We start from the raw sequence: 72,089 nt of genomic DNA, 5'->3' as shown, positions 1-72,089 counted from the left end.
CATGTTTTTTGAAATTTTGAATTTTCTTCAAATCCTCAAAAATGATGAAAAACGGCGTGCTATAGTATGCCGTACGGTAGGGGCTATAGCCCATGTTCAAAAATGATGAAAAATGAGGATAACATTTTTTTCAAAAATTCAAAAAACGATGGGCTATAACCAAGGGGCCAGCTATGCACTCCAATGTTGAAGCGCTGGTCCCTAGTGGCCAAGTTTGGGACTGCAGGCGGATGAAATTCATGCACGAGCACAAGAAAGCGCGCCGCTGGTTTGCTTCGTGGACGCGCACAGGGCAGTTTGTGTTTACATTCTGTTTTCTGGAGGATAAAGCAGCCTTTTTGTTAACCACGACTCGAGTGCTCGCATCATGTACCACATCTCAAAAAATAACTGATTTATTATATTACAGATAAGAAGCCCACCGTAAACCGGAGTTTGGTTTGGTTTACCAGCTAGTACTAAAACTGACACGTTGCTGTGTTGTGGGAGCTCGTGTTTTTCGTGTTTCTCGTGTATATTCCTGCATCGAGTGATCTTGGTACATAGAAGTTGATCTATTGAAGATTCTGACCTTCAAAGTACATAATTTTTGTTTTGATTATATTGCTGTATTGTTGTAGTGTTCTTTCTGCTTTGGCAATGTTGTTTTCTCATGCCAATAAAGCCCTTTGAATTGAATTGAATTGAATTGTGTGACATACCTGACTTCCATACATTTATACTGTAATGAGGACACAAATTCTGATCTTCTGAGCTTATTTTCCCCCGTTTTTGTAGGCCTCAAGATCAGCTAGAATGCTACATTATATAGTCACCAATGTACACCGTTTTTAAATGCACAATACCTTTTTTTCTTTTACATAATAGGTAGTTAAACAACTAGTCAACTAGTAAAAATCACTAGAAGTGAAAGCCCTAGTGTGCAGTACTGTAACTTTATGTATTTGAAAATAAATGCTTATTTCTTAAGAATTCTTACAGATCCATTTATGTTGTCACTAGGAAGGGGTTAGGCTAAATAAACTACCCTGTTTGGTGGTGGGTGGGCTGAAAAGTTTGAGAACCACTCCTGTAGGGTAGGTAATTAAAGAAAAGTAATGTATAGCCTATTTTCTGATGGGAACGATATTTTCCTTTTTTTAAACTACCGTAATTTTATAATTTTCCCACATTGAGTTTGTTGATTGTGTTGCATCTTTACACAACTGGTGAGGTACTGAGTTAAAAAAAACAGAAGATGTTCAAAGATTGTGGTTTTAATTTAGTCTGTAATTTATGAATTCATACACAGTAAATGTCTTATAGTGTTAATCTAATTCAAGTCAGTGTACAATGGAACCAAATGCACCCATGTCATGTGTACAGTACACTAGCTGTAACATTAAACATTGCCCAGATGGAACTGTTATTATTATATTGATACATTTTAGGGGTAAAATAGACCACCTAGTTGCTAAGTCTTTACTAACATTTCGATATAAATCCCTAGATAATGTCAGAATTCTCAAGTTTCTGGTTCAGCGCCTGTGCGCTATGTAAACAGACGAAAATCTATGTATTGTTTTTTCTTTTTTGTCTTTGCTCGTACTCGACACGGAGCGCGTTCATGAATGGATTCAGGCTTCAGGCGCGTTCACATGGCGTTCACGGCCGAGGTGCACTCTGGGTGCACTTCCGCATTTGGACACCAAATTTTGGTGTCCAAATGCGGAAGTGCACCCAGAGTGCACCTCGGTGAAATGCTGAATCAGCGAAAAGACGGTACTTCCGGCAGCCTTCCGGGTGCTTCAAAACGCCACTGAGCAACTTCCACTGACATGAATAGCAGAGGGGGCGGAGCTTCGCGTTAGTTTAGTCTCTATCCTTTTAATACTCTATGGCTATAACCCATGTTTTTTGAAATTTTGAATTTTCTTCAAATCCTCAAAATTGATGAAAAACGGCGTGCTATAGTATGCCGTACGGTAGGGGCTATAGCCCATGTTCAAAAATGATGAAAAATGAGGATAACATTTTTTTCAAAAATTCAAAAAACGATGGGCTATAACCCATGTTTTTTGAAATTTTTAATTTTCTTCAAATCCTCAAAAATGATGAAAAACGGCGTGCTATAGTATGCCGTACGGTAGGAGCTATAGCCCATGTTCAAAAATGAAAAATGAGGATAACATTTTTTTCAAAAATTCAAAAAACGATGGGCTATAACCCATGTTTTTTGAAATTTTGAATTTTCTTCAAATCCTCAAAAATGATGAAAAACGGCGTGCTATAGTATGCCGTACGGTAGGGGCTATAGCCCATGTTCAAAAATGATGAAAAATTAGGATAATTTTTTTTTCAAAAATTCAAAAAACGATGGGCTATAACCCATGTTTTTTGAAATTTTGAATTTTCTTCAAATCCTCAAAAATGATGAAAAACGGCGTGCTATAGTATGCCGTACGGTAGGGGCTATAGCCCATGTTCAAAAATGATGAAAAATGAGGATAACATTTTTTTCAAAAATTCAAAAAACGATGGGCTATAACCCATGTTTTTTGAAATTTTGAATTTTCTTCAAATCCTCAAAAATGATGAAAAACGGCGTGCTATAGTATGCCGTACGGTAGGGGCTATAGCCCATGTTCAAAAATGATGAAAAATGAGGATAACATTTTTTTCAAAAATTCAAAAAACGATGGGCTATAACCCATGTTTTTTGAAATTTTGAATTTTCTTCAAATCCTCAAAAATGATGAAAAACGGCGTGCTATAGTATGCCGTACGGTAGGGGCTATAGCCCATGTTCAAAAATGATGAAAAATGAGGATAACATTTTTTTCAAAAATTCAAAAAACGATGGGCTATAACCCATGTTTTTTGAAATTTTGAATTTTCTTCAAATCCTCAAAAATGATGAAAAACGGCGTGCTATAGTATGCCGTACGGTAGGGGCTATAGCCCATGTTCAAAAATGATGAAAAATGAGGATAACATTTTTTTCAAAAATTCAAAAAACGATGGGCTATAACCCATGTTTTTTGAAATTTTGAAATTTCTTCAAATCCTCAAAAATGATGAAAAACGGCGTGCTATAGTATGCCGTACGGTAGGAGCTATAGCCCATGTTCAAAAATGAAAAATGAGGATAACATTTTTTTCAAAAATTCAAAAAACGATGGGCTATAACCCATGTTTTTTGAAATTTTGAATTTTCTTCAAATCCTCAAAAATGATGAAAAACGGCGTGCTATAGTATGCCGTACGGTAGGGGCTATAGCCCATGTTCAAAAATGATGAAAAATGAGGATAACATTTTTTTCAAAAATTCAAAAAACGATGGGCTATAACCCATGTTTTTTGAAATTTTGAATTTTCTTCAAATCCTCAAAAATGATGAAAAACGGCGTGCTATAGTATGCCGTACGGTAGGGGCTATAGCCCATGTTCAAAAATGATGAAAAATGAGGATAACATTTTTTTCAAAAATTCAAAAAACGATGGGCTATAACCCATGTTTTTTGAAATTTTGAAATTTCTTCAAATCCTCAAAAATGATGAAAAACGGAGTGCTATAGTATGCCGTACGGTAGGAGCTATAGCCCATGTTCAAAAATGAAAAATGAGGATAACATTTTTTTCAAAAATTCAAAAAACGATGGGCTATAACCCATGTTTTTTGAAATTTTGAATTTTCTTCAAATCCTCAAAAATGATGAAAAACGGCGTGCTATAGTATGCCGTACGGTAGGAGCTATAGCCCATGTTCAAAAATGAAAAATGAGGATAACATTTTTTTCAAAAATTCAAAAAACGATGGGCTATAACCCATGTTTTTTGAAATTTTGAATTTTCTTCAAATCCTCAAAAATGATGAAAAACGGCGTGCTATAATATGCCGTACGGTAGGGGCTATAGCCCATGTTCAAAAATGATGAAAAATGAGGATAACATTTTTTTCAAAAATTCAAAAAACGATGGGCTATAACCCATGTTTTTTGAAATTTTGAATTTTCTTCAAATCCTCAAAAATGATGAAAAACGGCGTGCTATAGTATGCCGTACGGTAGGGGCTATAGCCCATGTTCAAAAATGATGAAAAATGAGGATAACATTTTTTTCAAAAATTCAAAAAACGATGGGCTATAACCCATGTTTTTTGAAATTTTGAATTTTCTTCAAATCCTCAAAAATGATGAAAAACGGCGTGCTATAGTATGCCGTACGGTAGGGGCTATAGCCCATGTTCAAAAATGATGAAAAATGAGGATAACATTTTTTTCAAAAATTCAAAAAACGATGGGCTATAACCCATGTTTTTTGAAATTTTGAAATTTCTTCAAGTCCTCAAAAATGATGAAAAACGGAGTGCTATAGTATGCCGTACGGTAGGGGCTATAGCCCATGTTCAAAAATGAAAAATGAGGATAACATTTTTTTCAAAAATTCAAAAAACGATGGGCTATAACCCATGTTTTTTGAAATTTTGAATTTTCTTCAAATCCTCAAAAATGATGAAAAACGGCGTGCTATAATATGCCGTACGGTAGGGGCTATAGCCCATGTTCAAAAATGATGAAAAATGAGGATAACATTTTTTTCAAAAATTCAAAAAACGATGGGCTATAACCCATGTTTTTTGAAATTTTGAATTTTCTTCAAATCCTCAAAAATGATGAAAAACGGCGTGCTATAGTATGCCGTACGGTAGGGGCTATAGCCCATGTTCAAAAATGATGAAAAATGAGGATAACATTTTTTTCAAAAAATCAAAAAACGATGGGCTATAACCCATGTTTTTTGAAATTTTGAATTTTCTTCAAATCCTCAAAAATGATGAAAAACGGCGTGCTATAGTATGCCGTACGGTAGGGGCTATAGCCCATGTTCAAAAATGATGAAAAATGAGGATAACATTTTTTTCAAAAATTCAAAAAACGATGGGCTATAACCCATGTTTTTTGAAATTTTGAAATTTCTTCAAGTCCTCAAAAATGATGAAAAACGGAGTGCTATAGTATGCCGTACGGTAGGAGCTATAGCCCATGTTCAAAAATGAAAAATGAGGATAACATTTTTTTCAAAAATTCAAAAAACGATGGGCTATAACCCATGTTTTTTGAAATTTTTAATTTTCTTCAAATCCTCAAAAATGATGAAAAACGGCGTGCTATAGTATGCCGTACGGTAGGAGCTATAGCCCATGTTCAAAAATGAAAAATGAGGATAACATTTTTTTCAAAAATTCAAAAAACGATGGGCTATAACCCATGTTTTTTGAAATTTTGAATTTTCTTCAAATCCTCAAAAATGATGAAAAACGGCGTGCTATAGTATGCCGTACGGTAGGGGCTATAGCCCATGTTCAAAAATGATGAAAAATTAGGATAATTTTTTTTTCAAAAATTCAAAAAACGATGGGCTATAACCCATGTTTTTTGAAATTTTGAATTTTCTTCAAATCCTCAAAAATGATGAAAAACGGCGTGCTATAGTATGCCGTACGGTAGGGGCTATAGCCCATGTTCAAAAATGATGAAAAATGAGGATAACATTTTTTTCAAAAATTCAAAAAACGATGGGCTATAACCCATGTTTTTTGAAATTTTGAATTTTCTTCAAATCCTCAAAAATGATGAAAAACGGCGTGCTATAGTATGCCGTACGGTAGGGGCTATAGCCCATGTTCAAAAATGATGAAAAATGAGGATAACATTTTTTTCAAAAATTCAAAAAACGATGGGCTATAACCCATGTTTTTTGAAATTTTGAATTTTCTTCAAATCCTCAAAAATGATGAAAAACGGCGTGCTATAGTATGCCGTACGGTAGGGGCTATAGCCCATGTTCAAAAATGATGAAAAATGAGGATAACATTTTTTTCAAAAATTCAAAAAACGATGGGCTATAACCCATGTTTTTTGAAATTTTGAATTTTCTTCAAATCCTCAAAAATGATGAAAAATGGCGTGCTATAGTATGCCGTACGGTAGGGGCTATAGCCCATGTTAAAAAATGATGAAAAATGAGGATAACATTTTTTTCAAAAATTCAAAAAACGATGGGCTATAACCCATGTTTTTTGAAATTTTGAATTTTCTTCAAATCCTCAAAAATGATGAAAAACGGCGTGCTATAGTATGCCGTACGGTAGGGGCTATAGCCCATGTTCAAAAATGATGAAAAATGAGGATAACATTTTTTTCAAAAATTCAAAAAACGATGGGCTATAACCCATGTTTTTTGAAATTTTGAATTTTCTTCAAATCCTCAAAAATGATGAAAAACGGCGTGCTATAGTATGCCGTACGGTAGGGGCTATAGCCCATGTTCAAAAATGATGAAAAATGAGGATAACATTTTTTTCAAAAATTCAAAAAACGATGGGCTATAACCCATGTTTTTTGAAATTTTGAAATTTCTTCAAATCCTCAAAAATGATGAAAGACGGCGTGCTATAGTATGCCGTACGGTAGGAGCTATAGCCCATGTTCAAAAATGAAAAATGAGGATAACATTTTTTTCAAAAATTCAAAAAACGATGGGCTATAACCCATGTTTTTTGAAATTTTGAATTTTCTTCAAATCCTCAAAAATGATGAAAAACGGCGTGCTATAGTATGCCGTACGGTAGGGGCTATAGCCCATGTTCAAAAATGATGAAAAATGAGGATAACATTTTTTTCAAAAATTCAAAAAACGATGGGCTATAACCCATGTTTTTTGAAATTTTGAATTTTCTTCAAATCCTCAAAAATGATGAAAAACGGCGTGCTATAGTATGCCGTACGGTAGGGGCTATAGCCCATGTTCAAAAATGATGAAAAATGAGGATAACATTTTTTTCAAAAATTCAAAAAACGATGGGCTATAACCCATGTTTTTTGAAATTTTGAAATTTCTTCAAATCCTCAAAAATGATGAAAAACGGAGTGCTATAGTATGCCGTACGGTAGGAGCTATAGCCCATGTTCAAAAATGAAAAATGAGGATAACATTTTTTTCAAAAATTCAAAAAACGATGGGCTATAACCCATGTTTTTTGAAATTTTGAATTTTCTTCAAATCCTCAAAAATGATGAAAAACGGCGTGCTATAGTATGCCGTACGGTAGGAGCTATAGCCCATGTTCAAAAATGAAAAATGAGGATAACATTTTTTTCAAAAATTCAAAAAACGATGGGCTATAACCCATGTTTTTTGAAATTTTGAATTTTCTTCAAATCCTCAAAAATGATGAAAAACGGCGTGCTATAATATGCCGTACGGTAGGGGCTATAGCCCATGTTCAAAAATGATGAAAAATGAGGATAACATTTTTTTCAAAAATTCAAAAAACGATGGGCTATAACCCATGTTTTTTGAAATTTTGAATTTTCTTCAAATCCTCAAAAATGATGAAAAACGGCGTGCTATAGTATGCCGTACGGTAGGGGCTATAGCCCATGTTCAAAAATGATGAAAAATGAGGATAACATTTTTTTCAAAAATTCAAAAAACGATGGGCTATAACCCATGTTTTTTGAAATTTTGAATTTTCTTCAAATCCTCAAAAATGATGAAAAACGGCGTGCTATAGTATGCCGTACGGTAGGGGCTATAGCCCATGTTCAAAAATGATGAAAAATGAGGATAACATTTTTTTCAAAAATTCAAAAAACGATGGGCTATAACCCATGTTTTTTGAAATTTTGAAATTTCTTCAAGTCCTCAAAAATGATGAAAAACGGAGTGCTATAGTATGCCGTACGGTAGGGGCTATAGCCCATGTTCAAAAATGAAAAATGAGGATAACATTTTTTTCAAAAATTCAAAAAACGATGGGCTATAACCCATGTTTTTTGAAATTTTGAATTTTCTTCAAATCCTCAAAAATGATGAAAAACGGCGTGCTATAATATGCCGTACGGTAGGGGCTATAGCCCATGTTCAAAAATGATGAAAAATGAGGATAACATTTTTTTCAAAAATTCAAAAAACGATGGGCTATAACCCATGTTTTTTGAAATTTTGAATTTTCTTCAAATCCTCAAAAATGATGAAAAACGGCGTGCTATAGTATGCCGTACGGTAGGGGCTATAGCCCATGTTCAAAAATGATGAAAAATGAGGATAACATTTTTTTCAAAAATTCAAAAAACGATGGGCTATAACCCATGTTTTTTGAAATTTTGAATTTTCTTCAAATCCTCAAAAATGATGAAAAACGGCGTGCTATAGTATGCCGTACGGTAGGGGCTATAGCCCATGTTCAAAAATGATGAAAAATGAGGATAACATTTTTTTCAAAAATTCAAAAAACGATGGGCTATAACCCATGTTTTTTGAAATTTTGAAATTTCTTCAAGTCCTCAAAAATGATGAAAAACGGAGTGCTATAGTATGCCGTACGGTAGGAGCTATAGCCCATGTTCAAAAATGAAAAATGAGGATAACATTTTTTTCAAAAATTCAAAAAACGATGGGCTATAACCCATGTTTTTTGAAATTTTGAATTTTCTTCAAATCCTCAAAAATGATGAAAAACGGCGTGCTATAGTATGCCGTACGGTAGGGGCTATAGCCCATGTTCAAAAATGATGAAAAATGAGGATAACATTTTTTTCAAAAATAAAAAAAACGATGGGCTATAACCCATGTTTTTTGAAATTTTGAATTTTCTTCAAATCCTCAAAAATGATGAAAAACGGCGTGCTATAGTATGCCGTACGGTAGGGGCTATAGCCCATGTTAAAAAATGATGAAAAATGAGGATAACATTTTTTTCAAAAATTCAAAAAACGATGGGCTAATAACCCATGTTTTTTGAAATTTTGAATTTTCTTCAAATCCTCAAAAATGATGAAAAACGGCGTGCTATAGTATGCCGTACGGTAGGGGCTATAGCCCATGTTCAAAAATGATGAAAAATGAGGATAACATTTTTTTCAAAAATTCAAAAAACGATGGGCTATAACCCATGTTTTTTGAAATTTTGAATTTTCTTCAAATCCTCAAAAATGATGAAAAACGGCGTGCTATAGTATGTCGTACGGTAGGGGCTATAGCCCATGTTCAAAAATGATGAAAAATGAGGATAACATTTTTTTCAAAAATTCAAAAAACGATGGGCTATAACCCATGTTTTTTGAAATTTAGAATTTTCTTCAAATCCTCAAAAATGATGAAAAACGGCGTGCTATAGTATGCCGTACGGTAGGAGCTATAGCCCATGTTCAAAAATGAAAAATGAGGATAACATTTTTTTCAAAAATTCAAAAAACGATGGGCTATAACCCATGTTTTTTGAAATTTTGAATTTTCTTCAAATCCTCAAAAATGATGAAAAACGGCGTGCTATAATATGCCGTACGGTAGGGGCTATAGCCCATGTTCAAAAATGATGAAAAATGAGGATAACATTTTTTTCAAAAATTCAAAAAACGATGGGCTATAACCCATGTTTTTTGAAATTTTGAATTTTCTTCAAATCCTCAAAAATGATGAAAAACGGCGTGCTATAGTATGCCGTACGGTAGGGGCTATAGCCCATGTTCAAAAATGATGAAAAATGAGGATAACATTTTTTTCAAAAATTCAAAAAACGATGGGCTATAACCCATGTTTTTTGAAATTTTGAATTTTCTTCAAATCCTCAAAAATGATGAAAAACGGCGTGCTATAGTATGCCGTACGGTAGGGGCTATAGCCCATGTTCAAAAATGATGAAAAATGAGGATAACATTTTTTTCAAAAATTCAAAAAACGATGGGCTATAACCCATGTTTTTTGAAATTTTGAATTTTCTTCAAATCCTCAAAAATGATGAAAAACGGCGTGCTATAGTATGCCGTACGGTAGGGGCTATAGCCCATGTTCAAAAATGATGAAAAATGAGGATAACATTTTTTTTTTTAATTCAAAAAACGATGGGCTATAACCTATGTTTTTTGAAATTTTGAATTTTCTTCAAATCCTCAAAAATGATGAAAAACGGCGTGCTATAGTATGCCGTACGGTAGGGGCTATAGCCCATGTTAAAAAATGATGAAAAATGAGGATAACATTTTTTTCAAAAATTCAAAAAACGATGGGCTATAACCCATGTTTTTTGAAATTTTGAATTTTCTTCAAATCCTCAAAAATGATGAAAAACGGCGTGCTATAGTATGCCGTACGGTAGGGGCTATAGCCCATGTTCAAAAATGATGAAAAATGAGGATAACATTTTTTTCAAAAATTCAAAAAACGATGGGCTATAACCCATGTTTTTTGAAATTTTGAATTTTCTTCAAATCCTCAAAAATGATGAAAAACGGCGTGCTATAGTATGCCGTACGGTAGGGGCTATAGCCCATGTTCAAAAATGATGAAAAATGAGGATAACATTTTTTTCAAAAATTCAAAAAACGATGGGCTATAACCCATGTTTTTTGAAATTTTGAATTTTCTTCAAATCCTCAAAAATGATGAAAAACGGCGTGCTATAGTATGCCGTACGGTAGGGGCTATAGCCCATGTTCAAAAATGATGGAAAATGAGGATAACATTTTTTTATTTTTATTCAAAAAACGATGGGCTATAACCCATGTTTTTTGAAATTTAGAATTTTCTTCAAATCCTCAAAAATGATGAAAAACGGCGTGCTATAGTATGCCGTACGGTAGGGGCTATAGCCCATGTTCAAAAATGATGAAAAATGAGGATAACATTTTTTTCAAAAATTCAAAAAACGATTGGCTATAACCCATGTTTTTTGAAATTTTGAATTTTCTTCAAATCCTCAAAAATGATGAAAAACGGCGTGCTATAGTATGCCGTACGGTAGGGGCTATAGCCCATGTTAAAAAATGATGAAAAATGAGGATAACATTTTTTTCAAAAATTCAAAAAACGATGGGCTATAACCCATGTTTTTTGAAATTTTGAATTTTCTTCAAATCCTCAAAAATGATGAAAAACGGCGTGCTATAGTATGCCGTACGGTAGGGGCTATAGCCCATGTTCAAAAATGATGAAAAATGAGGATAACATTTTTTTCAAAAATTCAAAAAACGATGGGCTATAACCCATGTTTTTTGAAATTTAGAATTTTCTTCAAATCCTCAAAAATGATGAAAAACGGCGTGCTATAGTATGCCGTACGGTAGGGGCTATAGCCCATGTTCAAAAATGATGAAAAATGAGGATAACATTTTTTTCAAAAATTCAAAAAACGATGGGCTATAACCCATGTTTTTTGAAATTTAGAATTTTCTTCAAATCCTCAAAAATGATGAAAAACGGCGTGCTATAGTATGCCGTACGGTAGGAGCTATAGCCCATGTTCAAAAATGAAAAATGAGGATAACATTTTTTTCAAAAATTCAAAAAACGATGGGCTATAACCCATGTTTTTTGAAATTTTGAATTTTCTTCAAATCCTCAAAAATGATGAAAAACGGCGTGCTATAATATGCCGTACGGTAGGGGCTATAGCCCATGTTCAAAAATGATGAAAAATGAGGATAACATTTTTTTCAAAAATTCAAAAAACGATGGGCTATAACCCATGTTTTTTGAAATTTTGAATTTTCTTCAAATCCTCAAAAATGATGAAAAACGGCGTGCTATAGTATGCCGTACGGTAGGGGCTATAGCCCATGTTCAAAAATGATGAAAAATGAGGATAACATTTTTTTCAAAAATTCAAAAAACGATGGGCTATAACCCATGTTTTTTGAAATTTTGAATTTTCTTCAAATCCTCAAAAATGATGAAAAACGGCGTGCTATAGTATGCCGTACGGTAGGGGCTATAGCCCATGTTCAAAAATGATGAAAAATGAGGATAACATTTTTTTTTTTAATTCAAAAAACGATGGGCTATAACCTATGTTTTTTGAAATTTTGAATTTTCTTCAAATCCTCAAAAATGATGAAAAACGGCGTGCTATAGTATGCCGTACGGTAGGGGCTATAGCCCATGTTCAAAAATGATGAAAAATGAGGATAACATTTTTTTCAAAAATTCAAAAAACGATGGGCTATAACCCATGTTTTTCTAAATTTTGAATTTCCTTCAAATCCTCAAAAATGATGAAAAACGGCGTGCTATAGTATGCCGTACGGTAGGGGCTATAGCCCATGTTCAAAAATGATGAAAAATGAGGATAACATTTTTTTCAAAATTTCAAAAAACGATGGGCTATAACCCATGTTTTTTTAAATTTTGAATTTTCTTCAAATCCTCAAAAATGATGAAAAACGGCGTGCTATAGTATGCCGTACGGTAGGGGCTATAGCCCATGTTCAAAAATGATGGAAAATGAGGATAACATTTTTTTATTTTTATTCAAAAAACGATGGGCTATAACCCATGTTTTTTGAAATTTAGAATTTTCTTCAAATCCTCAAAAATGATGAAAAACGGCGTGCTATAGTATGCCGTACGGTAGGGGCTATAGCCCATGTTCAAAAATGATGAAAAATGAGGATAACATTTTTTTCAAAAATTCAAAAAACGATTGGCTATAACCCATGTTTTTTGAAATTTTGAATTTTCTTCAAATCCTCAAAAATGATGAAAAACGGCGTGCTATAGTATGCCGTACGGTAGGGGCTATAGCCCATGTTCAAAAATGATGAAAAAAGAGGATAACATTTTTTTCAAAAATTCAAAAAACGATGGGCTATAACCCATGTTTTTTGAAATTTTGAATTTTCTTCAAATCCTCAAAAATGATGAAAAACGGCGTGCTATAGTATGCCGTATGGTAGGGGCTATAGCCCATGTTCAAAAATGATGAAAAATGAGGATAATTTTTTTTTCAAAAATTCAAAAAACGATGGGCTATAACCCATGTTTTTTGAAATTTTGAATTTTCTTCAAATCCTCAAAAATGATGAAAAACGGCGTGCTATAGTATGCCGTACGGTAGGGGCTATAGCCCATGTTCAAAAATGATGAAAAATGAGGATAACATTTTTTTCAAAAATTCAAAAAAAACGATGGGCTATAACCCATGTTTTTTGAAATTTTGAATTTTCTTCAAATCCTCAAAATTGATGAAAAACGGCGTGCTATAGTATGCCGTACGGTAGGGGCTATAGCCCATGTTCAAAAATGATGAAAAATGAGGATAACCTTTTTTTGTTTTTTAAATTAAAAAAACGATGGGCTATAACCCATGTTTTTTGAAATTTTGAATTTTCTTCAAATCCTCAAAAATGATGAAAAACAGCGTGCTATAGTATGCCGTACGGTAGGGGCTATAGCCCATGTTCAAAAATGATGAAAAATGAGGATAACATTTTTTTCAAAAATTCAAAAAACGATTGGCTATAACCCATGTTTTTTGAAATTTTGAATTTTCTTCAAATCCTCAAAAATGATGAAAAACGGCGTGCTATAGTATGCCGTACGGTAGGGGCTATAGCCCATGTTCAAAAATGATGAAAAAAGAGGATAACATTTTTTTCAAAAATTCAAAAAACGATGGGCTATAACCCATGTTTTTTGAAATTTTGAATTTTCTTCAAATCCTCAAAAATGATGAAAAACGGCGTGCTATAGTATGCCGTACGGTAGGAGCTATAGCCCATGTTCAAAAATGAAAAATGAGGATAACATTTTTTTCAAAAATTCAAAAAACGATGGGCTATAACCCATGTTTTTTGAAATTTTGAATTTTCTTCAAATCCTCAAAAATGATGAAAAACGGCGTGCTATAGTATGCCGTACGGTAGGGGCTATAGCCCATGTTCAAAAATGATGAAAAATGAGGATAACATTTTTTTCAAAAATTCAAAAAACGATGGGCTATAACCCATGTTTTTTGAAATTTTGAATTTTCTTCAAATCCTCAAAAATGATGAAAAACGGCGTGCTATAGTATGCCGTACGGTAGGGGCTATAGCCCATGTTCAAAAATGATGAAAAATGAGGATAACATTTTTTTCAAAAATTCAAAAAACGATGGGCTATAACCCATGTTTTTTGAAATTTTGAATTTTCTTCAAATCCTCAAAAATGATGAAAAACGGCGTGCTATAGTATGCCGTACGGTAGGGGCTATAGCCCATGTTCAAAAATGATGAAAAATGAGGATAACATTTTTTTTTTTAATTCAAAAAACGATGGGCTATAACCTATGTTTTTTGAAATTTTGAATTTTCTTCAAATCCTCAAAAATGATGAAAAACGGCGTGCTATAGTATGCCGTACGGTAGGGGCTATAGCCCATGTTCAAAAATGATGAAAAATGAGGATAACATTTTTTTCAAAAATTCAAAAAACGATGGGCTATAACCCATGTTTTTTGAAATTTTGAATTTTCTTCAAATCCTCAAAAATGATGAAAAACGGCGTGCTATAGTATGCCGTACGGTAGGGGCTATAGCCCATGTTCAAAAATGATGAAAAATGAGGATAACAATTTTTTCAAAAATTCAAAAAACGATGGGCTATAACCCATGTTTTTTGAAATTTTGAATTTTCTTCAAATCCTCAAAAATGATGAAAAACGGCGTGCTATAGTATGCCGTACGGTAGGGGCTATAGCCCATGTTCAAAAATGATGAAAAATGAGGATAACATTTTTTTCAAAAATTCAAAAAACGATGGGCTATAACCCATGTTTTTTGAAATTTAGAATTTTCTTCAAATCCTCAAAAATGATGAAAAACGGCGTGCTATAGTATGCCGTACGGTAGGAGCTATAGCCCATGTTCAAAAATGAAAAATGAGGATAACATTTTTTTCAAAAATTCAAAAAACGATGGGCTATAACCCATGTTTTTTGAAATTTTGAATTTTCTTCAAATCCTCAAAAATGATGAAAAACGGCGTGCTATAATATGCCGTACGGTAGGGGCTATAGCCCATGTTCAAAAATGATGAAAAATGAGGATAACATTTTTTTCAAAAATTCAAAAAACGATGGGCTATAACCCATGTTTTTTGAAATTTTGAATTTTCTTCAAATCCTCAAAAATGATGAAAAACGGCGTGCTATAGTATGCCGTACGGTAGGGGCTATAGCCCATGTTCAAAAATGATGAAAAATGAGGATAACATTTTTTTCAAAAATTCAAAAAACGATGGGCTATAACCCATGTTTTTTGAAATTTTGAATTTTCTTCAAATCCTCAAAAATGATGAAAAACGGCGTGCTATAGTATGCCGTACGGTAGGGGCTATAGCCCATGTTCAAAAATGATGAAAAATGAGGATAACATTTTTTTTTTTAATTCAAAAAACGATGGGCTATAACCTATGTTTTTTGAAATTTTGAATTTTCTTCAAATCCTCAAAAATGATGAAAAACGGCGTGCTATAGTATGCCGTACGGTAGGGGCTATAGCCCATGTTCAAAAATGATGAAAAATGAGGATAACATTTTTTTCAAAAATTCAAAAAACGATGGGCTATAACCCATGTTTTTCTAAATTTTGAATTTCCTTCAAATCCTCAAAAATGATGAAAAACGGCGTGCTATAGTATGCCGTACGGTAGGGGCTATAGCCCATGTTCAAAAATGATGAAAAATGAGGATAACATTTTTTTCAAAATTTCAAAAAACGATGGGCTATAACCCATGTTTTTTTAAATTTTGAATTTTCTTCAAATCCTCAAAAATGATGAAAAACGGCGTGCTATAGTATGCCGTACGGTAGGGGCTATAGCCCATGTTCAAAAATGATGGAAAATGAGGATAACATTTTTTTATTTTTATTCAAAAAACGATGGGCTATAACCCATGTTTTTTGAAATTTAGAATTTTCTTCAAATCCTCAAAAATGATGAAAAACGGCGTGCTATAGTATGCCGTACGGTAGGGGCTATAGCCCATGTTCAAAAATGATGAAAAATGAGGATAACATTTTTTTCAAAAATTCAAAAAACGATTGGCTATAACCCATGTTTTTTGAAATTTTGAATTTTCTTCAAATCCTCAAAAATGATGAAAAACGGCGTGCTATAGTATGCCGTACGGTAGGGGCTATAGCCCATGTTCAAAAATGATGAAAAAAGAGGATAACATTTTTTTCAAAAATTCAAAAAACGATGGGCTATAACCCATGTTTTTTGAAATTTTGAATTTTCTTCAAATCCTCAAAAATGATGAAAAACGGCGTGCTATAGTATGCCGTATGGTAGGGGCTATAGCCCATGTTCAAAAATGATGAAAAATGAGGATAATTTTTTTTTCAAAAATTCAAAAAACGATGGGCTATAACCCATGTTTTTTGAAATTTTGAATTTTCTTCAAATCCTCAAAAATGATGAAAAACGGCGTGCTATAGTATGCCGTACGGTAGGGGCTATAGCCCATGTTCAAAAATGATGAAAAATGAGGATAACATTTTTTTCAAAAATTCAAAAAAAACGATGGGCTATAACCCATGTTTTTTGAAATTTTGAATTTTCTTCAAATCCTCAAAATTGATGAAAAACGGCGTGCTATAGTATGCCGTACGGTAGGGGCTATAGCCCATGTTCAAAAATGATGAAAAATGAGGATAACCTTTTTTTGTTTTTTAAATTAAAAAAACGATGGGCTATAACCCATGTTTTTTGAAATTTTGAATTTTCTTCAAATCCTCAAAAATGATGAAAAACAGCGTGCTATAGTATGCCGTACGGTAGGGGCTATAGCCCATGTTCAAAAATGATGAAAAATGAGGATAACATTTTTTTCAAAAATTCAAAAAACGATTGGCTATAACCCATGTTTTTTGAAATTTTGAATTTTCTTCAAATCCTCAAAAATGATGAAAAACGGCGTGCTATAGTATGCCGTACGGTAGGGGCTATAGCCCATGTTCAAAAATGATGAAAAAAGAGGATAACATTTTTTTCAAAAATTCAAAAAACGATGGGCTATAACCCATGTTTTTTGAAATTTTGAATTTTCTTCAAATCCTCAAAAATGATGAAAAACGGCGTGCTATAGTATGCCGTACGGTAGGAGCTATAGCCCATGTTCAAAAATGAAAAATGAGGATAACATTTTTTTCAAAAATTCAAAAAACGATGGGCTATAACCCATGTTTTTTGAAATTTTGAATTTTCTTCAAATCCTCAAAAATGATGAAAAACGGCGTGCTATAGTATGCCGTACGGTAGGGGCTATAGCCCATGTTCAAAAATGATGGAAAATGAGGATAACATTTTTTTATTTTTATTCAAAAAACGATGGGCTATAACCCATGTTTTTTGAAATTTAGAATTTTCTTCAAATCCTCAAAAATGATGAAAAACGGCGTGCTATAGTATGCCGTACGGTAGGGGCTATAGCCCATGTTCAAAAATGATGAAAAATGAGGATAACATTTTTTTCAAAATTTCAAAAAACGATGGGCTATAACCCATGTTTTTTTAAATTTTGAATTTTCTTCAAATCCTCAAAAATGATGAAAAACGGCGTGCTATAGTATGCCGTACGGTAGGGGCTATAGCCCATGTTCAAAAATGATGGAAAATGAGGATAACATTTTTTTATTTTTATTCAAAAAACGATGGGCTATAACCCATGTTTTTTGAAATTTAGAATTTTCTTCAAATCCTCAAAAATGATGAAAAACGGCGTGCTATAGTATGCCGTACGGTAGGGGCTATAGCCCATGTTCAAAAATGATGAAAAATGAGGATAACATTTTTTTCAAAAATTCAAAAAACGATTGGCTATAACCCATGTTTTTTGAAATTTTGAATTTTCTTCAAATCCTCAAAAATGATGAAAAACGGCGTGCTATAGTATGCCGTACGGTAGGGGCTATAGCCCATGTTCAAAAATGATGAAAAAAGAGGATAACATTTTTTTCAAAAATTCAAAAAACGATGGGCTATAACCCATGTTTTTTGAAATTTTGAATTTTCTTCAAATCCTCAAAAATGATGAAAAACGGCGTGCTATAGTATGCCGTATGGTAGGGGCTATAGCCCATGTTCAAAAATGATGAAAAATGAGGATAATTTTTTTTTCAAAAATTCAAAAAACGATGGGCTATAACCCATGTTTTTTGAAATTTTGAATTTTCTTCAAATCCTCAAAAATGATGAAAAACGGCGTGCTATAGTATGCCGTACGGTAGGGGCTATAGCCCATGTTCAAAAATGATGAAAAATGAGGATAACATTTTTTTCAAAAATTCAAAAAAAACGATGGGCTATAACCCATGTTTTTTGAAATTTTGAATTTTCTTCAAATCCTCAAAATTGATGAAAAACGGCGTGCTATAGTATGCCGTACGGTAGGGGCTATAGCCCATGTTCAAAAATGATGAAAAATGAGGATAACCTTTTTTTGTTTTTTAAATTAAAAAAACGATGGGCTATAACCCATGTTTTTTGAAATTTTGAATTTTCTTCAAATCCTCAAAAATGATGAAAAACAGCGTGCTATAGTATGCCGTACGGTAGGGGCTATAGCCCATGTTCAAAAATGATGAAAAATGAGGATAACATTTTTTTCAAAAATTCAAAAAACGATTGGCTATAACCCATGTTTTTTGAAATTTTGAATTTTCTTCAAATCCTCAAAAATGATGAAAAACGGCGTGCTATAGTATGCCGTACGGTAGGGGCTATAGCCCATGTTCAAAAATGATGAAAAAAGAGGATAACATTTTTATCAAAAATTCAAAAAACGATGGGCTATAACCCATGTTTTTTGAAATTTTGAATTTTCTTCAAATCCTCAAAAATGATGAAAAACGGCGTGCTATAGTATGCCGTACGGTAGGAGCTATAGCCCATGTTCAAAAATGAAAAATGAGGATAACATTTTTTTCAAAAATTCAAAAAACGATGGGCTATAACCCATGTTTTTTGAAATTTTGAATTTTCTTCAAATCCTCAAAAATGATGAAAAACGGCGTGCTATAATATGCCGTACGGTAGGGGCTATAGCCCATGTTCAAAAATGATGAAAAATGAGGATAACATTTTTTTCAAAAATTCAAAAAACGATGGGCTATAACCCATGTTTTTTGAAATTTTGAATTTTCTTCAAATCCTCAAAAATGATGAAAAACGGCGTGCTATAGTATGCCGTACGGTAGGGGCTATAGCCCATGTTCAAAAATGATGAAAAATGAGGATAACATTTTTTTCAAAAATTCAAAAAACGATGGGCTATAACCCATGTTTTTTGAAATTTTGAATTTTCTTCAAATCCTCAAAAATGATGAAAAACGGCGTGCTATAGTATGCCGTACGGTAGGGGCTATAGCCCATGTTCAAAAATGATGAAAAATGAGGATAACATTTTTTTCAAAAATTCAAAAAACGATGGGCTATAACCCATGTTTTTTGAAATTTTGAATTTTCTTCAAATCCTCAAAAATGATGAAAAACGGCGTGCTATAGTATGCCGTACGGTAGGGGCTATAGCCCATGTTCAAAAATGATGAAAAATGAGGATAACATTTTTTTTTTTAATTCAAAAAACGATGGGCTATAACCTATGTTTTTTGAAATTTTGAATTTTCTTCAAATCCTCAAAAATGATGAAAAACGGCGTGCTATAGTATGCCGTACGGTAGGGGCTATAGCCCATGTTCAAAAATGATGAAAAATGAGGATAACATTTTTTTCAAAAATTCAAAAAACGATGGGCTATAACCCATGTTTTTTGAAATTTTGAATTTTCTTCAAATCCTCAAAAATGATGAAAAACGGCGTGCTATAGTATGCCGTACGGTAGGGGCTATAGCCCATGTTCAAAAATGATGAAAAATGAGGATAACATTTTTTTCAAAAATTCAAAAAACGATGGGCTATAACCCATGTTTTTTGAAATTTTGAATTTTCTTCAAATCCTCAAAAATGATGAAAAACGGCGTGCTATAGTATGCCGTACGGTAGGGGCTATAGCCCATGTTCAAAAATGATGAAAAATGAGGATAACATTTTTTTCAAAAATTCAAAAAACGATGGGCTATAACCCATGTTTTTTGAAATTTTGAATTTTCTTCAAATCCTCAAAAATGATGAAAAACGGCGTGCTATAGTATGCCGTACGGTAGGGGCTATAGCCCATGTTCAAAAATGATGAAAAATGAGGATAACATTTTTTTTTTTAATTCAAAAAACGATGGGCTATAACCCATGTTTTTTGAAATTTTGAATTTTCTTCAAATCCTCAAAAATGATGAAAAACGGCGTGCTATAGTATGCCGTACGGTAGGGGCTATAGCCCATGTTCAAAAATGATGAAAAATGAGGATAACATTTTTTTCAAAAATTCAAAAAACGATGGGCTATAACCCATGTTTTTCTAAATTTTGAATTTCCTTCAAATCCTCAAAAATGATGAAAAACGGCGTGCTATAGTATGCCGTACGGTAGGGGCTATAGCCCATGTTCAAAAATGATGAAAAATGAGGATAACATTTTTTTCAAAATTTCAAAAAACGATGGGCTATAACCCATGTTTTTTTAAATTTTGAATTTTCTTCAAATCCTCAAAAATGATGAAAAACGGCGTGCTATAGTATGCCGTACGGTAGGGGCTATAGCCCATGTTCAAAAATGATGGAAAATGAGGATAACATTTTTTTTTTTTTTTCAAAAAACGATGGGCTATAACCCATGTTTTTTGAAATTTAGAATTTTCTTCAAATCCTCAAAAATGATGAAAAACGGCGTGCTATAGTATGCCGTACGGTAGGGGCTATAGCCCATGTTCAAAAATGATGAAAAATGAGGATAACATTTTTTTCAAAAATTCAAAAAACGATTGGCTATAACCCATGTTTTTTGAAATTTTGAATTTTCTTCAAATCCTCAAAAATGATGAAAAACGGCGTGCTATAGTATGCCGTACGGTAGGGGCTATAGCCCATGTTCAAAAATGATGAAAAAAGAGGATAACATTTTTTTCAAAAATTCAAAAAACGATGGGCTATAACCCATGTTTTTTGAAATTTTGAATTTTCTTCAAATCCTCAAAAATGATGAAAAACGGCGTGCTATAGTATGCCGTACGGTAGGGGCTATAGCCCATGTTCAAAAATGATGAAAAATGAGGATAATTTTTTTTTCAAAAATTCAAAAAACGATGGGCTATAACCCATGTTTTTTGAAATTTTGAATTTTCTTCAAATCCTCAAAAATGATGAAAAACGGCGTGCTATAGTATGCCGTACGGTAGGGGCTATAGCCCATGTTCAAAAATGATGAAAAATGAGGATAACATTTTTTTCAAAAATTCAAAAAAAACGATGGGCTATAACCCATGTTTTTTGAAATTTTGAATTTTCTTCAAATCCTCAAAATTGATGAAAAACGGCGTGCTATAGTATGCCGTACGGTAGGGGCTATAGCCCATGTTCAAAAATGAGGATAACTTTTTTTGTTTTTTAAATTAAAAAAAACGATGGGCTATAACCCATGTTTTTTGAAATTTTGAATTTTCTTCAAATCCTCAAAAATGATGAAAAACAGCGTGCTATAGTATGCCGTACGGTAGGGGCTATAGCCCATGTTCAAAAATGATGAAAAATGAGGATAACATTTTTTTCAAAAATTCAAAAAACGATTGGCTATAACCCATGTTTTTTGAAATTTTGAATTTTCTTCAAATCCTCAAAAATGATGAAAAACGGCGTGCTATAGTATGCCGTACGGTAGGGGCTATAGCCCATGTTCAAAAATGATGAAAAAAGAGGATAACATTTTTTTCAAAAATTCAAAAAACGATGGGCTATAACCCATGTTTTTTGAAATTTTGAATTTTCTTCAAATCCTCAAAAATGATGAAAAACGGCGTGCTATAGTATGCCGTACGGTAGGGGCTATAGCCCATGTTAAAAAATGATGAAAAATGAGGATAACATTTTTTTCAAAAATTCAAAAAAAGGTGGGCTATAACCCATCGTTTTTCCAGAATTCCTCGGAAATACTACGAATTTTTTTCGCAACACTCCGCAAGTCCTCCGCAATACTCCACAATTTTTCCGCAATACTTCGCAATACATGGGCTATAACCCATGTTTTTTAAAATTTTGAATTTTCTTCAAATCCTCAAAAATGATGAAAAACGGCGTGCTATAGTATGCCGTATGGTAGGGGCTATAGCCCATGTTCAAAAATGATGAAAAATGAGGATAACATTTTTTTCAAAAATAAAAAAAACGATGGGCTATAACCCATGTTTTTTGAAATTTTGAATTTTCTTCAAATCCTCAAAAATGATGAAAAACGGCGTGCTATAGTATGCCGTACGGTACGGGCTATAGCCCATGTTCAAAAATGATGAAAAATGAGGATAACATTTTTTTCAAAAATTCAAAAAACGATCTATATCCTATATATACGATTTATACTAAACACTGCTCATTGAAAATTTCAATTTCAATTTATATGACCAATGTACCGGTGTCTATTTAATAGACACCGGTACATTGGTCATATAAATTATCCTTTCACAGACTGCAATTCAGAGTTGTCCGACACAAAGTCACACGCCTGTCAGATGGGACAAAAGGAAAATCAATGAGCGTTCAGACATGCTTTGTGCACGTTCTTGTCATTTAATTTTGGCAGTGAACCAAGAATAATGAAATAGCTAGGCTATTTGGTCCTCACTAACACTTGTTTTAAGATGCCACGTCTATTCAGTCTCAGAGGTGGGCTGTGGACAGTTCAGAAACCTGCTGCCTATACCAATGAAATCATGGACGGGGATTTCAAGCCACAGCCTTTCTCTTTTGGAAAGTTAGCATGCTGAAGTAGAAGCCGTCGTGCATTTTAGTTGCAAGTCACCGCTATACAGGCTTAACTCTGAAATGCAGTCACAGGTGCCTCGTGGCGTTTCTGTTTCTAAGTTGATTTATAGTCAGTCATAAAACCATAACATCGTGATTGCTGATTGATATTTAATAAATAATGCCCTTTAATAAATTCCTTTTATTCCATTTAGTTTTCACACAAAAGCATGCTATATTTTGTCAACAGCTCCGTTGGGTGATACAAATCCTTTTAACTTAAGGTAAATCCCTTTAACACAGCTTTGTCCTCAGTATGTGCTCATGAAATCCAACTCTGTGGTGTTTGATATCTGACATTAAACTCAGCAGAAGTAGCACAACTACAATATTAAGGATAAAATAATAATATGCAAACATTTACTTCACGTCTCCAATGTACTTTAAGAAATCTATGGAGAGATATAATATTTAAAAGTAGCCATACTGCAGAAACACACTTAGCTTTGCACTTGTAGTATGACTAAAAGTCCATATTATTTTCAGGTAATTGCTGTGCAATTAAGTAATTAGACAAATTGCTGGAAAAACTGCTCAGAGGTAGTAAAAAAATAAATGACCCAGATTTTACGATGTGTGCTTGGCTGTCCTACAAAAGAAATAAGCCTTGTTGGGCAGACATGTATATACAGTATAATATATCGCTTCTCGCATCTCGCATCTCGCTTAGCGACACGATTCCAACGAACCCACCCCCGTCCAAAACGGTTGAGAAATGACAGTTACCATGTGAGGGTCCCTGGGGACCCCGGGGGTCCCCGAACCTTGAAAACCCCCAAAAACGCCCCCCAGGGGGGTGACACGATTCCAACGAGCCCACCCCTGTCTAAAACTGTTGAGAAACCGGCCTCTCGACGGACCGGCCGGCCTATCAAACGACCGGTCCATTTGGATTCTGCCCTTCTTCTCTTTACAAGTTAATTGCGACCACTAGAGGGAAACATAACATCCACAAGCATGCAATTCTAGCTGTATCCCCTTGAAACAAAATGCACAAAAGCTGGAGCTGGAGTAATACTGTTTTATTATTATTATTCACATTTTTTTTGGACAGAAGTCAAGTATCCAAGGCATTTGTAAACAGTGTGTCCACAAATAATGTACATTTTGCTTTTCGTCTGTGTGACATTTTAAACCAGTCAAAAACACTTTGTCCTTTTGAAATAAATACAATACTTCTAAAAACAAACAAAACAAAAACAAAGGAAGGAAGGTAGAGGATCAAAGTAGACAAACTAAATGTACTGTACATCTACCTGAAGAGCCTATGGTGATACAGTAGCATCCAGGCAAAGTCTTATCTGCAGTCCATCTTGAGATTAATACCAAAATATAATATACAACACATTTGTTCTTTGTTCACAAAAAAACAAAACAAAAATGTAAAATTAAAAAATGTGTTAAGTATTTTGGAGGGGGTGGATAAACCTGGAATTTGTCAGCTGCAAGTATGGTGAGGTAGGGAAGGTAAACAAGGCAGGTAAAACAAAGCAAGGAATAAGCAAGGTAGGAAAAACAAAGTACAGTAATGTGGACGAGTCAGACAAAACAAAAGTAGGGAGAGTAAATAAGGCTGGGCAAGGCTGGGTTCACAGTAACATCTGTAAAAGCAAGGCAGGGGGATTGATTTGCTCATGAGTTCACAGTAACATCAGCAGAAGGTATATGGCCACCAGTTCATCCGACCGAGCAAAATATGACAAAGCTTTTGTGAGGAAAAGAGAAAACAGTCCTGAACTGGAGCACTCAAGTGCAAAGATAAGAGTGAAGACCATCCGAAGACTGAAACAGACCTCAGGGAGTCCTTGAGCAGTGGTGGAAAGTTAACACATTCACTCAACTACAGTACTTAAGTACAACTTGAGCATTTCCATTTTGGTACTTTATCTTCTCAGAGGCAAATATTGTAGCCTACTTTTTACTCAACTTTGACTCCAATTATTTGACAGCTTAGATAATTATTACAAAAACATGAACCAAATAAGCCCTATGTTATACTTACATGCTTACAAAGCATTACATTGTGAGCTTATAGGTCTACTATTTTTCAAAAAAGATTGACAAATGTTCTAATATCTTTCACATGTAACTAGTTCTACATTGTGGTACGTACTATGTCTACTTAAGTGAGAAATGTGTGTACTTCTTCCACCACTGTCCTTGAGGCCTTGCAGGAGAAGGAACGCAAACGGAGCCGAGCAACGCCTGATTTACAGTAGGGTTTGTCGCACGACGGGGAATCAAACTGTGGCGCGTTGCGGGCTTGTAGATCTGCTATGTTCAGCGCACGACTGTGTTTGACAGTATGAACCAGGCTTAACTCTGAGATGTACTTTCTCTGAGAGTCTTTGAAAACACTGGTCGTCATTGCAGGTTGCAGAAGGAATGAAGAAACTCTAAAATAGTGGTTCTCGAAGTGGAAGGGGTACTTGAATGGGTTCCCCAGCAACATTATTTAATACAGCGTCAAAGTGAGTTTAACCACTTGGACCCTAGTTTGAATATTTGAAAAAATAACCTAGTTCACAATGCTTCGTGATGCAATGCGTTACGAGTAGGGATGGAGCTCAAAACATTACAAACTCAATAAATTGATTGAGACCCGGATATCAATGCGCTTTGGGCTTGTCGAGCCTGTTGGCATTAGCATTAGCATTAGCAGTCCATGACGTTGTGTCTAAACAGGACAAGACAAGAGGTGATCAAGAAATAAATCTAATCACCCACAGCTGGCACAAACATGTCGCTTGAAACGTGTATTGATACCTGCAAAGATACCTTTAGATGGTGGTCAGCCAACTGTGTCATAACTCGCAAGTAACTGCATGGCCAATAAATAAATAAAAGAAACCGGTTCTGTCATTTGTCTTTCCATTAAATCATAGAAAAAGCTCAATAGTGGGCTCGATAAAAGCCCGGATCAATAAGCAGGATTGATAAGGTGCTCATTATCAATAAAAAACAAAACTAATTATGAGCTCCATCCCTAGTTATGAGCTTGCAATATGTTATTTAAAAAAGATAGTTTTCATTTTTTCTTTTTACGGAAATCCTTTGGGAAACCCTGGCACAAATCTCTTCAGATGGAGGGAGCAAGGTTCTGCGGCCATTCTAGCCAAATACATAACAATTTGGGGGTCATCCTTGACATGAAAATGTGGATCAGCCACACTGTGACACGAAACTAAAAAGGCATAAAACGCAGAGGTGTTACTGCAAACATGTTAGATAGGATGCAGGCCTATGGATTTCGGCACCACATTCAATCGTGGTCAGCACTCAACATGACTTACTTCAACCCCATATAGTTGAGCGGAGTCCCTCTGGGCTCTGTACCAGTGTATGTTGTTTTCTGTTAATTGCTTTTGAAAGCTTTTGCGGAAAATAGTTTATAATTTAAGTAAACAAAAAGCCTACGGTCGGGTAGGGTTTAAGTGGTTGATGCTGAATATTCTACGTGTTTTTTACATTATTACATGGATATGGAATGTTCGTGTCGTGATGTGTTTAAGCTATAGCTTTTTTTTAAGAACACACCTGCGCTCCCGAGGCTAAACAGCAGTTAACTACAGTACTTCCACAATCTACAATTCTGACTTCTTTATCAACTACAATTAGACCCAAGTAATAAACTCAACAGTCCGTGTATGTTTCTCCGTAAGGACTGTATTGCCATGCACTCTTTAACATGGAAATTGTTACGATGAAAATCCCCCGATATAGAAAAATAACTCTGCACTACAATCATTCAGTTGATCATAAAACATAAGCGGTGGTACTTGCCCATTCTCCAAGGAATTGATGGTACAGAGCATGTTTGATGAATTGATGGTACAGAGCATGTTTGTATACCTCACGAATCGATGGTAGCCTACTGTAGCCACTAGCCATGGTATAGTGCAAGTATATAGGCTACTTCCAAGACTTAAAAAAAAAGAGAACGCAACATGTTTCTTATGTCTTAGTTAGTTATGTCAATTACTAGTGAGGCTTTTTACTGTGTGACAAACTGTCCCCTGAGAACTGAGAACAGAAAGAAAAAACATTCAGCATATCTTTGATGAAAAAACAACAGTACAACTCATTCCAACCAATTAAAAAAGAAACCCTCTCATCGGTTCCAGATCTGACCAGCAGGGGTCAGCCAACCACAGGGTTAAAATTGAATTGAAAACAGTTGAGAATAGTGATTCTCAACCGTTTTCATTCTTTAGACCAGTTTGTGAGGGAAGGAAATGTAATGGAACTCGACAAAAAACACAAACCTGCTAGTATTGTTTGTCGTTGCTATAACACTGTTGGCCAGCATAAGCTGCCTCGGTTTAAGGAAAAATGGGTTTGCACTTTAAGGAGAAGTGCTGTCCCTAAGGAGAAATGCATCTGGCCACTGGGGGGTCTGCTGTAGTGTGGAGTGGACATCGACATTACTTTGTTCAGTCAAAGACGTTTGCAACCCAGAAATCAGTAGCTGTAGATTACTGCTTCTCTATGTCGGGTCTGGGGGACCACCAGGGGTCAAAATAGGACCCTTATTTGTCCGTACAACTCTGAGTGTGCAAATGGAACCAAATGGACCCTACATTTGCAAAATCTTAGCCTATATTATGTAATCAAATGGGGCCTAATTATTTCTACTTGAAATTTTTTAAAATTAATTTAAAAAAAAGCATGGAGATTGAAACCATTTCTCAGCTTTGCTATAGTTTTCCATACGTTTCACTCGACTTCTGTACAAGGCTCTGCTCTCTGAAAAAGGGTCTGCAGCTCTGAAATCAGCAAGACTCAAGCTAACAAGAGAATAAAGTCACTTATTTATTGGTTTTGCTTAGAGCAGCCTATAGAGCTGTTACTGAGGCTGGTATGTGAGCCCAGGAAAAAAAAAGAAAGAAAATAACAACAACACAACTATCCTTTTCTTTTGGCCAAGAGGTTACAAAAGGTTGAATTCAGCGTCACTACCGTTTACCATGTTGGCTAGCTGTTAGCATACAAGCAGTGGCGTGCTTGTAAGGAGTGGATATGCCTGCACTAGACTACATTTAATTCCATTCGAAAACTCTCTCAGGATAGCAGAAATTCATTGAATCTTTCTTGTATGGTATACTGTAGGAACCCCTGCTCTCTCTCATTGCCTAATGCGTAGATATCAGAGATTGTATTAAAGTAAAGCTGCAATCCAAACTTGCCCTTGTCTAAATAAAACGTTTTGATCAATCTGTATGGCATTGTACAGTTTGTAAACCAAATCTCACGGCTGGAATTGTCTGCAATCTGTGATTTGTCAAGTGGTGAGCAGCAGTGAGAAAGGAGTCTTTTTTTAAATATATTATTTAGATGATTATTCTGAATCCATGTTCCACCTAGTATGTTCCCTTTCTGTTCTACATACACACAACCCATTGAAGACATTTCAGATTGAGGCGTTAACCTAATGTTTTACGGACGATGCTTCGGAACATCATTATATTCTGTTGCTAGTTTGACCCATTCTGAGAGATGTTGTGGATTGCAGCTTTATATTAGTACCCCATTCTTCCCATCAGGTAAAAAAACACTTGTTCTGTGACCTTCGCCAAGAAACGTATTCCACGCCACGGTGACATTTTCATCTCCCGTCCTTTAAACATGATGGTAGAAACCATTGGCTGCCTTGTCCAGTCAGGTATGCAGGCCAGCAGCCAGCAAAAAATTCATGTTATTCTTTCAAGGTAAAAAAAAGCGTGGATTCATGTGTGGCGGACACATTGTGTTGGGGCCTGGGGGAAAGCCAAACAGTCCGGTTGCTATACTTCCAAACGTTAATACTCGCTGCCATTGTGTTTTTCCGGGGGCAGCAACAAAAGGCCTTACAGAGAGCAGGAATGCGTTTTGTACATGCCAAGCCTCTTAGCCAGACACACATTGTCCACATGGGTTCTTTTTTCCTTTTTATAAATTTTTTGTTCCTCATCTTTTAAAACGCTAAAATACAAAAACGGAGGGGGGGGGGGGGGGGGGGGGGCGAGGGAAAAGCGCCGCGAGGCGGTCGCGTCATTCTCACATAGCACCATGCCATCGGCTCTCCAGTGATACTAACACTTTTCCACATTTTGTTTTTCTTTTAGTTTTTAGTTTTCCTTTATTTTGTTTTTTTTTTCTCCTCGTTTTGTTCCAGTGATGAAGGTGATCCGTGGTGAGCAGGAACACACACACGCGCGCACAAACACATCACATGTGCATGCGAGCACAATGTGATGTGTTCCGACAAGTACACAAAAAAAAGAAGAAAAAAAGCCGGTGGTGCTAAGGGCCGTTCAAATCAAGCACGGTAAGTATAACAATAACTATATCGTTCACCATCGTTCTTTGTTAAAGTCGTGGTGCGGACTATTCCATCCACTCGAGCTAGAACAAATTTTAACCACTTAAACAACCCTATATAGTCGACCAGAGTCCCTCAGGGCTTTTCCGTTTCCCGTTAGTGTGAGGAAACTTCGCTGAAAATAGCAGATCGATGAGCTCCCCGCAATGTGGTCAGGTGGTTAAAAACGATAACTTAGTATAGTTCTAACAGTAATAGTGCTTGGTTGTGAACAGCCCGTTTACGCCTGGTGTTACACTTCGCTGTGCATGGCGTCGTGCACCGAACACAGCTGTGTGCGTACAGCTCACAGCGTGAGTCTGGCGGCGCAACCACCATGTGAAATGAGGGGGGCTCGAAGCTGAGGTATCTGTTCTCTGGATGAGATAGGTCAGAGGTCCTCAACGTGGGGGTCGTGAACCCCCCCAGGGGGTCCTCGGGGGGGAGGTTCCAAGAGGTCGTGAACCCCCCCCAGGGGGTCCTCGAGGGGGAGGTTCCAAGAGGTCGTGAACCCCCCCAGGGGGTCCTCGGGGGGGAGGTTCCAAGAGGTCGTGAACCCCCCCCAGGGGGTCCTCGAGGGGGAGGTTCCAAGAGGTCGTGAACCCCCCCAGGGGGTCCTCGAGGGGGAGGTTCCAAGAGGTCGTGAACCCCCCAGGGGGTCCTCGAGGGGGAGGTTCCAAGAGGTCGTGAACCCCCCCAGGGGGTCCTCGAGGGGGAGGTTCCAAGAGGTCGTGAACCCCCCCAGGGCGTTCCTCGAGGGGTTCCAGGAGGTCGTGAACCCCCCCAGGGGGTCCTCGAGGGGGAGGTTCCAAGAGGTCGTGAACCCCCCCAGGGGGTCCTCGGGGGGGGAGGTTCCAGGAGGTCGTGAACCCCCCCAGGGCGTTCCTCGAGGGGGAGGTTCCAAGAGGTCGTGAACCCCCCCAGGGGGTCCTCGGGGGGGAGGTTCCAGGAGGTCGTGAACCCCCCCAGGGCGTTCCTCGAGGGGGAGGTTCCAAGAGGTCCGTGAAAGAAGTGATATTTGGGAACAGCCGCTTACAGGTCTGCAAGTTATATGGGGAGTTACTAGGCATGTAACGATACACTCGACTCACGATACGATACGTATCACGATATGAGGTTCACCATACGATTTTTCACGATACGATTTTTCACGATATTTTCAACACAATTATTTTCCAGACAAATGACCGATAAATCATTTTTTTAATGATTTATCTTCCCCCCAAGCTTTTTTCACAATTTGGATTTAACTACATTGCAAAAGTAGCATTACTTTTCATGTAAAATTACTTAATTTCTGTGCAACAACTGTAAACATGCTTTCATGTTTAAACCTAGCTCGAGTTAACATTTCTTCTTTTCTTTGATAGGTGTAGACCTATTTGACAGTGCAGAAACATAATTGCCTTCCTTGATGTATTAATGAGCATCAATAACGACCATCACCTGTGTCACAGACATTCAGCTCCCCTCTACTACTGAAAGTGACTGCATGGAGTCTGTCTCATTTCTCTCCAAAAGCACGTGAATATGATGGAATATGATTACAGCTCACATTTCATATCACACACTACAGTTTTATCGATTTAGAATTATTCTGGATCCCTTTTTAGTTTCTCAAAGAAAAATAAATCATCGATATCCGATGAAAAAAAGGTATATAAACTGAAATAAAATATGTTATCACATATACAGTATAATTATTTAATTATTTATTTTAAATTGTCAATTGCTTTAAATTGACTTAATCTTGGACTATAGTGATATTAATACTAAATGCCTCTGTGTATATGTATATGTAATTTGTAAATTGATTAGCGGTATACTGTGGTTATTTTGCGCTACTTTTGATGCGTATGCACCGTCCCAGCATATGACGTCAGGGTATAACTAGCTCTCAATGATGTGGATTAAAGGACCCAATGCCAGAGTGTAATTGGTTTTCGATGGTGACGTAATGACGATATGTTGGGAGGATTAAAGGTAATGCTCCTATGTACATACATGTATGTAATCTGGCACCACTGCCGTATCAGGCACAAGTAGTCATTACGTCATTTGCTGGGACGGTGCATACGCATCGAATATCGTCCTGGGCGAAACTAGTACTTGCGCGCTCTGCTTGCGCAAGTAATAAATCGATACATATCGTCGGGATATAATATCGATATACGATATATCGTTACATGCCTAGGAGTTACTGTAACTCAGTCGTGGGTGGGGGGGTTGGGATGTGACTGACCATGTGTGGGTCTGGGTGTATACACGTAACATGTGAGGACCGTAGAGAATAAAAGGCACGTTTCTTTTGTTTTGAGGTGGGCATGGACACAGACGGACGCAGGAGGAGGTGGAGGTCTCAGACTTGTTCCAGCGAGCGTGCCGGCGTCCGGGGAGGAGGAGGCAGCGCGGGCGGCGGTGCGGCCACTCGGAGCTCGTCCCCGGGGCAGCTCTGCGTGCTCACCCCCCTGTTGAGCGCCGCTGCCACGCCATTCTGGACGGCCGCGGCAGCATCGGTGCGCGGGATGTTGACTGGGCAGGAGCGAGTGCGGGCGTGGCCCTTGCGGCCGCCCGGGTGGCACACGAGGGCGCCCACCGTGTCGCCGCCGGGCGCGCCCAGGTGGCGCTTGAGCCAGCGCTCCACGCGCTCTTCCTTGTACTTGATGGAGTACCAGGTGAGGAAGATGAAGAGGAAGCCCAGGAACTTGAGGCTGGCGGCGAGGCCAAAGTAGACGAAGCGCAGCGAGGTGACGTCGTACTCGTGGCACGAGCCGTGCACGCCGCAGTCCTGCTGCCACAGCATGCACGTGGTGTCGATGACCGCCCCAAAGTAGATGGGAGTGGGAATGTACGCTGTGAGGAGAGGAGAGGAGGGGAGAGGAGAGGAGAGGAGAGGAGAGGAGAGGAGAGGAGAGGAGAGGAGAGGAGAGGAGAGGAGAGGAGAGGAGAGGAGAGGAGAGGAGAGGAGAGGAGAGGAGAGGAGAGGAGAGGAGAGGACAGGAGAGGAGAGGACAGGAGGGGAGGAAGGGAGAAACGGAGGGGGAAAAGGGGAGAGTGTGAAGGGGAGGAAGATTGACGGACAGAGGATGGACGGACGAACGGACAGACAGACAGACAGGACGGACGGACAGGAGGCAGACAGTGAAAGAAAGTAGGTTAATAAAGTAGAGAGGAAGAAGTAGAGAAGGAAGGATGACACACAGAGAGAGAGAGAGAGAGAGAGAGAGAGATAGAGAGAGAAGGGAAAGGACAGATGGATGGAGGAGAGAGAGATGGAAGACGACAAAAAGAGAAAGACGAGATGATGAGAGAGAGAAACGGAAAGATAGAATAGTGGGGAGAGAGGTGTCAGCATTTCAGATAAGAGGTCAGCAAAACGCAACAAACGCACGCACAAATCCGTTTCAATTACTGAATTGACTGTAAATAAAGTAATTACTAAATAAACCTACAGTAGGGGAATAAATAAAAGCACTGAACAGATGTCTACGTCGCTGCCTCTACAGCACTGCTCTGTATTTAACCACTTAAACTGGATATATGAATGCTTGTTCCGGATTTCACCACATAAACATGATGTACTGTATGTGACATTCTGGACGGCCGCGGCAGCATCGGTGCGCGGGATGTTGACTGGGCAGGACCGAGTGCGGGCGTGGCCCTCTAATGCGCCGTCTGTCCGCTGTGGCCTCCCGTGCTGCTTGGGTGGTAGTGGTGCTTCCGCTTGTCACTCACGCTTCCTTGTCCTGTCTCTACCCATCGCCACACTATACCTCTCTACATTCAGACGCATAAATAAAACCAACACACCCAGTCTCTCGAACGCCCACCGCAAAGTTACTGCTATCGCTATTAATGGATAGTGGCCAGGTAACTCTGCCGCCATGTGTCAGCGACACACGGCATGTCTGCCATGTTTTTTGTCTTGCTTGTTTTGTATTACTCCTGTTTTGTCTTTGTTTTTTGTTTTTCTGCTTATTTGTTTCTCGTTTTTGTTGTTTGATCCTGTTCTTGTGTGTATGTGTGTTTGTTGCTCCTCTGCTCCCCTGGACGCTGCTCTCTCCACCTCCACCCTATACAATGTTTCTTCCATCTATATTTACTCATGGTGCACACCCATGTAGCACTTTACTCACCTATGTATAATTAATGAAAGGTCTACATGTGAATATCAGAAGCCTATTCCTTAAAATTAATTTATTAAAAGCCTGGGTGGTCTATAACAAACCTAATGTAATCACAATTTCCGAAACATGGCTAACTAGTAAGATCCCTGACAATGCTATTCATCTTGACAACTATTCCTTATTATAGAGCTGATAGGAGAACAGGGGCAGGAGGAGGAGTGGCTACATATGTTTCCTTCAATCTGGCCTCCGAGCCTGTTACACCGAAGGAGAATCCTTTGCATTTTGAATCCTTATTTATTAAAATTCGTTTCCATGATAATAAACATTTGACTATAGGAAACATCTATAGGCCTCCGAATGCCCCTGCGGAATCAATTAACTGCATTTTGTCCACCATTAAGTCCCTGGATCACTCAAATGAGGCCATTATCTGTGGTGATTTTAACAGGAACTGGACAGACCGGTCCTGTTCCAAAGAACGTAACCTCCTTAGCAGTGCAAACCTCACTCAACTTATAAAAGAGCCCACCAGAACCGACCCGGTACACAAAACAAAGTCTCTATTAGACTGGATCCTTGTCACTCATCCCGACAGGATTGTGTCATCCGAAGTATTACCGGACTGTTTTAGTGACCATTCTATCATCTCCTGCGTTTGGAAGATTAAACTTCCCAGACTTCCACCAAGATTTATTAAAGTGCGAAAACACAAAAATATAAACTCTGATCTTTTCATTCATGACGTGATCGACATAGGTTCCAACTGATACCATCTGTAGAGGATGCCTGGAATTTCTTTTACACCGAACTGATTAATGTTATTGACAGGCATGCCCCGTTGATAACAATAAAAGTAAAAGGCAGACATTTGCCCTGGATCAGTGGTGAGCTCATACGCTTCTTTAAACAAAGAGATAAGGCTTGGCGAAAGTGCCGCTTGACAAATGACCCTGCTGATTGGATTATTTATAAACATCTAAGAAACGCATGCAAAACAAATACAAGAAACGCCGAAGCCGATTACTTTAAATACTGTTTGACGAGTGACTATAATAATCCCAAACAATTCTGGAATAAAATGAATAATATATTAAATAAAGGAAACAAAAGCCCAAACCGTATCAGCATAAATAATAATTTAACCGACGATCCCTCCATAATATGTAACTCATTCAGCCAGCATTTCTCCTCAATTTGCAGATCTCAGCCATCAGACCCACATTACTCTCATGCCCCTCCAAATAACCCTGAACGTGTCAACTCTTTCTCCCTCAAAAACATTTACCCATCCGATGTTGAACGTACTATCCGTGACCTAAAATCAGGAAGCAGTGCTGGGCCAGATGGTCTGGACATCAAGTTCTTCAAAATTGCACCTCATATTCTGGCATATCCACTAGCGGATTTATTTAATTTATCTCTCTCAACAGGAGTAGTTCCATCTACCTGGAAATGTGCCAGAGTCATGCCACTACATAAAGGAGGTGATTCCCATGATCTAAATAACTACAGGCCTATCTCAATTATAAATAGTGTAGTGAAGATCTTTGAGAAACTGATTTTTCACCAACTGTCTAAGTATCTCAATAATTACAATATCCTATCACCTTTCCAATCAGGTTTCAGGCCAAATTTCTCAACAACAACCACACTTATGAAACTTACCAATGATGTATTTTCCGCATTTGGTAACAGTATGCCCACAGGAGCAATATTTATAGACCTCTCCAAGGCTTTTGACATGGTGGACCACTATTTACTACTCGATAAGCTTTATGCAATTGGTCTCTCAAGACAATCCTTACTATGGTTCAATTCATATCTCCATCACAGACGTCAAAGTGTATCTTATCAGGGTTCTCAGTCAGACTCCACGATCATGGAAAAGGGCGTACCCCAAGGTTCTTCCTTGGGTCCACTGCTCTTCTCAATTCTTATCAACGATCTGCCCTCAATCTGCTCCAACAGTCATATTCAACTATATGCTGATGACACAGTTATTTATTAATCTAATTTAATTATCTCTGAAATTGAGCGTACTTTACAGGCTGATTTTGACTCCGTTCAAAAATGGTTTCACTCTAACAAACTGCTGTTGAACAAAAGAAAATCTGTCAGCATGCTGTTCACTCAAAGCCCAAACCCTCATCCTCTAGTCCAGTGGTTCCCAAAGTGGGGTCCGGGGACCCCCAGGGGTACCTGAGGGAGTTCCAGGGGGGACCCATCTATTTTGTTCATGTTCATAAAGTGCTAAAGTGTTTAAAGCAGTGGTTCCCAAACTTTTTCATGTCAAGGACCCCCAAATTGACACTACTTAGCCTGTGGACCCCCATTTGAAAAGATATGCCAGGGACCCCCATAAGAGAAGACGTACACATTTAGACGTCTACATTTAGACGTCTACATTTAGACGTACACATTTAGAAGTCTACATTTAGACGTCTACATTTAGACGTACACATTTAGAAGTCTACATTTAGACGTCTACATTTAGACGTACACATTTAGAAGTCTACATTTAGACGTCTACATTTAGACGTTTACATTTAAACGTCTACATTTAGACGTCTGTATACATTTAGACGTATACATTTAGACGTCTACATTTAGACGTATACATTTAGACGTATACATTTCACATTACACTCCCCGGTGTCTCCCCAGTGCCTCCTCAGTGCCTGCCCAGTGTCCCCCAGTGTCTCCAATAGCAATACAAGAGCAATAATACAAATTAATCTTAATGTATTAATCTTATTAATTAATGAATCAAATTAATTAATTAATCAAAATTGCAGCCTGTGCCCAGGACCATGCCAAAGCTTTTTCCTGCAGGAAACACTGCTTGTGGTTGTAAATATATTGTTATCCGTGTTTGCGAGGATGAGGGGGTACCTGGAAAAATATCTACCCCAAAAGGGGTACCTGGTCCAAAAAAGTTTGGGAACACCTGCTCTAGTCCTTAACTTTTCCGATGGGGCAGCATTGGAGAAAGTGGAGGAGTTTAAGTACCTAGGACTCTGGCTGGATCCTCAACTCTCCTTTAAGACTCATTCACTCAAGACTAAATTTCAGTTTGAAAACTCTATATCGATCCATCAATAGTTTTACCCTTCAGATTAGAAAAAGATTAATTTCACAGCTGCTACTACCCATAATAGACTATGCGGATGTCATATATCAGAACACCACCGATACAAACCTCTACCCCCTCAATGTCACCTATAATAACCTATGTAGATTCATACTGAGATGCCCATATAGAACTCACCATTGCTCCATGTATGAGTCTTTAAACTGGCTATCACCTAAATCACGAAGACACTCACATTGGCTACAATTTATTTTTAAATGTACTTTCTTTCCTTATCCACAGTACCTAAAACAATTTCTTGTCCCATACACACCACACTATAATTTAAGACACACGGACCATCCCTACTTTACAGTCCCCACAAGGATAAAAAAGTTACGTGGGCGCCGTGCCTTCAAATTTAAAGCTCCATCTGATTGGAATGACCTACCAAGTCCACTCAGATCAATCACTTCCCTCAACGTATTCACACACCTTCTAACGCCGTGCTCATGCTTCTAAACTAACATACTGGCAGTTGTCCTTGTCTTCCATAAATATAACATACCGACCGATCTGTATGTACCTTCATATGTGTTCCCTGCTGGCTCGATGCTGCTGCTCATTATTATCACATTATGCATGCTGGAACTGCTCGTTTGCTTTTGTTTCGTTTTTGCCTAATAACATGGTCTTATTGTGCAAAGGGTATATATATATATATATATATATATATATATATATTATTATTTTTTCCATTATGAATTAGGGCTGAAACAGTGGGGTGGGAGCTATCTTTGGGAGAGCTTTTGTTCTGTCTTGTTTGTTTTGTCCTGTCTGTATGGTTGTACTGTTGTATTGCTTTGTGAACTGTATTGTACAATGTATCTGTGTTGAGGACCCCCTCTAAAATGAGATGCGACATCTCAAGGGGCTTATCCTTTCAATAAAAGGTATATATATATATACATATATATCAGTGTTTGTTCAGTATTTGTGTCAGCATGTTTTACTCACCGAGGGTCCTGAGCAGAACAAACTGCATTCCCAGAGCGAACGGCCTCTCTTGCTCTGCTACAGACCTACGATGCACACACACAGACAGTACATCACTAGTACACGTGACGTACATAGTATATTAGTATTTTCAATTTCCAATACTTTGATTATTATTACAAAACATACATTAACCACTTCAACCGATGCGACGCATTGTGAGCTTGTAGATCAGCAATTTTCAAAATGTTCAATATTTGTAGACATTTGTGAACTTGAAATGGGACATTCTGCATAATGAGTACTGTTACTAAAGTTAAGTACATTTTGATGTCAATACTTTTGCACTTTTACTCATTTTGAATTCTGGACTTTTACCTGCAATGGAGTTCTTTTACTCAAGTAAGAACTGTGAGTACTTTCTCCACCACCGTATACAAGCGAGTATGAACCAAGCCGGGATGACACTCACCTGAGGGTGACGATGATGGCGGAGGGCTGCGCGCAGGCGGTGATGAGCGTGACGATGAACAGGAAGACCAGGAAGGGGATGAGCGTGTTGCACGCGCGGTCGCACTTCCCCGACACGGCGTAGCCGTTCTCGTTCAGGTAGGTCTTGACGATCACCAGCTGCAGCTGGTTGGCGCCCTGGGAGCCCGACGACGGCGTGATCACCTGACGACTCTGGACGCATGCGCAGTCCGAGTAGTTACGGATCTGTTACGGACGACAGGGGTCAATGGAGGATTTGTGTTTGTGTCGCAGCAATACTATACAGGTATAAACACAAAAAACACTTTATAAAGTCCAACACAGCTTTCAGGATATAATTCAAGCGTCTTGCATTCAGTCAGTACTGTACAGTATATCCAACAAAATAATTTCACCTGAAAAAGTTACCTTTTAATTCACTTTTTTATTTAATTAGATTTTAAATTATTCATATGAATATATTTGACCAGGGGGTTTCAGGTCATTTACAACAGCCAATCATGTATTATACATAAATAGTAAACAGAAACGGATTATTAGTATACCATAGTTATATAGTAGTAGTATATAAACAGTGATATATGATTATATAGATAATGATTATATATATACACAGGGATGTGTAAATAATAGAAAGTATATACAGTATAAAGTATATAAAGTAATACAGTTATGGATATATAATATGTAGGTGAGCAATGATTATATATTATTCTATACCTATATAGCTGCAATTTCCATGACAATATTGAAATTACCGTAGTCCCCAAAGTAATTGACAAAACACTACGATTGTAATGATGAATATAATATTAATATTAAAAAATGTAATGTTAAGAAAAATATATATTAAAACACAAGTTTTCATTGTGATACCGATAACTAGTACAACATTAAAGTGCCCTATGTTAAGTTCCATTGATGCGTGTGTGCGTGCATGCTACCCACCCCAGCAGTGTTGTTGTTGCCCACCGCACTGCATCCAGCCAGGCAGGGGTTGAAGTAAGTGATTCCATCTGATCCACAGACAGGAGCGTACTCATTGATCCTACAGCCACAGTTCACATTACAGCCCCCGGTCAGGTTCCTCTGAGGCATCGTCAGGGTGGGCCTGACCACAGAGACACACAGAGACACAGTCAGGTACACAGTCACACAGACAGGTACACAGACAGACAGACAGTGTGTCTGTCAGACAGACAGTCACACAGTGTGTCAGACAGACAGACAGACAGACAGACAGACAGTGTCTGTCAGACAGACAGTGTGTCAGACAGACAGACAGACAGACAGACAGACAGTGTCTGTCAGACAGACAGACAGTGTCTGTCAGACAGACAGACAGTGTCTGTCAGACAGACAGACAGTGTGTCAGACAGACAGACAGACAGACAGTGTGTCTGACAGACAGACAGTGTGTCTGTCAGACAGACAGACAGACAGACAGTGTGTCTGACAGACAGACAGACAGACAGACCCAGTAGTATAGGGGATGTTGATTCCTCCCAGGTTGATGCTCTCACAGCCCACTATGAACAGCGTGGAGAAGCAGAGCAGAGACACTCCGCTGCAGATCATGGCCAGCTTGGCAGACTCCCTGGCTCCCAGCTTCAGCTTCTTGATGATGTAGCCCCCCAGAACGATGCCCACGCCCGCACTGGGCACTATGATCACACCTAGTGGGGGGAGAGAGAGAGAGAGAGAGAGAGAGAGAGATGGGGATGTGTAGAGTGAGAGGTCTACCATCATTTGTTTGAACTGTGTTTTATTAATGTTATCGCTGCTTTTGTGTCTGTGCTCATGCTGTGTGTGTGTGTGTGTGTGTGTGTGTGACTGTGTGTGCGTGTGTGACTGTGTGTGCATGCGTGCGTGTGTGCGTGTGTGACTGTGTGTGCATGCGTGCGTGTGTGTGCAGACGATGTAGGTCACTGACCAGCATCACACGATTGATAATTCATCATGTACATTTGTCTTTGTGTAAAAGCGGATTGTGCATACACGCACGCACGTGTGTGTGTGTGTGTGTGTGTTTGCTTGTGTGTGCGAGGAGTCCTGGTTATTTGAGGATCATAGTTTTAGATTATTAATGACAGTTGTCCTGAGCTGCTCTCCAACAAACTCTCTCTCTCTCCCTCTATCTCTCTCCAGTGTTCTCTCCATCCTCCCTTCTTCTCTCTGTCTAACTCGGTTTCCATAAAACCAGATTTTTATGTGCATTTGTGATTTTCATAAAAATAATAATATAGCATTTTCAATATATTATTGTTGTCGAGCGGAAACCTCTTATCTCCATTGTTTATTTGTATATTTATGCCCTACGACGTGATCATACTACAGCGTCACACAAAAGCACCAAAAGTAGCAGATCCACGAGCTGGAAGCTGCTTTTGATACTATTGAATTTGAATCCTGAAGTCCACAGTTGTGGACATATGAGGTTTCCACCCGACAGAGACCTTATCCCATTTCTAATTTGCACATGAAAAACCCTGAATGGAAACACAGATCATTTGCTGAACTGGTTTTGCAAACAAAAATGCGCAAAATGGGAGCTGGAAACACTTTCCCCAATAAGTTCAGAGAATTTAACTGACTTGACATGAATTGTATTATAATATAAAGTATAATTGTTATGCTGTATGGGTCAGGTTCTCTCTCCTGACTAGATCAAATGGGTATCCTGACCTGAAAATGTATTTTCTGTTTAAATGAAACAGAACATTTTATTACATTAAATTAAACTTTATTAAATTAATAAAGAGCTGTAGAGATGGGGAGACCCCTGTCACTGAACAAACACCCTATAGCAATGATCACTATCCGAACATAGAGCTATTTAACACAGTTACTAAACAAACACCCTATACCTATAGCAATGATTACTATCCGAACATAGAGCTGTTTAACACTGTTACTAAACAAACACCCTATAGCAATGATCACTATCCGAACATAGAGCTATTTAACACTGTTACTAAACAAACACCCTATAGCAATGATCACTATCAGAACATAGAGCTATTTAACACTGTTACTAAACAAACACCCTATAGCAATGATTACTATCCGAACATAGAGCTATTTAACACTGTTACTAAACAAACACCAATGATTACTATCAGAATATAGAGCTATAACACTGTTACTAAACAAACAACCTATAGCAATGATTACTATCAGAATATAGAACTATTTAACAAAAATATCACCTTACACCACCTTTAAAGTTGTGTCTAATGTGTGTGTGGGTCCGATTAATCGATAATAGGACCCGGAATCGATTATTAAAATTAATAAATCAATTTTTGAAATGAAAATATTATCTGTTGGAAAGGCAATATTGTCATCCAAACAGGACCGGGCTACCAAAGTGTGCCTGGGATCTGTCTGTGTAGCTGCATGACTGAGAGGAGTGGAGATTGACTCCAATCAAGATACAGGTTTGGAGGATTTAGCAGGTGTTGGGAATTCACCTAATCAGGCCTAGGCTGATTCACCAGGCGGCCATCTTACTTCGGGGATACGTACAGTACAGTATGTTCAATGGCAGCTCAAACAAAAACAGTCATAACTCGCTCAAATCTTGACGGATTTACAAACGGGTTGGTTTATTACAAACGTTGTCAACGTGGCTATGATTCAGGACGGTTATCTGCTTAAAGTTGTTTTATATGAACGTTGTATAAAAGCATATAAGTATGCGGACGTCTCTGAGGTTTATATAACAAACCAAACCGTTTGAAAATCGGTTGAAAATTGAGCACATTGGGGTTATTTAAAAGTACATGCCCCATAGACACAATGTTAGTAAGTTAGTAACCCAAATTGACCCTTATTAACTCTCAAGAGTTAAATTATTGTTAATTATCTACATTACTTAATTTCCTTGATATGAAAAGAGTTTAAACCAACTGCATTATTGGTGCTGATTGGTAATGGTATCTGATATTATTACTGGTAACCTGATTGAGACAATTTCCGCAATTGAAGATTGTATTTGTAGGGTTCCAAACGATTAATCGATTAATTGTTGATATTGAATTATACTAATCGATTTTCATTTTGGGCACATTTACACAACACTATGTGTGTTGGTGTGTGCGTGGGTGCGTGCGTGTGTGCGTGCGTGTGCGCATACCCGTGTAGATGGAAGCGCTGGATGCAGGGATACCGAACTGAGACTCTATGAACTTGGGGATGAAGGTGATGAAGGCCGTTACGATGGCACTCTCTGCTGTGTAGGACAGACTGACGAAGAGGAATGTCACATTACTGAGGATACGCATCGCTGCCTTGGGGAGGTCTGGAGAGAGAGAGAGAGAGAGAGAGAGAGATAGATTGGTGAGAAAGGTCACATACAGGTCATTATTTTACTCTTTTGACGACATCGGTGTCGGCAGTTATGAATCGCTGTCCTGACTTTAAACCACTTTCAAGCTTCATACATCGCTGTTGTCGGGCAGAAAGCTCTCGAGCTTGTAGATCTGCTACTTTTGCTATTTTTGAACTGCAATTCTGCAAAGTCACAGTTTTGGACATGACAAGGTTTCCACCCGACAGACGATATATATTGTGGGCATGTTGGACCTTGATGAAAAGATTTTTAAGGGTGTTATTGTGAGCATGCAGATCGGTTATTTTAGGGGGAAAAATGCGAATGTTTTTTTTCAAATTGATAAGAAAACACGGTCCCCAGTTCAAATAGGATTATTTTGGGAGGTTTGGCATCCTGAAAAGGTTGAGAAAGCAGAGCACAGTATATAATGGTACCTTTGATGTCCCTCCCGAAGCCCATGGAGGAGGTGACGCTCTGTATATAATGGTACCTTTGATGTCCCTCCCGAAGCCCATGGAGGAGGTGACGCTCTGTATATAATGGTACCTTTGATGTCCCTCCCGAAGCCCATGGAGGAGGTGACGCTCTGTATATAATGGTACCTTTGATGTCCCTCCCGAAGCCCATGGAGGAGGTGACGCTCTGTATATAATGGTACCTTTGATGTCCCTCCCGAAGCCCATGGAGGAGGTGACGCTCTGTATATAATGGTACCTTTGATGTCCCTCCCGAAGCCCATGGAGGAGGTGACGCTCTGTATATAATGGTACCTTTGATGTCCCTCCCGAAGCCCATGGAGGAGGTGACGCTCTGTATATAATGGTACCTTTGATGTCCCTCCCGAAGCCCATGGAGGAGGTGACGCTCTGTATATAATGGTACCTTTGATGTCCCTCCCGAAGCCCATGGAGGAGGTGACGCTCTGTATATAATGGTACCTTTGATGTCCCTCCCGAAGCCCATGGAGGAGGTGACGCTCTGTATATAATGGTACCTTTGATGTCCCTCCCGAAGCCCATGGAGGAGGTGACGCTCTGTATATAATGGTACCTTTGATGTCCCTCCCGAAGCCCATGGAGGAGGTGACGCTCTGGTTCAGTATATAATGGTACCTTTGATGTCCCTCCCGAAGCCCATGGAGGAGGTGACGCTCTGGTTCTTGTTGTTGGTCTTCTCCTTCAGCACGTCGTCGTCGCTCGACAGCTCGTCCAGCGACACCTTCTTCCTCCGATTCTTCTTCTTGTGGCGCGGAGGCAGCTTCTTGGGAAAGGTGAACATGGGGAAGATGACCAGCAACATGGCCACCGAACACAGCAGGAACCCACTCCACCTGCATGGACAGAGAAAGAGAGAGAGAGAGAGAGAGAGTACATGACCAGTTGATTATTGGTACCGGTTAGGGTTGTTCCGATCGGATCGGGTGATCGGAATTCGGGGGCCGATCACGTCATTTTCAAATGATCAGAATCGGATCGGGAGCGAAAAAACTTGATCGGGACATCCCTAGTATCAATATCATATCCATATCATGATATTAGACTGGATATTGTCTGTGATGTTAGATATCGTACCATTGTAATATGGCATAAGTGTTCTATAAAATCGGATTGGGAAGAATCGGTATCAAGATGCTCAAAATCAAATAAAATGTAGCCGGGATATCCCTAGTACCGGTCATTGTCACTATAACTGTTTCTAGTGTTGTAGTACACAAGTCTGTTATGATCTGATCGCCCATGGCTGTGTACTTGTACGTGAATACACATTGTACTTGATATGTATTGTACTGCCTGAACTGTAAGCATACTTTATAGTTAGCTACTGGAGACATCTTAGACAGCAAGGTCAGCTGCAGCTAGCAGTTGTTATGTCTCAGTGTTGTTAGTCACGTCATTAGGACCCAGCTCTATATATGTCCTGTGTGTGTGTAATAAACTTTGTGAACCCTTGGCATGATACTGTCTCGTGTCCCGTTATTTGTTCTCCCGGGCCTGTCGACCGCCGCCGTACCAAAGGAATAATTCAACCGGATTGTCACACACCACCCAGCCTGCACACACACTACCGGTCTGCCAGAACCAGACGAGGGTCCAATTAGATTCTACAACAAAGTCCTTGACTCGTCTTGAGTCCGGTCTCGAGTCCACATTTTCATCAATATCATAAGAGTGTGTGTGACGCTTATAGACAGCTATCTTGTTAACGGAGTGCAGCTGATGCACCTGCCTTCTATCGCAGTGTTTTCTACCTATAAAATGAGAAAAATCTAAATTAAATCTGGTCTCGACTAGGACTCGACCCCCTCCCACACTCTGTCTTGACTCAGACTCGCCCCCCCTCAGACTTGGACTTGCGTTAGGTGGACTGGACTACAACACTACTAATTTGTTGTATAATTTTCAATTTCAGGTTTTGTATTTATTTTCCATAAATCAATGCTATTGAACACCCTTTACGTCTGTGTGTTGGTTATAAAAATGTGGAACCAACGCTTTGGACAAAACCACCTAACTCCATTGGTCCCTCAAACGAAAGTTCTGTATGTAACTACGGTTCTTTGAATCCCGAATGAGCACCGGAATACGTCCCTGCACATATGCCTGCATGCACGAAGGGACGTGCTTCAGCAGGGATGAAATGGACTTCTCTTTGTACAGAAATCACCATATTATGGGCATTAAAAGGGACACAGACAGACTGCCGGGTACAACAGGCACGCTGACAACAGGTTTACAAAACATGCAGTTTCTGAGCAGGTCTAATTTGAGTTCATTGTCATAATGTATCTTCCCTCAGCAATTAGACATTATACAAAGCCTAAAATGATTATTATTTTTGAGGGGCGCTATCCCCCCAATCCATGGCTTTTGAACATTATGTCATGTGGCAGCCAAGTCTATGGACTTTAATTAGTTTAGTTTAGGGCACTAAATGACAATGTAAGACATCACGTGGCCAATATACTGTAAATACATCTTGTGATTCCGTTTCATACAATAACACACTGAATTCATGTCTCGGAGGACGAATGGGATGATGACATAGTGTCAGACCGTTAGCCACAGCACTAAAGCACGAGAAGGAAATTGACTTTATGACGGTGGAAATGATCGGGGACAATGACTTGTTTGAGCAATGGTACGATGGCAATGGTCTCTTGACTTTAGGCCAAGAAAACACCAGCCAGGAAAATTAGAGAAGAGCCTATAGTCTAAGGACAATTTATGTTTGCTTTATGTATGCCCCCCGTGGCGTCGTGTGGCAGCCACAGTGGGCGCCCCTCACAATGTACAATGCTCAACGCCCATTTGTATAAAACTGAATGGTCAACTACAATGCCCTGATGGCGACAGCCGTTACTCACCAGTTGCCTATGAACCGAGGGTCGCTCTGGTCGATGTTGACCTCGGTTTTAGGGTCGACGTAGAAGCCGATGAGAACACCTCCCAACAGGTAGCCTGCTGCCGGTCCCAGAGCACCCATCACATACATTATAGCTGAGAGAGAGACAGAGACAGAGAAACTAACTGAGTGCACAATGTTAAGTTCAGGACGCTTCAAGGCCCTCATACATATGTCGCCTTCTGTTCCGCCGGCACCATTGGTTCCGTTCTAGATTCTTGGAACCTTGATGCTTTCACAGAACCGGTGGCCATCTTTTGGTTCCGAACCAACTTTTAGGGTTCTGAACAGATTCATTTTCAGTGAAAACACTCTGAACTGGTTCAATATTGTGAGCTTGTACAAAATAGCTGATGTATATAGTGTTCAGATTTTGGTGCTATGTCAAGTCAATTTTGCGTGGCCCTAGTCGCTTCTTTTTCTATTTTGTAGACCTGGCCGCTTGATTCTCTCGCAAAAGCTGGCATCCCTGGCTGCCGATCATAAGATCAGAACTCATGATCCAAGATTCCAAGCTGCTGCTGTTTGAATGGTGGATTAGTTTCACTTTAAACATTATGTAAGTGAGTTAAGTCAGTGTTGTATGCTATTACGGTAATGGTGTTAACACAACACTAGTGGTGTACTCAAATGGATCAAATTACCCTTTTTCAACCTTATCTTCATGCAATATAAACTAAATAATATATTTTCAATCTTTTAACTACACGACAACATCCTGTATGGGGGTCCCTGGCACAAACACATTTTCAGATGGGGGTCCGTGGCCGAATACAATACATGGCTGGCCTACATATTGGAGTCCTTGACATGAAATTGTTTGAGAGCCACTGGTTTAACCAACATTAGGATTAGGAAGCCCTAAGTTAAACAAGCTCAAAGAACCACAACTACCAATATTTTACAAGCAACTTTACAGAAAGTAGTTCAAAGTCGCTTATCGTCAGTGGTGGAAAAAGTACTCCAATGTTTTACTAATACTGGAATGTAGAACTACTCCGTTACAAGTGAAAGTCCGGAATTCCAAATTTACTTGAGTAAAAGTACAAAAGTATGGGCATCAAAAACAAAATGTACTTAAAAGTAATGCAGAATGTCCCATTTCAAGTTTTCAAAATGTATAAAAATCATACACATTTGTGATGCGCTCACAATGCGCTCACAATGTGTGTTGTAGATTGGCAATTTTCAAATGGCTGAAATGTATATTGGGGTGAAGTGGTTACTGTACTGTATGTTTTGAAATAATAATCAAAACCTACAAAGTAACTAAAGTTGTCAAATAAATATAGTGGAGTAAAAGTACAACATTTGGATCCGAGATGTAGAGCAGAACATTGTACTTAAGTACAGTAGTTAAGTGCTAAATACAGTTACTTTCCACCACTGCTTATCGTGGAAACCTCACATGTCCAAAAACAAGCTCAAAACAACGCGTTTTGACTTCGTGGATCAACTGCTTTTGTGTGAAGCTGCAGTATGACCACGTCGTAGGGCATTCGTTTATGAAAAAAACCCAAAAGTTGAAATGTGAAAGAGGTTTCTGTCCGACAGCAGCGTTATAATAAGCCAAACTGATCACGGCAAACATTACGGGAGGGATATGGGGCCCAGGGAACCAGATATGTCCTAATTAGAAAGACTTAAAGTTGTGGAATTCCTCCAGCGTTTAGCAAAAACGCCATGGAAATGTGCTGGCGTGACAAGGCACTGCCAAGCACAGTCCATATTATCCAAGACTGACGTTCTAAACCTTTTTAACCTCTGAACCCCCAATAGCACTAGCATATTTAGAATATCGTTGCTGTCGGGCGGAAGCCTCTTATCTCCATGCTTTGATGCTTGTCGATCCGATACTTTTTTTAATTTTCGAACTCGAATCCTGAAAAGTCACCGTTTTGAACATATGAGGTTTAATGCCACCCAATGTGAAGTGAGTGTCGTTAATCTCTAGAACCGACATTATTTTGGTGGAAAAGGGGCGAAAAGTCAGGCGTGTTGTTGTCTATGTACCATGTGTGTCAGGGGAGGCAGAGACTAGGAAAGCTGAGAGGGACGCACGCACACACGCACGCAAGGATGGATAGACATGCACCCTGGATAATCAATCCCTTATCTAGCAGGAGAGGAAAAGCCCTGAGCTGACAGGATGGCACAGAGAGAGAGAGATTTCTGGTGTCATCAATTGATGACATCACACGTGGCTATTATTTGGTGGTTGGGTTGGATCCTAGATGCATGGATTTGCAATATTCACATGCAAATTGTTCAATGCATTACATTATAAGTGAATGAGTACCCTGATGACAGTTACAGTACTGAGTTACTCATAGAACTGAGGGGGGGCACAATGAATTAGTATAGGATGATTGTATCGTCATGGCAACATGCTGACATAGCACTGCCTCCTTAGAACGTCCCCTGGTGAGCTGCCAGCCTCACATTTAACGATAGGGACTGTGTGTGTGTGTGTGTGTGTGTGTGTGTGTGTGTGTGTGTGCGTGCATGCGTGTGTGTTTGTGTGCACGCGTTTGTTCAGCAGGGATCGATAAGGAACTGAGAAGGATAGCGTGCTCCGAATAAAACTCCTCAGTCCTCACTGTCAGGTGAAACACGGTGACCGCAGCAGGCGTTACCGGAGGAGACGCAGGGTTGCACCATGTGCTTCCCAAACAGTCATTTCAAGGACCCCCAGATTGGTGTGCATTTGGCCACGGCCGGCCTCAGAACTCAGAGAGTGTACAAATGGACCATTTGTTTCCATCTGTACACTCTCCGAGTAACAGATCTGTAAGGGTCCATTTGGTTTGGGGAAGAAAAAAAAACACACCACAATTAAATCATGAATTGCCATTATTTGTCCAACAATGAATAGTCTAAAATTAAACAAAAGAAAATCTCATATTTGTGAAAGAATTGTGTGTGTAAGTTGGCACATTAAAACTTCAAGTGCTCTCAGGGTAGCCTACTTTCTGCCTGGCATCATCGGCCCTGGAACAGAGACGCTCTTATAGGAGGTTACAAAGGAATATTGTGCTGAATAATTCTAATGGGTTTATGTTAGGCCTTTGGGCATGATCGTGAATTCAGGGCAACAGAACGCGCTGCTTAAATAGACCAATACGTTCCCTTCCCACTGTGTTAAGTGTGCCGCGCCGCTGCGGCCCACACACAGACACGCTCGCACACACAGACACGTGCACGCACACACAGACATGCGCACGTGCACGCACACACACACACAGACGGCCATGTCCATGAAAACGAGACCAAAGGAAGCGACTAATATAAGGCTGCATGATCATGACACAAACACATGGGTTTCCCGCTGTCCCAATGCACTCCCCAGCTAAATGTGTAAATATAGCATCAAAGTCTGTTTTATTACTCGAACCCTATAGCTCTGGTCCTTAGCGTTAGAAGGACGCTTCTTAACGCTATGGTACATTTAACTTCCTGCACTTTCGCTACTCACTAATACAAAGACGGTTTTGTGGAGTCGAAAGCCTACATTTTCCCTAGTGGGACGTACTCTCAGCCCCCAACCACACAATACTAGCAGTACTAGAGGTCCTGGTAGGAGATAAAACCAGCAGTACTAGACGTTCTGGTAGGATAGAAAACAAGCAGTATTAGAGGTCCTGGTAGGATAGAAAACAAGCAGTATTAGAGGTCCTGGTAGGATAGAAAACAAGCAGTATTAGAGGTCCTGGTAGGCAGAGCCATCTAATAGAAGAGTTGCGATATTGAGGGGGCAGAAAACAGCCCTGTCACGTGGTTCAGGTACTCGGGCGAGCCCATTGCAATGCATTCCGTAAACTTCCGGTTGTCCCCATTTGAAGCCTTCAAATAGGGACAAACCAATGTAGAAGAGCCGCCATTGGACTGGCCCCATGAAGTGAACGGCGTTTGCGTAACTCTGTCTTACTCTATGGCACGTTTAATGTTAGAGATGACCGAGATCCGATTATTTGCAGGGTCATATCAACCGATACTGACTCTGATACAAATATACAGGTATTACATTCTTATATTATATATTGAACTAATTGCTGCATTTTTAAATGGGGTCATCTTTGTTTGGCTGGTGAAAGTAGATAGATGGTAAGCCCCCTCCCCACTAACAGCTGACGCTCTTAAAGACAGTGAATTGGCTGCTCTGCGAGTACAATGCAATATCGTTGAAAATATCTGGATTATTTTGAGATCGGTTCAATACCGAGGTGGCATTTTTATTGCCGATATGGACGATTTCAATATGTTCCCAAATATATTGTGCATCCATTTAATTTGTTAGAAAGGTTTTGACAGGAAAGCAGAATACGAATTCAGGGGGCATACAGTCCCATTTAAGAGAGAAACATGCTTATACTGTATCAGCATTGTTAATTTGTTACACATGCATGTCAACCCCACTTCATCCAAATCTGTATTATCACTTGAACCCTACAGTAGGCTACATAGACTATAGAACCGAGTCAAACCAAATATATTGAACTCAACAATTCCAAGTGCTCGTCAGGGTGGGGGGTCCCCAGTTCAGATATAATTATTTTGGGCAGTCGCCAGTTCAATTATTTTGGGGGGCCGCGACCTGAAAAGGTTGAGAACCACTGCTCTAGAGTCTAGCAGACCACTGCAAAATTGTCTCTGCAATGTTCTGCAACGGTTTGGTTGCACATCACCATTGCATTGGTGTGGACTGGGCTTAAACATGGGATCATGGGATGTGACAAAAAGATGATTCAGAGATGCTCTATGAATGTTGTTTTCAGGTTTTCAGGAAGACAATAAAAAAGGATCTAATAAATCTAATCAAATAAACAAACGGCAAAACCCCAAAATTACAAGACTAGAGCCATGCAGGCCAGTATGTCACTTTTGCATTATATTATACATATATATATATATATATATATACAGTATACAGTATATATATATACAGTATATACACACACATATATATATATATATATATATATATATATATATATATACAGCCCCGATTTAGAAACACTTTTAACCTTGCGTCCCTATTTTGAGCAACAGGAGAATAGACATTTTCCAAAAATGATCAAAAACAGACGATAGACAAGCTCACAATGCAGCACGACAAAACTATACGGGTCAAAACGTCAGTAATCCATCTTCCCTTCTTCTCTGGAGTCCTGCCTCAAAGCAGAACAGAGGTAGAAAACTGTCGTTCCCTGATGTCATCGCTAGGGACACATGCATCAGTAAGCAGGAACTGGGGGTGGCAATGAAGGACCGGGAAGTCTGGCGTGGCATTGTGAAATCCATGATCTCGATCACGGTCGAAAAATTATGAGGACTTCCCAAAAATCTGGCTTTGGTCTGCCTCTAGTCTAGTGCAAATAATGCTCTGCTTTGTCCAAGCGTGATGTCAATCCCTTATTTCTATTACCCACGGCGAGGAGGGCAGAGCCCACACAGAATATAGTCTCATTGTGTTTCTGCTGATCAGGTCCAACCAAGACCAAGGCATGGCAATCTGACTCAACCACTGGAATGTAAAGCTTAATTTAAAGTAGACCTGGCTCCGTTAGCTCAGTGCATCTCAACCTTTTTCATTTCAAGGAGCCCCAGTGGCATTAGGCCATGTACGGACCCCCATTTTATACAGTTTTCTTATTATTCTCTTGGACGGTGGACCCCAATCTACACTGTGACATCAGAGATCATTTAACTATGAAGGTGTACAAATGAACCCCTAAAATGTAGTTTGTGTTTACTAGGTCTGCTGGATAGGGTCTGTTAATTGTTCCAAACACTAAACTTAAAACAAAAGCCTTTTAGGTTGTTGCGCCAACACTGTGGAATGCTCTTCCTCAAGGTCTTGAGATCTGCAGCCTCTGTGGACATTTTTAAGAATAAACTCAAACTAACTAACACTAACTATTTGCACAGGCATTGCAGATGTTTCATGGTGGTGTTATTTCCATGTTTGTACTGTGAATTGCTGTCCTGTTTTGAGATAAATTGTATAGGTATTGTCTGTTCTTAGGTATAAATTATATTCTCTGGCCAGAGAATATAATTGCAGTATACCTCAGTGCGTTCCCAGTACAACCAGTCTTCTGCTGTTGACCAGTGCACAGCTCCAGTTGAACCTCGGTGCCCATCAGGGATGGGATTACATGAAAGTGGGTCTTGTTCCTTGCACAGATTCTTTTCCCCCTGAACGGGTCAGTGGGTTCAGCCTTCTGTGGTCACAAGCCAGCTTCTCAAAGCTCTCTACACTGCTTACTGTTGTATGTGCATGGGTGTGTGTGTGTGTGTGTGTGTGTGTGTGTGTGTGTGTGTGTCCACAACTAATGTAACTAATTCTCAACACACTGCTCAGTCAGCGTCGGCTCAAACCTCACAGGTTCTCAATGTGGGTGTGGGTCCGGGCAGGGACCAACCACCAGGTTCCCCAAATGGACCCTTACAGGTATGTAACTCTGACAATGACCAAATGGACCCTTACATGTCTGTAACTCTGACAATGACCAAATGTACACTTACATGTCTGTAACTCTGGACCCTGGGGTGGGGTCCCAGAGATGACCCCAATCCCAGAGGGGTACATACTACATAGCCAAATCAATGCATATCATCTTTGCTCAAAATCAGCAGATCTACAAGCTTGGGTCTGTTACCCCTACAACACCACAAAAAGCTTGGGTCTGTTACCCCTACAACAACACAAAAAGCTTGGGTCTGTTACCCCTACAACAACACAAAAAGCTTGGGTCTGTTACCCCTACAACACCACAAAAAGCTTGGGTCTGTTACCCCTACAACAACACAAAAAGCTTGGGTCTGTTACCCCTACAACAACACAAAAAGCTTGGGTCTGTTACCCCTACAACAACACAAAAAGCTTGGGTCTGTTACCCCTACAACAACACAAAAAGCTTGGGTCTGTTACCCCTACAACAACACAAAAAGCTTGGGTCTGTTACCCCTACAACAACACAAAAAGCTTGGGTCTGTTACCCCTACAACAACACAAAAAGTCAAATTTATTCCCGACAGAAACAATATCAAACTTGAAATGAAAAAGGTTGAGAATCAGTGATGATACAGTACCATAAGGGCAGTGATAGGAGCGTCCAGACCAATTATACTGTAGATTAGATAACCAGAGGTGGACAGTAACCTACTTACTGTACAGTACTGTACTTCTAGTATAGTTTATAGAATAGTTTTCTTAAAGTTGAAAAAAAAAGAAATAAAATAAACAGCCCCCCCTCATGCATTTAAAAGGTCAAGTTCAATCACCAGGATCAAGGATGTGCGTTTTCAACGAATAGTTGAAAAGGAGTTTGAAGTTACTTACCAAACCAATTATTGGTTCGGTTCGGTCCTCAGGCATAATGCCCGAATATGGCATATGTTGTATTGTTGACATGTCAAGATTCCCCAAATGTATTTGTCTGCAGAGCCCTATCTGAAAATGGACCCATGCGGTGATCATGCGGCCTAGTCGCTCATCTTATTGTGGGCTTATGTTTTCGTAGACCTGGCCGCCTGTGTCTCTTGCAAAATCTGGCAACACTGTAGTGAATCATGTTGTATAGACTGTAGTGAACACTGTAGTGAATCATGTTGTATAGACTGTAGTGAACACTGTAGTGAATCATGTTGTATAGACTGTAGTGAACACTGTAGTGAATCATGTTGTATAGACTGTAGTGAATCATGTTGTATAGACTGTAGTGAACACTGTAGTGAATCATGTTGTATAGACTGTAGTGAACACTGTAGTGAATCATGTTGTATAGACTGTAGTGAACACTGTAGTGAATCATGTTGTATAGACTGCTGCACTGTAACATGGAGCTGCGTTTACAACACTGTACTAGTGAATCATGTTGTATAGACTGTAGTGAACACTGTAGTGAATCATGTTGTATAGACTGTAGTGAACACTGTAGTGAATCATGTTGTATAGACTGCTGCACTGTAACGTCACAGCTGCGTTTACAAGGATATATATATAGGGTAAAAGGTACATCACCGTCACATGGGAGCATGCCAGGAAGGATGCTTCCCCTCTCCAATGACCTTCATCAATCTGCGCTCATATCATACGCAACATACTGTAAGTGAATGAGGAGATCACTCAGGAGAGGGACATGAATATACGGTGCTCCGCTATGTGGATGCCGTTCCTGCTGACTGGACAGTTTGGTCTCTGATGTCGCAGCAGACGACATGCATTCCTCTCACCTCACAGTGGAGAAAGTACTTGGATTTATAGTGAAAATGTTCCTCCTCGTTGACTTCCATGTTAAAACAACATTTTAAAAGCCCTTTATCTCAGATTATTTCCCCAGACAGCGTATTTGATCAAAACAAGCTTTATTCACGGCTCATAAGTGAAGTGTCGCTGGTCGCAAAGTTCCTCGGGTGGTCCACGATCCTCCCATGGGAGGACATCTTATTCATTCTACTAGTCTACATCTTCTATTTTATCTAAATCTTTGCATATTCTTGTTTATCTTACATAATTTAATTTACACTATACAGTACATCTTCTTGATCATTACCGTTTAGTATTGACTCATGAGTCAATACTAAACACTGTGAACTTAATCAGGCTTTTCACATAAGAGCCTGGTTAGGTGCAGGGAGTGCAAAAGGCTTGCGTTCTATTTAAAGGAATGCACGGGTCAATACATTTAGGTCAATGTGTCTGAATGCTGCAAAAACACATGGAAACCTCGTAACAAATGTTCCGTAAACTTCCGTCTGCTTCACTTCCGTGAAGGGCAGAAACCTGCACATCAGGAGCAATTAGGGGGTTCAGTGTCTTGCTTAAGGACACTTCGACAATAACTCTGGAGGAGCCCGGGATTGAACCTCACAATCCCATCCGGCCACTCTGCTGCCCAGTGGCTCAGGGGTAGAGGTCTATTCTTATGCATTGCATCAAGGCTCTAGTGTTCTAATGCATTGTATTAAGGCTCCAATGTCTATTCTAATGCATTGTATCACAGCTCTAATTTCTACTCTAATACATTGTATCACTTACCATTGATCAATAGACCCATTCAAAGCCAGGGGTATTTATATCACTTATCAGACAGACACATCACGGCTGCTTCAGTGGATAACAAACGCTGCCAGCCACTAAAGTTTTGATAGCACGGCAGTTTCATAGAATAGAGCGGAGCATCCTAACAATGGCTTGGCTATCTGCCCAAAACAGCTAGGCCAATACAGTGTCGCAGAAAAAGTCCTCAAGACATTTATATTTGAAGAAAAGTAGCAATAGTACAATGTTGAACACTGGTTCCCAACTAATTTTCGTTGATGACCCCCTTCTTACCCACCTGACACAAGCCGAGCCCCCCCCCCCCCCCCCCCCCACACACACACACACACACACTCTTGTTTTTCAAACATGTTAACCATTGAAGCTCTATTGTATCGAATAGCAAAAACAACTGATCTACAGGATCACAGTGCATTGTGACACGCAGAGTTGTGTTGACATGTTTTCTCTTCCAACTTTGTTAAAAATCTTGTAAACCTTTATAATAATGATTATCAATAATAATAATAATAAAATTGTGCAACCTCAATTACAGTCTAAGTACCTCAAAAGGTGTGCTCACGTAAGTACTGTATACTTGAGTAAAAAAAACGTAGTACCTTTCCACCACTGGCTATACAATCTACCACTAGCAGCCACCACCAAGTGCCCTACAACACATCATCTGGGAAGAGGACAGCACTTAAACACCACGGACTGTAAACGTCTACAGCCACTTTAGTTTTGATAACAGTGCCATTTTCTTTGATAATAAAAGAGGACGGACTCCATATAGCCGCTGGGCGGCTGCCAACGCAGCCTGCAGATGTATCACCCTCAGAGAAACGTTTTCAGCTGATGAATAGTGTTCTGTGAAGTCTTCCTCTGCAAGTACTGTCTACTTGCAGCTCTGGAACCGCCTCCCATTAGACCTCAGGTTCGCTAGCTCCATAGCCATTTTAAAATCTAAACTAAAGACCCATTTTTATAGAAAATTCTTTTATAATCCCCTAACAGCAGAAATGTATGCATCTATTCTCACTGATACCGTGTGAGACTATAGCCTGGAAGAAGCCTTTCTAACCAAAGTACTGAAGTATCAGCAGCTAGTGCAGACCATTTCACAGCTAGGCTACAGATGTAAACTTTTAGTTTTTATCTTTGGCAGCCTAGGGCATGTGGATAAGTTGGTTGTGAGGGGCTTACAAATGGCCGGCCTTTCCAAAAGGAGAGCCAAGAAGTTAGCGAGGTATTGCTCAGTTTCAGCCATTATAGGAAGCCGCTCAATTTGGAGGAGGCGTTGTTTCCTTTATCCATGATTTATGTCTGCCCTGTGTCCGACATGTCAGCTGTACTGTATGTAACGATGCTTTGCCGTGCATGCACGTTGTAACTGGCTGCTCTCCCACTGTCAAACTGCACTGGCAGTGTTTATGTCCTTTGTACAGTAACAAGGTATTCCTGTACTTCTCATTATGTGGACATAAATAAACATTTCAAATGTGTGTGTGTGTGTGTGTGTGTGTGTGTGTGTGTGTGTGTGTGTGTGTGTGTAGTACCTGCAGTATTTTTAAGTATGTATTTGAGTTTAAAAGAGTACCGTTACCTTTTAGACCAACAAAGTTGTAGCCATTCTTTAATCAAATGTATGCAGTCGTAATAAGAGTATTTTTATTTAAAACGCAGTCTGATCAGCAGCTGAGCAAAATGTAATGTATTTTTTGTTTGTTAGAACATGTCTAAAATAACCTAAAATCAGGTGATAGCTAAATAAGTGCCATAATCTGATTAATTCATACATAGTTTAAATAATCGGCTGAAAATAATATTAGTTGCAAGTTGCAACCCTAGTTAAATGTTTGTAAAACCTCAGTTTAAATTTTACTCTGACAGTTTACAAATAGAACCATTTGGTTCCATAGAGTTACAGTTAAGGGTCCATTTGGACCCCGATTGGTCCCCTGACCAGATGTTGAAAACCAGTGCATTAGGGGTATGTCGTTGCGTTTAAGGTGACATTCCAAGGAGCATCTAAATGTCTTCTTTAGGAGCGTTCAATATCACAAGACACACACACTCCCTCCCTGAGACACATGCAAACTGCTTTAATGTCGTCCCGAGGTCACTTCGACCTTCTGTGCTTATGAGACAGCTACTCAGACTTGCCCCTGTCTCTCTCTTGTGAGGACCAGGAAAAGCTTCCTCCCAAAGTCTTTCTAAAATTCGACTATACACAAGTACAAACATACACACGCACGCACACATAAAACCTGCAACCTTTGGGGTTGGGCTCCTTTAGGATTTATCGATTCTGGTTCCTTACCGATTCCCTCTTAACTTACTTATCAGTGGTGATCGTTAACGGTCCCCTTTAACGATTCCAAATGTATCCTTACGGGTCTGTAACTCTTAGAGTGAACAAATGGAACCAAACGGACCTCATTTGTTCACTCTCAGAGTTGTGACTGTCCTTGAAGTTGAAATGACTGGTATTGTAATTGTATAGCAGACGTGAAGCCCAAATACCAGCTCTGACGGTGTGATAAAGCTGCTTCCGGAAACTAATGGTTCCTAATGTGATGGAAAAACGATTACAGTTCCTCAATGTTGGATCCAGTTCCTAGTGTTCCGGATCCCAACCCTAGCGACCTGCCCCCCCCCCCCCACACACACACACACACACACACACACACAAGACGTACCTAAATACAGCGATGCGTTTTCTTTCTTGACGTTGTCGTCCAGGTAGGTGGGCCCCAGGGTGTAGATGGGGGTGGAGCCCATGCCCACCAGGATCTGGGCGATGACAAACAGCGCCACATAGAGGTTATGCTCGTTGCCCTCCTGGTCTCTGGGGCAGGACGCCATGTCCAAGCGCTCCCGCCCGCTGCTGTTCATGTTGCTGTTCATGCACAGACCTGCCACAGATAAGACTCGATCAATAAACAATAAATAAATATCTTTGTTATAAAGGTGAATTGATCATTGAATAAAACATTCCATTCATAATTGATCTCTACTTTGGGCGAAAAATTTGCATCAATTGAATCGACATAATCAATGACGATAATAGATCCCCATTTTTGGCATGTTAAAGGCCAAAAGCTGTAAAAAGTCAGAACTAGTTAAATTAGCTGGTCTACAGCTGTGGCGATTTAAATAATTTTTGTATAAAATAACGCTTATGTGGTTAATGAAATTGCTAATATACACATTATTATTATTTTTTTATATTTAAAGCACTACCCTTCTCGATTATTCATCTAATCGAATCAACAGAATAACCCCTAAAACAAAACAATGAAAACCAGTCACGGCTCCAACACGGACCCTCGTTGCCCAAAGACGAGTTGACCTCCTTGATCTGGTACGGCGGCGAGATGAAGTGGGGCAACGAGAAGAGGGCGGCGCCCACGGCGATCAGGATCCCGCCCACCGCCAGCCAGCGAGGCCGCTGGCCCCGGCCTCCGAAGTAGCTGATGAAGACCACCACCACCAGGCTGCCGATGTCGAAGCAGCTGACCAGGAGGCCCGACTCGGAGCTGCGCAGGCTGTAGCGCTTCTCTATGGTGGTGATGACGCTGCTCAGGTAGCCCGACACCATCAGAGACTGGATGGAAGGAGAGAAAGAAAATGTCATCAATTATATTTAACCCATTCAGGGCAGACGTCGAAATACATTTTACAAAAAAAGGGATTTCATGGCGTTATCTATTATTACATTTGTAAACCTCAGGCGTACACACGGTTAAGGCCAAAGGCCAAAGTCAATAGCTACGTCATGCCTAGTCCGCAGTTATAACCACTGCACCGCCGTCCTACCCACTGCACTGACACAGCAGTGACGTCAAGGACTTACCCTCAGTGTCGTTCCATCGCTATCTCCTTATGTCGCACCAGCCGCCGAGCCTCAACAGAACTCGTGGACCAATGCACATTGCACTGCCGCCAAAATCAGCTCCCTTTCACCCTCACGCCGGCTATGCATTTCTTTACTACATTCACTATCGCCAAAAGCTCCCACACCCACCCACGCACACACAGGCACGGAACACTGTTGCCAGGTCTATGAAAACAAGCCCACAAACTTTGACTTACACACACTACAACTTGCTTACAATATGTGGACCTGGCAACACTGCATCCCATCTATCCATTGGCGGAGCCAATGGATAGATAGATGTTGATAGATGTTGCCAGGTCCATTGTTGCACCATTGTTGCCAGGTCTATGAAAACAAACCCACAAAAACTGACTTTCGACACACACTACCACTCACTTACAATACGCAGACCTGGCGACACTACATTCCCAACACTACATCCCGCTCCGCCGCCACCATGTGCCCCACGAGTTTCTATGCTACACATACAACTTCCGACAACACTCCCGGAAGTTGCACGCACGCACACCGCGCACGCACGTGTGACCCAGGGAGACATCAAATGTATCTTTTGTCACAGGCGAAAATACTGCTGTATACAACAGTAAAAACAAGACCCATAAGAACAGCAACAGTGACTGCATTTACATGGACAGAGATTCCAAAAACGATTTTGATGGACGCTAAACAACAGTAATCCTCGTTTACATGCCTCAAAACATGAATTCCTTTTGACCTTTTGTACAAAGTGATTCTGCATGTTTGTTTTTGGTCGATTTTCTAACCACAGACCAACCAACCATGGAGAAACGGCTGGAATAAGTGATTACATGAGGATATTTTATTCTGATTGAGCTCATATGTGTCATTTCATATGTGGAATGGGGTCGATGTGACCCAATGTGGAGTTATATTTTCATGTCAAGGACCGCCTTAATGGCCTAATGTATTTGGCCTTGGACCAAACATATTTTGTTCCAGGGTCCGCCAGAACCAAAAATGTTAGTGAAACATATTTGCTTTTTCAAAAGAATAGCCAAAGACCATCCATCCATCCATCCATCCAAAGTTTAAAATGTGTCTGGTAGATTGTAGAAGACTCTTGGGCCCCTGGCCCCCTTTTCCACCAGAGTTGAACCGGCCCGGTTCTTAGTCCATGAGCCAGAGCCCCAAAATTGTAATGTTAATTACGAATTGAGTGAGCAAAACCATACCTATATTAAATTACTTATAGGATCAATATAAATAAATTAGACGTTATTGTTAACCCTTCCACAGGAATATCTTTTTTTTTTTTTTCGTTATTTTTCTCTACATGATAGGTGAATAGGCATGTATTTAATAGTTATCACAATGAAACTCCAGTTGATTACTTACACAAAGACAATGACTTATTGTATTACAAGTTTTCGGAAATGGTACATTTAAATGTACAAATTATGCATTATATAGGAAAATGTACAAACAAATGAAAATACGAAAAAGCTACTACTTAGCTTTATCATATATTAATGTACTTATATTGACCCTATAACAATTTAACACATTTTGAGCCATACACGTTCATGTACGGTTTATAAAACCCAGCACTTTAATGCCAATCCTGTGTATGTTCATATACGATCGATGACAAATGAAACTTTTTTTCAATACTTATTTTGAAGAGATAGTCTTAAATTTGCTAGCTTAGATTTGCCAAAAAACAGTGCCGCGCTGCCGCGCTACACTGTTTTGGGCTGACAGGCAGCCCAGAGCATGCAGGCAAAACGCGCCACGGGATGGTTATATATATTTTATAATACATTAGGCTACATAAACGCTGCTGCCGCGGCTGCCGCCTATCACAAGACTTTTTATTTACATCATGGTTTTACATTCACCATCGCTGATGAGCAGCACTTTGTAGGCAAGGAGGGAGGCTTGTTCAGGAACTCCATTATATCATATATGGCTCTGCATTATTAATGTAATAAACATAACGGTATGCGCTGTGAGCCAACGTGAGCCATGATGTCATAAGTTTTGCGGATTCACCGTTTTGCCTGTTTACACGGAGAAGGGATAAAACGGCGTTCTCAAAGATTTCCACGCTGGGAGGTGGTTTCACTTAGTTGCGTTTTCACCTCCTGAAAACACCGTTCTCGTCTAAATGGACCACAGCAAACGATACTTTATTTTGCCGTTTTCTATGAACACCATCCTTGTGTAAAGACCACCTAAGAACCGAACCGGTTCAACCCTGGTGGAAAAGGGGCCCAAGAGACTCATTGAGTCCCTCCGCCGGTCATCAAATGATTGGCTCAGAAATAAGACAAAAACTGAAAGATCTACATGAATTCAAGGCTTCATGGGGTGAGTAATCAGTAGAAAATAAAAAACAACCTACCTGGATGAACGTCAGGTAGCACATGCAGAACAGGAAGCAGCGTGAGTCCTGCAGGAAGAGGGCCAGGTACTTCCTGCTGGGCAGGCGCAGCTGCGCCAAGCGGGCGGTCAAGAACCCGGCGGAGGGTTTCCGCCTCGCCACGCTCTTCCCCCTGCGAGTCTCCGAGACGTCGGCGGCGCCATACGCCGCCAAGCTCTGCCTGTTCAGCGCCGACTTGCCTGACTTGGGCGTATAGTTCGTTCGGGTGGGCGACGACGCCGGGGCAGGCTCCAAGGACTCTGTCCTGCTGGGCGGCTGCTGGATGAACTCGGCGCTCTCCTCCTCGGCACTGACGGACACACGGGCCGAGCTGGCCAGCGGCGTCTCCTCCCGAGGTGGCGACTCGCTCAGCACCGGCAGGCTTTTGGATTTGAAGTTGGGGCCCGGCTCCTCAAACTCGCTGGAGCAGTCGTCCTGCTTCCGCAGAGACTCCGACAGTTCGGTGTGCTCGTGGTCCGCCATTTTTTTTTCTCCGTTCAGTTTCGCTTCGGGGGTATAGGATCGAACCCTGCCGTGCTTTCGTGCTCGTAAAAAAAGAAATAAACTAAGTCAACCTCTCAAGCCAACGTTTTAAGAGTTCAGAGGCGCTTATCCAAGTTAATTTATTATTAATAGATACATTTACTCCTCACATGTCCTTGATGCCAACAGAGTCCCTCTCCAAATAAAGTAACAACACAGCCCAGGCTCACAGTCTTCACAGATTTGACTTATCTGCAGTGATTTTTTCTTCTTTTTTTATCTTCTCCTCAACACTCACATTCTTGTCACCATCTGATCTGAGAGACCCCAGAGGACTTGATGCCTCCACAGCTGGGTCACAACAACATCCCTCCCTCTTCTTCACTCACAACAGGATTTGGAGCAGAATCCACAGCGTTTGTTCCTCCGTGCGACCACTGTCGTCATTTCCTCCTATAGGACATTGCGAGCCTCTCTTCACAGAGAAAATGGTGAAGGTGTGAAGTCGACGGTGCATGGCTGACGTACCTGTCAATGAGACAACACAAACACAATCAAAACGTCTTCTTTTTTGTCTGCATGTGATCACCGTCTGTCATAAACCTTGTGTATCTCCATAGTTAAACAATTTTAGTTTTGTTTAGATATGTTGTTTAGAATTAGATATGTATAATAAAGAATTCAAAAATACTTAGGACAAAGGAGAAATAACAAAAACTGCACTAGGCTATTGGCTATGCCCATGAAAAGGGCCCTGGCAGCCGGCTATCAGCATGTTGCCCGCCCGAGCACAACTGACTGGCTCTGCCTGCAGTCTCCCTTTTATAGCAGAGGATCCTACCGAATGGTTGAGTCCTGCTCTGTTTCGGCAGTTCAGATTCAAATAGAAGAGTGCCAGCACTGGAGAGGCATACAGATGACAAACACAGGCCAAACACAGGTTACAGTAAACTGAATGTTTTACCATACAAGTCTGTGTGTATCATTTCATTTGTACATCATTATGAACCACTTCATTTTTATAAGTTGTGAATAATTTGTGAATACAGTATTGACAATTATAATGTTAGGACCTGTCTGCCACACTACCCACAGTCACTTCAGTTCTTCCAAACCGGCCTGTGGTCTAATTTAATAGTTGGATGCAGCCGTGTGTTGTGTGTGCATGCGTGCAATGTCCTTAATCAGAGTGTGTGTGTGTGTGTGTGTATAGGGCACGGGCTGCCCCGTGACAAGCTGGGTATGTATGTCGTGTTGTCCACCGGTCAATAAGTATGTATGTATGTCGGTGTTGTCCACCGGCCAAAAAGGGACCACCATTCTTGATGACGTAACTAAGGAATGTATGTACATGTATGTATGTATGTATTTGGTTAAAATGGGTAGGGTTTAAAAAAAGGCAAAAGCTTGCTCTGGTGCACTGGCCTAAAAGTGGGTCCTTAAAAACTGCTTCAACTTCTGAAATGTATGTATGTAGTTATGTACAGTACAGTATGTATGTGTGTATGTATTTTAAAAGTGGGGCTTTTTTGTAAAAATATCCGCCCACAATACCTTCATATATTTAAAAATAAGTCCAAAATAGGGTTACCAGTGAAGGGCAAACTGCCTATTCACTGGGGACTATGCAGGGCAGAGGCGTCCACCCCCCTGAGTCCAAGTTAAGCTAGACCGCATACCTAAACCATGGTCAGAAACCCAATGGTAAAATGGATATAAAAATGGACATTAATAAAACAACCTAAAACCATACAGTAGTAAAAGTTCACAGCAAGGCCTGGATACCATTTATTTATTTTACAGATAAATGAACAGAAAAGGGATAAAAATCTACTTCTTTCATTTAGACCAGTGGGTGTTACAGTTTGTAATTTTTTAATCCATCTATGCTCCATGAGTTTCCGCTGTCCACTGGTCCATCGGACTCCACATTCCAGACCTGAAATGATGAGGTTAGCGATAGGATGGGATTGAAAGTGTGTGTAAAGAGTTGTGTGTATGTCTGCTCGTTGGATGTGATATAAGTGTTGTTTGAGGCGTGTTTCTAGTGTGTGTCCGGTTTCTCCTATGTAGTGTTTATGACATTGTGTGCAGGTGATGATGTAGACTATATTGGGTGTGGTCAGAGACAGGGGATCCGTGATGGGGGAGGAAGTGTGACTATGGGGGTTGTTGATGAATTTGCAGGGTTTGAAATGGAGTGGATGTGGCTGTGGGGGCTTGGGAGGTAAAGTGGAAAATTTGGAATGCACAAGGAGGTCTCCCAGGTTCCTATTCCTTCTGAGTGCAGAGATTACCTGATGTGTTTGTAATGGGGGGTAGGATTGTTGTGTAGTGGTGAAATTCTGTTTAAATTTGTGGTGTAGTGGTTGAGTGTATGTGAAAATGTGGTTATGAATGGGAGTAGTGTTGTAATGGTAGAGGAGCCGATAGCCTGGATGGTAGGAGAAGAAGAGTTGGAGGAGGGAAGACCTAGAGGAGAGGGTAATGTGTGTTTAATGTGTGGGTAATGTGTCCAGGGACGGACCTGTCCAGGTCCGTCCCTGTCCCTGCGCTAGAGAGAGGCCTCTGATCCGGGTGCATGCTCTGAAGTGGCTGGGGAAGAAAGCTAGGATTGAGGTTAGGGTTAGAATAGGGGGTGAGAGGGTTAGGGGTAGGAGGCAGTGTGTTTGTGGAGAGTGACTGGGTGGGGGAGAGAGAGGCCAGGGCATTGCTCCTGATGGTACGCAAGAATATTTTGCTGTAACCTCTCCTTCGGAGGACTGTGAAGAGTGTGTGTGTGGCCTGATTAAAATGTTCCCTATTGGATGAAATCCTGAAAAACCGAATGATTTGTCATTTGATGATTCCTTGTATGTGTATGTATGGGAAAGAATGGTGGTCCCTTATTGGCTGTTGATGGTGACGTAACTAAGGTACGTTTCAAGGTTGGTATAAGGTCAATAACGGGTCTAAAGGATTTAGAACAGCAGTTGTAATAGAGCGTTGCTGTCCTGCCCCCTTTCATGACGACGCCAGGCCCAGGAAATGATGTATGAAAACAATAGTACCAGACTAGTTTCTCAAGCAAGACATCTCTTCTACAGTCCATCAATGCTAAATAAGTCTGTAACTCCTGAAAGTTGTGAACAGTTATCCATTTGTCATTTCTGTTTTTTTTGGGGTTTTTTTGTGAGTGTAACATCTGTGTGTGTATTTTCAAACATCCATTTCTGCCAGGCAGCAAGCTAGGTATGCTTTGACTCATTTGTTTTGCAGTAGGACGTATTTACGTGACTGCAAAGACGAAACAGATGTGGGGGAGGCCGGACGGATCATAAAGCAAGAGTGGGCACCACCTAAACATTGTGGGCTACCTCAATGTTCCACAACAAGAAACATACGCCAACCTGCATGGTACAGGAGCAGAATGTATTCAAGAACAAGCAATGTTTCTGTCACAGATGACCTCCTACAGGCAACCTCAATGTTAAATTGGAAATATATAATAAGAATAAGAATTGGGGAAATTATCTGAAGTAATACAAAAGTATACACGATTTGAACATGCATGGCAAATCATTATCAGGCATAAAATTACCTTACCTTACCATAATGACTGCCACAGATGTTTTTTTTAGTAGTTTGAAGTAACTTTTGAAATATTAGGCCTTCAAAGTATGTTCAAAGTACGTTCAAGCATGTTCACATCATGCATACTTCACTTCAGACCATATTTAATTACATTTTTTGTTTGTTTTTGTTTTACACATCTTGGACAAAACAATAGCCTGAGGTTCCCACAATGCTTAGGTGCCCACTCTTCCGGTTACCGACCAGACATCGGAAGCATTGGTGAAAATCGTTTTTAAAATAAATAAGTATAATTTAAGGTACTGTAAGTGATGTTTTTGTTAAAAGGTCCTTCTTCTTTTCCTTTCGGCTTTTCCCTCCAGGGGTCGCCACAGCGAATAATATGCCTCCATCTCACCCTGTCCTCTGCCTCCTTCTCTCACACCAACTAACTTCATGTCCTCTTTCACTACATCCATAAATCTTCTCTTTGGTCTTCCTCTAGGCCTCCTGCCTTGCAGTTCCAACCTCAACCTCATCCTTCTACCAATATACTCACTATCAATATCAGTCTCCCTGTCTCTCCAGCTCTTTCAGGGTGCACAGAAATTTCAGGTTAGAGAACACATTTATCAGCTTCAATGTTATAGAGTTTCAGTTCAAATGTTTGTGTCTGCCCATTTTTGTTTTGTCTCTGGGAAAAACTGAATCCATTCTCTTTGGATCAAATCGTGATCTCAGCAAGGCAGACGGCTTCTCAGTTAAAGTGGGTGACAATGTTATCACAAAACAGTTTCCATCCTGGAGGCAAATCTTTCCTGAGATAAAATGGCCACCCACATAATCAAAAACATCAATCAAAGAACCAGATTCCCGTCTCCTCACATTACATGGTGGTCAGCAAAAATACTTTGAAGACCTAACAGGAGCTATCATACAAGGTTTCTTCGACTATGCATGCACCTCATGATGGTACCAGTTCAAAAGCCCTAAAAAGAAGGCAGACATCCCAAAACAAACTGGTCAGGCTACTACTTGGCCTTACTCACAGAACCCACATCACCCCTGCTCATTTTGATAGGTTGGAATGGCTTAGGGTTGACAACAGAGTACAGCGACTTGCAATGGGCCTGGTCTACAAGATTCGCTACACCACTAAGATACCCATGTACCTTTGATTGATTGATTGATTATTTTATTTCACAGTATGCAGAATGGGTACATTTCAAACGAAAGCACTTAGTCAATACAAAAACTGTTACTTTTGTCGACGAAACAGGGTCCACCTTTTTCAATTAAGCAGAACATAAAGACACTTCTATATATTTAAAAAAAATCACACCTGTGTAAAGTGAGGGGCGCTAATATATTAAAGTCTAACTCATATTGATTAGGTGATGTAATGGGGATGTGAAACAAGCGGTGCAAACACAAATTAACACACAATTAAACGCCATTAACAATAGAGACAATATGATGTAAATGACACATTATGACATACATTTTCCCTTCATTGTCAATGGCATTTACAAAACAAACATTGAACTAATGACAAACATTAAACCTGTGTATAGGAGGGCGGCTAGCGACCCTCAAAAACAGGAAATCATCCTATAAAGAAAGAGCCAGTTTCGAATTGCAGACACCCTAAAGTGCTCTTTGAGAGTGGTTTTGAAGGAGTCTAGGGATTCACACTTTTTAACGGCTGCATTCCACATTTTTAGTGGCATAGGAGCAAAATTAATTTAACCCCTTGTTTGAGCCGAATCTGGGTTAAAAGTGGTTTGTTGAGAAGTGGTTTCTCTCTGGTGTTGTGATCGTGGACATTAAGTATTTTGACAGTAAATTAAGTCTGAGTCCCCCCCCCCTTCCCCTCTTGTCTATACTGTACACCTTTTTTTTCATAGATGTGTATATTTGTATCATGTCTGATGAATTGAAATGGAGGACCCTGATGTAGACATGTAGTGCTTTTTCTGGTTTTATCCTCGTAGCAGTTTTTGTATTGACCTGTACCCATTCTGCAATTAATACAATTTCCAATCAATCATCACTTGTTTCTCCTGTATGAGTTATCTATCCTGGTAGATTATCCACCTGCACATTTATTTTGTGTTTACTAAAGAGCTGGAGGGACAGGGAATCGGGGAGATAGCCCGGCAGTCTGGGTTAAGTGGGAAACTTGGTATATAGTATTTTTTATTGGCCTAAAATATTGTCTATACACATTCATGAATCCACTTATAGGGGTTTATATGTTACCATACCATTAACATCCTATATAAGGCAAGATTTTCAAATGTCCATTATGCTTTATGTAGCAAACTAGGGTTTTTTCATGATTCTGAATCCATTCCAAGCATTTTGCACAAAAAACACTCCTTGGGCTAAAAACGGCCAGTCGTCATCACAAATGGTCAGCACATTTAAGTCAAGCCACTTGCCCAAATGTCCCCAAAATGTGCTGACCATTTAATGCTTGGAATGGATTCAGAATCATGAAAAACCCCTAGTTTGACATCACATGCTACTTAAAGCATAAGGAAAGTTTGACATGTTTGAAATGTTTGCCTTATACTGTAGGATGTTAATGGTAGGTCATATATAAACCCCTATTAAAATAATTGCTCAATACCGACAGTCAGTCAGCAAGTGGATTCATGAATCTATGTATATAGATAGACAATATTTTAGGCCAATAAAAAAAGTCTATATAACAAATTTTGCACTTTAAACAAAAGAAGCCGGACTAAGACCCCTGTTACCGCTTTGGCAGTGGTTCTCAAGGTGGCCCCTCTGGGTTCCTTGGAGGGAGAGGTTCTATTCGTATTTCGTACACTCTTTGTTATGGGAGTCCTTGAAATGTAAAAGCTTGAGGCTGAAGTGCTCTAAAGCAATTAATACTGTGGGAATGTTGAGCTATTAACACAAATTTTAACAAGAACAAAAATCACTTACCCAACAAGCCTAAGCCCTTCAAAAACATTATTTTTGAAGGTTTCTGTTAGTTTACACGATGCCCCCATCCATCACCCCCCTCCAAGTCAAGGGCAACCCTGAAAAGTCATGACATCACCAGTCCAGCCAGCACCACACCGCCAATAGAACCAGCTGTCCTCCTCACCGAAAGAAAGCATTGAAAACCATCATTCAAGTACAACGTTGCTTGGCCCCGTATTTAAATAATCATAATAACGTCAAAAGAACCGACGAAAAAGCTATATGAAAATACATCTGGCAGTTTGAATTGGCGACTGGGGAATAAATAAAAGGCGATGACATGACATGACGCGGCGGAGAGCACTGCAGTGGTCCCCCCGTGTTGACTAGTCTGAAGCTAGCCGATGTTACGCTCAAACCGGTGACTTATAGAATTATGTGAATAGAGGTCGCTGTACCGTTAGCTCAGGGCTATTTATGGGAGTTTTTCTTATCCTTTGTTTAAGTCTAGGAATTGTAGGAAATTAATAAATAAATATTCCAATATTCCACCTCGCTGTTTAATGTTATTTACCAATGTAAATAACAAAGCCTACTTCCAATGTAGTAGGCATATATATTATCTTATGTAAACTAGCAGTAATTTTATTGTCAGTGTATTTAATACTAGAAATACACTAATCTGCATCATCCACCATGACACAAGTCATTTTCGTAGAAAAAGTCTCTCAAGTACCGTGATAAAGTGGTATTTTGTAATCAATAGCAGGGTTACAAAAACCACAAAACGTCATCCATTAAACTAAAATTATGCATGCTACATTAAAATGTGCTACATTAAACAAAGGTGCATTGACGAAAAGTAAGCAACTATTAAAACAAAATAAAACAGAACGAAACAGCTCATTCTTAATCAATACTTTCTTTCTTTTTTCCTTTCTCTTCCTTTTTTCTTTCTTACTGTAGGGTCACCGTGTTGGGTAGGTCACATATGTAGGTGTAACAGCAGCAGCAGAACCGCGGCTGCTGGCCCCGTTGAATGAGGCTGCTTAGAAAACAAGAAATACAATAAAATAAAATAAATATAGGCTAAAAAGATATACATTTCTCAAAGCTCACCTTGCATTTTAGAGCGAGGACACAATGTGCCACCGGCCGTCATGTCACCAGGATCATTGAAATTAATTAATTAATACAAAATAAATTAAAACTAAATTGTGTGACAGCGGTCGTGTCCTCTTCCTCCACAACCACACCGACTCACTCTCATCTGAACAGTTGTTGTTTACCAGCACGAGCCGGTGCTTCCTCTAGCCGCCTTCTGATTGGTCCGATTTTTACTGGGGCGGAAATGTCGTCGGCTGGCGGCTGAAAGGATGAGCTGATCTTCAAGCTCACATAGATCTGCGAAGGGACGCGCCGTGAGCTTGTAGATCGGCTGTTTTATATACAGGTTTAATGTTTGTCTTGTCTATACTCTATGGTCTAGACAAACATTAAAAACGCCATTGACAATGGACAGTTTAATGTTTGTTTTGTCTGTGATTGTCACTGAGCAAATCGGCATATCATATGTTATGATATCGCAATCATGTAACTGATGATAAGGCCAACCCGGGTTGGTAAAGCGCCCCTCACTTCACATGGGTGTGACTTTTTTCCCCCACCACTGGACAGACACCAGCGGAATATAATATAATTATAACGTAACGATGTTAATATGTTATGTTATGTTATGTTATGTTATGTTATGTTATGTTATGTTATGTTAATAGGTCTATAAATGTTATGTTAAATTGCCAGGTCGCAGTTAACTATGAAATCGTGCATTTCTCATAGTCAGTCAGCACAGTGCCATGCAGTCAGTTAATATGGTCATGCCTCGTGACATCACGTGATGTCATCAATATTTTTTTTTTAATAATTTTTTTATTAGACAATTAGATGCAAACAGTACAGGGTACAGTCAAGCACAGCATTGGTCCAAAAGGACAGCACCGAAGAAAGACCTTGCGGTCTTGTTTCCATTCGGGTCCCATGCATTCATTCACAATGACAACAGTGACAACAAAAACAATACGTTTCTCAAACACACTAAATCTATATGTACAGGTTGGAATAGAAATACATTAATAAAACATAAAAAAGGGGGGGGAAGCCAATCACCTTCTCTCCCTTTGACCTGATGACAGTGACATGTGAGTTTTCACTTTTCAGACCCTTTTTTAAAGGAAACCTGCAGTGATCTGCTTGTTTTGAGGGAAGGGGGCAGGGCATTCCACACTTGAGTGACTTATGCCCATATATCCCTGACGTCATTAATATTGGCGAATGGCCAGCAACTCTTTTCTCACCTCAAACCCTTATATCTCCATATATGGAGCCAACTGTTTTGACATGCCATTATGTTGATCCTTCCCGATCTCCTCTTCGATGTCTCCCTTTTGACTGATACCTGTCCATTTAAACTCTGGACGGGCCCTTAAAGTTATTAGTGCAGCCGCAGCCGGGGGAAACTATATAGAGTTCTCAACAGGCCTGAAAATTAATGGCCCGGCCCTATGGGGTCCTTGGCCCTCATCAAACCCTTAGATCTCCATATAAGGAGCTGACCTGTTCTAACATCCCAGTTGATCTGACCTCATCAAACCCTGTACACTCAAGACAGCTCCATGGCCATGCAGTAGCCTACAGAATCCATTCCATTGATCTGACCATGTTATGCCATGTTATGTTATGTTATGTTATGTTATGTTAGCCTATATCAATTCTGGACAGATTTGTTTGGATATGTATTTTTTGAATACTGGCCACTCTATCAAAATTGATCTTTTATTTTATTATACATTTTTATTATATTTCTTTAATAATTCCATGAATTGTATTTTAAATCTCACTGGTAAATTCCATACACATGACACAGTCCAATTGTATTTTAATCTTGTATAATATTTCTTATTGTATTTAATAAAGGGAAATGTCACAATGAGTTACATAATGCATAAACTAAAGAAACTAAACACAACAAAAATAAGTTAAGTTACGCATTTGTAATTAAATTGGCTACTTGATTTAGCCTGTGCAGCGTGGGTAGCAGATGATGCACCATCAGAGTGTTTTAACGCCAAGTCATGGCTATTTTTCAGACAGCCTCACCCACCCAGTGCCAGACACTATCCATCACCTTCTGCTTGACTGCTAGGCCTAGAATTCTTTCCTGCTCTGACGCAAGGTTAACTTATAGCAGCATATTCCCCCAATATTGTTCAGAAATCGCCCCTAGAAATAACAAATTGTGAAGAACGGCATACAAGCTCATAATGTGTCTTATGTGTCGAGATTGTACTGTAGCCTATGCTATTTTCACTTATAATTAAAGTAGCCTATACACTTTAATTAAATGTATGGAGTCAACAGTAGCGGCTACAATATTTGTAGGCCTACAATATTTTGTCTTTGAAAATTGAGATAGTATTGGAGTATCCAAAAATACAAATACTTAAGTACAGATATAACTCAACAAAATGTGTAGTAGTAGCCTATTAATGTGCTCGAATATGGTCTGGTTTTATGTCACTTTTCGGAAATGTTGGCATGTTGATTTGTCGTTAATTGGGTTTTTGAGGACGACGAAAATGGACATTATATCAAATAGAAATGTATCCACTTTTTACCATTTGGACAATTACCGGTCCTCTTGACCAACTAGCCTACGCCCTCTGCTGTTCTGCAACACTTATTACTGCCAACAAATGCAATACTAGTATATGGTTCTCTAGTCTAGAGTTCATTCATTCATTCACATGCATGTGATATTTATAGGGTCTATAATTAATGTCCACACAACTTTTAAACTAAAATAGTAGCCTATGAATCAGATTTCTGGAACACTTAAAGCTCTTTGTGAGTTTGTGCAACTTTTGTTTAGTGAATAAAATATTACTTTGTTCATAATTTGCTCAACAACACCACTGGCTGGCTGCAGTTAAAGGCTAGTCATAGTGCTCAGTGTGAATGACCCTTTTAGGCTGCTTTACAATGCCACTTTAGGTCACCCATGCAGCGCCGGTATTGTACCCACAAACTTCTTATTGCTGCATTCCTTGGCCACTCTTATTGCTGCTTGCAGCTATATATTTTTTTACAAATATCTTCACATACAATAGTGAAACTTGTGTTCCGCAATAAGGCACATGTGTAAACAAGTTCCATGGCTTTTGGCCAAACGGCATGAGTTATGCCTGTTCAAAGTGCTCGTTGTCGCTGCTTGCAGCTATATTTATTTTATACATTTTCACGAACA

At 39.6% G+C, this 72,089-nt stretch overlaps 1 protein-coding gene and 1 long non-coding RNA gene across 2 annotated transcripts; one reads left to right on the top strand and one right to left on the bottom strand.

The window, feature by feature from the left end:
* The first annotated feature begins 29,704 nt into the window (after nucleotides 1–29,704).
* On the top strand, nucleotides 29,705–31,155 carry LOC308325013. Its single transcript, XR_013964988.1, has 3 exons — nucleotides 29,705–29,780; nucleotides 29,823–30,007; nucleotides 30,051–31,155. It is a non-coding gene; the product is annotated as an uncharacterized lncRNA (long non-coding RNA).
* A 186-nt stretch (nucleotides 31,156–31,341) lies between these two features.
* LOC308325523 (solute carrier organic anion transporter family member 5A1-like) lies at nucleotides 31,342–69,042 on the bottom strand. The gene is made up of 12 exons (XM_080778046.1): nucleotides 68,906–69,042; nucleotides 60,794–61,822; nucleotides 57,855–58,134; nucleotides 57,227–57,442; nucleotides 45,441–45,573; nucleotides 43,189–43,406; nucleotides 41,879–42,043; nucleotides 39,218–39,416; nucleotides 38,689–38,851; nucleotides 37,721–37,965; nucleotides 37,270–37,334; nucleotides 31,342–31,905 (listed from the first exon to the last, which is right to left on the bottom strand). Exons 2-12 carry the CDS (start codon nucleotides 61,292–61,294, stop codon nucleotides 31,412–31,414), a joined length of 2,679 nt encoding a protein of 892 aa, XP_080634172.1. The 5' UTR covers nucleotides 61,295–61,822; nucleotides 68,906–69,042; the 3' UTR covers nucleotides 31,342–31,411.
* Between the last annotated feature and the right edge of the window lie 3,047 nt (nucleotides 69,043–72,089).

Source organism: Protomyctophum bolini (genome assembly GCF_963924005.1).
Source record: "Protomyctophum bolini genome assembly, chromosome: 12".
Lineage (NCBI taxonomy): Eukaryota > Metazoa > Chordata > Actinopteri > Myctophiformes > Myctophidae > Protomyctophum > Protomyctophum bolini.
Note: the sequence above shows the minus strand (reverse complement) of the source record. Positions and strands in the feature narration are given on the sequence as shown.

Excerpts from the sequence above, each read along its gene's own strand:
- LOC308325523 (XM_080778046.1), bottom strand. The coding sequence starts at position 61,294 with ATGGCGGACCACGAGCACACCGAACTGTCGGAGTCTCTGCGGAAGCAG. Across the intron at positions 43,407-45,440 it reads CCTCGGTTCATAGGCAACTG|GTGGAGTGGGTTCCTGCTGT; the intron begins GTGAGTAACGGC and ends CTGTCCATGCAG. Across the intron at positions 37,966-38,688 it reads GCAACAACAACACTGCTGGG|ATCCGTAACTACTCGGACTG; the intron begins GTGGGTAGCATG and ends CGTCCGTAACAG.